This window comes from Aythya marila (assembly GCF_965140915.1).
Source record: "Aythya marila genome assembly, chromosome: 25".
Lineage (NCBI taxonomy): Eukaryota > Metazoa > Chordata > Aves > Anseriformes > Anatidae > Aythya > Aythya marila.
In genome coordinates this window covers 1635315-1696262 of record NC_139066.1, presented here as the reverse complement: position 1 = coordinate 1696262, position 60948 = coordinate 1635315, and the positions used below count along the sequence as shown (strand labels likewise).

The window sequence follows — 60948 nt, the reverse complement described above, 5'->3', positions numbered from 1 at the left end:
TTGGTCGATTTGGGTCAGCTGTCCTAACTGTGTCCCCTCCTGAAAACTTCCCCGCCCCTAGCCTGCTCTGTGAGGGTGCAGAGGGGGAAACATAGAAGGCCTTGACGCTGAGCTCAATCGTTGGAGTGTCACCTCCGCTGTTTTAGCCACACAATCAGAACACAGCACCATATTGCCTATGGTGAAGACAATTGCCTTCATCACAGCCAGAGCCAGTACAGCCTGCTTCCCCCACTCCCTCTCCTGGCCTGCTCCGGGGCCATTTTCTGCATGAGCCTCCCCGCCCCGAACAGCTGCCCCTGGAGCAGAAGGAATTGCCACCCCTCCTCTTGCCTCTCTCCCTCTCCCCTGCTGCCCCCTTCCCAGGAACCTGTGTGGCTGCTGCCCTCCCGGGGCCGCATGCAGCTCTGGCTCCTCACTGGAGGCCAGCAGTGGCCACATGCCACCTTCAGCAGGCTGTGCACTGAGGCCAATATGGCACGCCAGGACAGAGAGGCAGCAAAGCTGGGCCTGATGGCCAGAGGCCCTGCAGAACTCATGGGCACCTCCCTCACGTGTGAGTGACAGTGCTTTCCAAGGGGCCCTACTGCACACGGCCTCATCCTTGGAAACGTGAATGGTCCCCATTTGTCCCACATGCCCCCTGACGTCCCCAGATGGTGTCTCGCAGCTGGTGTCTGGAGTGTCTGCAGGGGAAGGACGACTCAGAGGTGCGGGCTGGGATGCAGAAGAACTTTAATATTAGAGTCAAAAGAGGGAAACGAGGTCACACCAAGAGGGTGCCCCAGTGTAGGAAGCACCAGGGGCAGACGAGAGCATGCGCTGTGTGGCCACGGAGAGCATCCCGCCACCTGTCCATCTGCCCACTCCACTGAGGGAAAAGGGACAGAAGGTCCACACTAGGCTGATGTGGTGGGACTCAGAACTCAGTGGAGCTGCAGTGAGTAACAAGGACACAGGTGGGAAAGGAGAGAATGGAGGAGGAGTAAGGCAGACATGGGCCGTGCTCTCCGAGAGTCCCATGCTCTTCCAAGGGGTGTTGGGGAGGTTTGGCCACCCTGAACACAAGAAGCCTATGCTCTGTGCCCAGTCCGCTACCAACATCTGGGTCCGTGGGCGTCTTTCTCCCGGGCCATCACCAGCAGCTTTAGCAGGGGAAGCACCTCCTGCCGCAGTAGCCGCTGCCCAAGCCAGAGAGCCCAAAGCCCCCGGAGGAGATGGGCACTCCCTGAGAGCTGAGGATGCTGCCAACGGCAGCGGAGGTGGAGGATCCCACGGCGGTGTTCTGCGGGAAGGAGCTGAGGATGGGGCCGGGCAGGGTCACCACCACGGGAGAGGGCTGGATGAAGACGTTGGAGTCCTGGCACTGCCTGACACAGGGCTCATTGCAGCTGTTGGCCAGCGGAGTTGGGCCACAGGGTCCGCATGGCAGGCACTGGTTGTAGCAGGACATGTTTCGGGGCAGGAGGTGTACCTGGTAAGAGAGAGGACTCAGAGGAGAACTGTGGTGACAGAGGACCAGTCTGCCAGTCCAACCTAGAACAGCCGTGGGACATGCTTTTTGGGGAGCTAGCAACAGTGTAAGAAGGCCCACAGCCTTCTCCTTCCCTTTTTTCCCAGCAGCCTTGCAAGAACGTCCAGGCCAAAGCAGATCCCAACCAAGCCCTTATCTCGGGATTTATGTCAGCCAAGCCACAGCTTCACTTCATGACACACCTCCTGTCCCCTTCCCTCGCCCATGACTAGCAACCCCAAGACCCAACAGAGGAGGAAGGTGCAGACATGTAATGAGAAATCCCCAGGGAAGAAGAGGAGAAGAAAGGCCTTCAGACTCACCTCGTTCCCAGGGAGATGGAGGCGAGAGCAGTGGATGAAGAGAGTGAGGAGATTGGGCCTCTTTTATACCTCTCCTGCACTGCCCCAGGCCCACAGTCACTCTACGCAGGCCGTAATTTTCTGGCAGACTCACCTGAAATGCAAAATAGCCTTCCTAATGGCACAGGTTGTGCTTTGGTTTCTGTCAATTCTGCCATTTCATTTCCTCATTTCTGATTTGCCCATTTGGCATCAGAATCTCCTTTTAAGTAACAAGATGAGAGGTCAAGCATTTCCCTGAGCGGGAACACGTCAGTAGGGCAGCAGATGTGTACTAACTGCTAGAGAGTTTATTGGATTTATGTGGCAAAGTTTTGGTAATAGGGTTTTGTAGGGGTGGCCTCTGTGAGAGATATCCCGAAGCTGACCCATGTTACATAAGAGCCAGTTTCAGGTGGCTCCAAACTGGCCTGCTGCTGTCCAGAGCCAAGCCAATATGCAATGTTTTTTTGGCTGTGTGAGAGCAGAATTAAGAAAAGGAAAACTACTCTGGTACAACAGCAGCTGGGACAGCAAGGAGTGAGAAACAGCCCTGCAGACACCAAGCTCAGTGAAGAAGGAGAGGGAGGAGGTGCTCCAGGTCCTAAAGCGGACTCATAGAATCATGGAATCATTAAGGTTGGAAAAGACCTCCAAGATCATCTGGTCCAAGCACCTCCTATCACCAATATCATCCACTAAAGCATGTCCCCAAGTACCACAGCCAACCTTTCTTTAAACACCCCCTGGGATGGTCGCTCCCCCACCGCCCCAGGACAGCCCCTTCCAATGTCTGACTATTCTTTCTGAGAATAAATTTCTCCTCATTTCCAACCTGAACTTCCCCTGGTGCAACCTGAGGCCATTCCCTCTAGTCCTGCCACGAGTTATCTGTGAGAAGAGGCCAACCCCCAGCTCCTTTCAGGTAGTTGTAGAGGGCAGTAGCATCTCCCCTGAGCCTCCTCTTCTCCAGACTAAACAACCCCAGTTTCCACAGCTGCTCCTCACAGGACTTGCGCTCCAGACCCTTCACAGCTTTGTAGCCCTTCTCTGGACACACTCCAGGGCTATGATGTCTTTAAACAAAGACATTAAAGACGATGGCCCCAACACCAAAAACCCTGGGGAGCACCACTCGTCAACAGCTGGATTTGACTCCATTCAGTCAGAAGTTCCCCTGTGGCCCGTGGAGAGGCCTCTGGTGGAGCAGGCTGTCCCCCTGCAGCCCATGGGTACCATGGCGCAGCACATCTCCACACTAGCCCATGGAGGATCCCCCAGTGGAGCAGGTGGTCCTTGCCCGAAGGAGGCTGTGGCCCATGGAGAGGACCACAGTGGAGCAGGCCCTGGGCCAGAGCTGCAGCCCATGGACAGGACCCCACGCAGGAGCAGGGGTTCTGGGGGGAGCTGCCGCCCGTGGGGGAACCCATGCTGGAGCTGTTTCTTCCTGATGGATGGACCCTGTGGTACAGACCCATATTTGCAGCAGTTCTTGAAGAGCTGCTGCTTATGAGAAGCCCACGCAGGATCAATTCAAGAGGGACTAAATCCTGTGGGAGGGACCCCACATTGGAACAAGGGCAGAGAGTTACTGTGAAGGAGGGGCGGAGTCGAAATGTTACGGACTGACCACAGCTCCCCCTGCATGTTGCCAGTGTACCTTCTGAGGGGAAGAACGTAGAAGTGGGTGTATGGGGGAAAGGTATTTTTAGTTTTTTAGTATGTTATATATATAGTTTATATATACATGTATATATATATATAGTTTTATAGTAGGTTATATAGTATGTTTAGTTCTATAGCTTTATATTTTATTTAGTAATAGGTAATAAGTTACATTAATCTCCCTATTCTGAGTCTGTCTTGTCCGTGACTATAACTGGTGATAGATCTCTCTGTCCTTATCTTCATCTGTTTTCACAGAATCACAGAATCACAGAATTTTCTAGGTTGGAAGAGACCTCAAGATCATCGAGTCCAACCTCTGACCTAACGCTAACAGTCCCCACTAAACCATTTCCCTAAGCTCTACATCTAAACATCTTTTGAAGACTTCCAGGGATGGTGACTCAACCACTTCCCTGGGCAGCCTGTTCCAGTGCCTCACAACCCTTTCAGTGAAGAAGTTCTTCCTAACATCTAACCTAAAACTCCCCTGGCTCAACTTAAGCCCATTCCCCCCGTCCTGTCACCAGGCACATGGGAGAACAGGCCAACCCCCACCTCGCTACAGCCTCCCTTGAGGTACCTAAAAAGAGCGATAAGGTCGCCCCTGAGCCTCCTCTTCTCCAGGCTGAACAAGCCCAGCTCCCTCAGCCACTCCTCGTAGGACTTGTTCTCCAGGCCCCTCACCAGCTTCGTTGCCCTTCTCTGGACCCGCTCAAGCACCTCCATGTCCTTCTTGTAGCGAGGGGCCCAAAACTGAACACAGTACTCGAGGTGCGGCCTCACCAGAGCTGAGTACAGGGGGACGATCACCTCCCTAGCCCTGCTGGTCACACTGTTCCTGATACAAGCCAGGATGCCGTTGGCCTTCTTGGCCACCTGAGCACACTGCTGGCTCATATTCAGCCGACTATCCACCATCACTCCCAGGTCCTTCTCTGCCTGGCAGCTCTCCAACCATTCCTCTCCCAGCCTGTAGCTCTGCTTGGGGTTATTGCACCCCAGGTGCAGGACCCGGCACTTGGCCTTGTTGAACTTCATGCAGTTGACCTCAGCCCATCGGTGCAGCCTATCCAGATCCTCCTGCAGAGCTTTCCTACCCTCAAGCAGATCGACACATGCACCTAACTTGGTGTCATCTGCGAACTTACTGAGGGTGCACTCGATGCCCTCGTCCAGATCATCGATGAAGATATTAAAGAGGACCGGCCCCAGCACCGAGCCCTGGGGGACGCCACTATTCCATCATATTTCCTCCCCCTTCCCTTTAAGGCAGGGAAATTAGAGAGTGGTTGTGATGCAGCTCAGCTGCCCTGCTGAGTAAAACCGCCATAGAGTAGGTCAGAAGGGGTAGAAGATGAGTCCCAGGTGCTGGAGGGGTCCTGCATATCCTTCTGTCTATGCAGAGCCCTCCTTGATGACCAAAGCCTCCCTCACCTGAGGACACAGCACATCCTCCTACAACTTGGCCTGGCTCCCAGCCTGCTCCACCAGCTCATTACCTGCATAGGCAGATGGGCTGTGCTGCAGTTTTGAAATGCCCTGGCACAAGACAGCTCCTTTTTAATGACATGTTTTCTGTATCCTTGGCCTTGTTCCCTCTTGTGGCTGTCTCCTGGGCTCTTCAGGCAAGCCATGTTGTCAGCTGCTGTGAGGAAGGCAAAGGTTGCTTTCCTGAGCACAATGATGCCCAGCAAGTCCTGGGGAATCAGGTCCCTTCACTACCAGAGGACTGAGTTATTCACCGGGACAGTGTCTTGCTCCACCACTCCCCTTGCCATACCATGCACTTTGGCCAGACATATTCTATGACCAGCAGTAAAACCAAAGACCTGCCTTCTTGTGCAAAAGATGCTGACCATCCTGTGAGCTGCCTGAGGTATGAGAGTTCTGGTCAGAAGGTCATGCTGCAGGGTAAAGGCTGTTGGGGCTGCCTGGAGGGTGGCACAGCTCGAGCTCAGGCTCAGATGGAGCTGCCTGGACAGAGGGGGATTTGGCAAGCATGGTGCTCAGGCCTGCAGAGAGCAGGCACTATGGCTTGGCCTCATGCCAAAAGTGTGGCACGTGGCCAGTCCCAAATTGGAGCATGACTTGTCCTGGGCAGGGAGAGTCTCTCTCAGGAAGTTTGCCTGCTGAAGGCATTCCCTTGCCCTCCTGGGGTGTGTCCCAGCTGCCTCCCATGTCTGCAGGGCAGGGAAGTGCTTTGATCATGCAGCAGGGATGCATTGCCTCCTTGATGGAGTCTGGGAGGTGTTTCTGTAGCCAGGGCCCTTGTGAGCAAGTCCCCTCGCTGAGCATGCCCAGCCGCATGACAGTGCCCATTCCTGCCAGCCCTCTCTTGTTGAGTGGGAGCTTCGTTGTCCCCCCAGTGGTGCCGGCTTGTTCTCTTGCCTGAGGAGGGCTTTGACATGGCAGAGGATGTGTGCTGAAGTTCTCATGCTAGGACATATTGCCTGGGACCCAGAGACAGGTCCCAGCAAGGGGGAAGATGTTTTCCTGTAACCCTTGTTCCCCTCGAAAAAGTGATTAGGATAGATCCTTCACATAGTCCCATGTCTTTGATTAACATGGTGAAACTTGTGTATCCCTTGCCTCCCACAGTCCATGTCTGCCTGTATTCTGAGGTCAGACCTCCTCAGAGGGGATCAGGGGGCAGCTCATGGGAGGTCATGGACAGCTTCCAGACACCTCTCACAGAGGCGACCCCTGCAGAACCTTGCCATGTAAACCCAATAAACCCTCTAGCACTTAGGACTCATGTGCTGCCCTACTGACGTGTTTCCGCTCAGGGAAATGCTTGACCTCTCATCTTGTTACTTAAAAGGAGATTCTGATGCCAAATGGGCAAATCAGAAATGAGGAAATGAAATGGCAGAATTGACAGAAACCAAAGCACAACCTGTGCCATTAGGAAGGCTATTTTGCATTTCAGGTGAGTCTGCCAGAAAATTACGGCCTGCGTAGAGTGACTGTGGGCCTGGGGCAGTGCAGGAGAGGTATAAAAGAGGCCCAATCTCCTCACTCTCTTCATCCACTGCTCTCGCCTCCATCTCCCTGGGAACGAGGTGAGTCTGAAGGCCTTTCTTCTCCTCTTCTTCCCTGGGGATTTCTCATTACATGTCTGCACCTTCCTCCTCTGTTGGGTCTTGGGGTTGCTAGTCATGGGCGAGGGAAGGGGACAGGAGGTGTGTCATGAAGTGAAGCAGTGGCTTGGCTGACATAAATCCCGAGATAAGGGCTTGGTTGGGATCTGCTTTGGCCTGGACGTTCTTGCAAGGCTGCTGGGAAAAAAGGGAAGGAGAAGGCTGTGGGCCTTCTTACACTGTTGCTAGCTCCCCAAAAAGCATGTCCCACGGCTGTTCTAGGTTGGACTGGCAGACTGGTCCTCTGTCACCACAGTTCTCCTCTGAGTCCTCTCTCTTACCAGGTACACCTCCTGCCCCGAAACATGTCCTGCTACAACCAGTGCCTGCCATGCGGACCCTGTGGCCCAACTCCGCTGGCCAACAGCTGCAATGAGCCCTGTGTCAGGCAGTGCCAGGACTCCAACGTCTTCATCCAGCCCTCTCCCGTGGTGGTGACCCTGCCCGGCCCCATCCTCAGCTCCTTCCCGCAGAACACTGCCGTGGGATCCTCCACCTCCGCTGCCGTTGGCAGCATCCTCAGCTCTCAGGGAGTGCCCATCTCCTCCGGGGGCTTTGGGCTCTCTGGCTTGGGCAGCGGCTACTGCGGCAGGAGGTGCTTCCCCTGCTAAAGCTGCTGGTGATGGCCCGGGAGAAAGACGCCCACGGACCCAGATGTTGGTAGCGGACTGGGCACAGAGCATAGGCTTCTTGTGTTCAGGGTGGCCAAACCTCCCCAACACCCCTTGGAAGAGCATGGGACTCTCGGAGAGCACGGCCCATGTCTGCCTTACTCCTCCTCCATTCTCTCCTTTCCCACCTGTGTCCTTGTTACTCACTGCAGCTCCACTGAGTTCTGAGTCCCACCACATCAGCCTAGTGTGGACCTTCTGTCCCTTTTCCCTCAGTGGAGTGGGCAGATGGACAGGTGGCGGGATGCTCTCCGTGGCCACACAGCGCATGCTCTCGTCTGCCCCTGGTGCTTCCTACACTGGGGCACCCTCTTGGTGTGACCTCGTTTCCCTCTTTTGACTCTAATATTAAAGTTCTTCTGCATCCCAGCCCGCACCTCTGAGTCGTCCTTCCCCTGCAGACACTCCAGACACCAGCTGCGAGACACCATCTGGGGACGTCAGGGGGCATGTGGGACAAATGGGGACCATTCACGTTTCCAAGGATGAGGCCGTGTGCAGTAGGGCCCCTTGGAAAGCACTGTCACTCACACGTGAGGGAGGTGCCCATGAGTTCTGCAGGGCCTCTGGCCATCAGGCCCAGCTTTGCTGCCTCTCTGTCCTGGCGTGCCATATTGGCCTCAGTGCACAGCCTGCTGAAGGTGGCATGTGGCCACTGCTGGCCTCCAGTGAGGAGCCAGAGCTGCATGCGGCCCCGGGAGGGCAGCAGCCACACAGGTTCCTGGGAAGGGGGCAGCAGGGGAGAGGGAGAGAGGCAAGAGGAGGGGTGGCAATTCCTTCTGCTCCAGGGGCAGCTGTTCGGGGCGGGGAGGCTCATGCAGAAAATGGCCCCGGAGCAGGCCAGGAGAGGGAGTGGGGGAAGCAGGCTGTACTGGCTCTGGCTGTGATGAAGGCAATTGTCTTCACCATAGGCAATATGGTGCTGTGTTCTGATTGTGTGGCTAAAACAGCGGAGGTGACACTCCAACGATTGAGCTCAGCGTCAAGGCCTTCTATGTTTCCCCCTCTGCACCCTCACAGAGCAGGCTAGGGGCGGGGAAGTTTTCAGGAGGGGACACAGTTAGGACAGCTGACCCAAATCGACCAAAGGGATATTGCATACGATAGAGCATCATGCCCGGCAACAAAACAGCGGGACAGTTCTGCCTAAGTAGCCATCCTGCAGACACTTGCTGGACATCGGTCTTCTGGTGGGAGGTGATGAGGCACAGCCTTTGCATCACTTGCTTTTTCTCTCTTGTTTCCCATTCCCTCTTTAAAATGTCTTTATATAAACCGGGGAGTTTTTCTGTCTCTTTGACTTCCAACTGTCTCCCCCGTCCTGCTGCGGCTGCGGTATGAGCGAGTGTGTGGTGAGTGCTTAGATGCTTGCCGGGGTCAGCCCACCACAGAGTCCTCCCCCTACTCCTTCCATCTGTTCCCTGGGCTGTAAGCAAAACTTTGTGGGGAAGAGGGAGGCAGGGAAAGACTGAGGGCAGGAGGAGAGACAGCGGGTGCTTTCTGAGTGTCTCTAAGGGCCATCCATGAGCTCTCCAAAGCATCACCGCAGTCACCCAGAGCCCAGTCTGGCAGATGACTTCCTGCCAGCCTGCCCTCATGCCACATCATCTATCTTAAAGCCCCTCTATGGTTGCAGACCCAAAGCTGGTCCAGGAAAAGTTACTTGGGTGGTAAACCCACCCAAAGAGAAGTGACTCCCAGCAGTGCTCCGAGACACCGAGGACACCAATGACATCCTGGGCTGTACGAGCAGAAGCATAGTCAGGAGCTCAAGAATCATAGAATTACAGAATCATGGAAGGATAGAATTATAGAATCATGGACTCAGGTTGGAAGAGACCTTAATGATCATCTAACTCTAAGCCCCCTGCCACAGACAGGGATGCCACTTGCTGTATCAGATTGGCCAAGGCCCCATCCAGAACGGCCTTGAACACCTCCAGGGATGGGGCATCCACAGCTTCTCTTGGCAACCTGGTCCAGTGCCTCATTACCCTTACAGTGAAGATTTCCTCTTAAGGTCTAGTCTAAATCTGTCCTCTTTTAGTTTAAGACCATTACCCCTTGCCCTATCATTCTCTACCCAAGTTAAGAGTCCTTCTCAATCTTTTTGTTTGTTTGTTTGTTTGTTGTTTTTTGTTTTTTGTTTTTTTCCTGAGACCTCTTTAAGTACTAAAAGGTTACAATGAGGTTTCCGCAGAGCCTTCCCTTCTCCAGGCTGAACTTCTTGAGCTCTCTCAGCCTTTCTTCAGAGGAGAGGTGCTCCAGCCGTCCAATCTTTTTTCACCTGTCCTGGTTTCAGTTAGAACAGAATTAATTTTCTTCCTAGTAGCTGGTGGAATGCTGTGTTTTGGCTTAGGATGAGAAGAGTGCTGATAACACCCCGATGTTTTAATTGTTGCAGAGCAGTGCTTATACCAAGCCAAGGACATCTCAGCCTTTTGCTCTGTCCTGCCAACAGGCAGGCTGGGGATGCAGTAAGAGCTGGGAGGGGACAGACCCAGGACAGGTGACCCAAACTAGCCAAAGGGGTATTCCATACCATCTGACGTCATGCTAAACAATATATAGGGGTGGCTAGCCGGGGGGAGGGGGGCCGGACTGCTCGGGGTTAGGCTGGGCATCGGTCAGCAGGTGGTGAGCAATTGCATTGTGCATCACTTGTTCGTACATGTTAGTAGTAGTAGTACTATTATCATCATTGTATTATTATTATTATTGTTATTATTATTTTCCTGTCTTATTAAACTGTCTTTATCTCAACTCACGGGCTTCACTTTCCATTTCTCTCCCCCATCCCAGAGAGGGAGGGGGGAGGGTGAGCGAACGGCTGCGCGGTGTTTAACTGCCGGCCGGGTTAAACCATGACATCACCCTACTCTGGACTTGCTCTAACAGGCCCACATCTTTCTTGTGCCGGGGGCCCCGGATGGGGATGCAGTACTCTGAGTACTCATGAGGGCAGAGTAGAGGGGGACAATCACCTCCCTCGACCTGCCGGTCACACCTCTTTTGATGCAGACCAGCATGCAGTTGGCCTTATGGGCTGAAAGCGCACATGGCTGGCTCGTGTCAAGAATTTTGTCCACCACAACCCCCAAGTCCTTCTCTGGCAGGGCTGCTCTCGATGAGTTCTTCTCCCTGTCTGTGCTCCTGTCTGGGATTGCCCTGAGCCAGGTGCAGCACCTTGCAGTTGGACTTGTTGAACCTCATGCAGTTCACATAGACCCACTTCCCCAGCCTGAGGAGGTCCCTTTGAATGGCATCTCTTCCTTCTTTTCTATCAGCTGCACCACTCAGCTTGGTGTCATTGAGGGCAGTGACAATCCCACTCTGCTCGGCACTCCTCCAAACGCATCTGGAACACTGTGCCCAGTTTGGGGCTGTGTAGCAAGAAAGACTGACCAAGCACAGCAAGTTCTGCAGTGTTGTTGTTAGGAAGGGATTTCCTGTCTTCTCTTGGGCAGCTATGCCCTCCACCTTGTCAAGGAAGAGAAGAAACAGTGTGCACACCAAAATGCATAGAAGCCAATCAATTATGTTGGATAATTCCATCCAGCTCTAAGTAACCACATATTTAGAATCCAGAGGGTGACCTGATACATGAAGAAGCATTCTGAATGCAAGCCTGTGTTAATGATCGCAAAGCATGATCATCAGCAGCCACCCGCTCCCAGAACTACCCGTGAGCAACACCTCTCTCCCCAGGCATCCTGGAAAAGCTGCTGCAGGGGAAAGACGACTCAGAGGCACAGGCTGGGATGCAGAAGAACTTTAATATTAGAGTCAAAAGAGGGAACCGAGGTCACACCAAGACGATGCCCCAGTGCAGAAAGCTCCAGGGGCAGACGAGAGCGTGCACTGTGTGGCCATGGAGGGCATCCCACCACCTGTCCATCTGCCCACTCCACTGAGGGAGAAGGGACAGAAGGTCCACACTAGGATGTCACTGTCGGACTTTGAGCCCAGTGGAGCTGCAGTGAACAACAAGGACACAGGTGGGAAAGGAGAGAGTGAAGGTGAGGAAAGGCAGACATGGGCTGTGCTTTCCAAGAGGCCAGGCTGGCCCCATCCATTTGCAATGGTGCTGGGAGTGTTTGGCACCTCAGTGCAAGAAGCCAGTGCTCTGTCCGCTACCAACTTCTGGGTCCCTGGGGGTCTTTCTCTAGGGCCATCACCAGCAGCTTTAGCAGGGGAAGCACCTCCTGCCGCAGTAGCCGCTGCCCAAGCCAGAGAGCCCAAAGCCCCCGGAGGAGATGGGCACTCCCTGAGAGCTGAGGATGCTGCCAACGGCAGCGGAGGTGGAGGATCCCACGGCGGTGTTCTGCGGGAAGGAGCTGAGGATGGGGCCGGGCAGGGTCACCACCACAGGAGAGGGCTGGATGAAGACGTTGGAGTCCTGGCACTGCCTGACACAGGGCTCATTGCAGCTGTTGGCCAGCGGAGTTGGGCCACAGGGTCCGCATGGCAGGCACGGCAGGCACTGGTTGTAGCAGGACATGTCTCAGGGCAGGAGGTGTACCTGGTAAGAGAGAGGGCCCAGAGGAGAACTTCTATGAGAGAGGAGAAATGTGCCAGACCACCGCGGGAAAGCCATGGTACGTTCTGTTTTGTGACCTGTCAGCTGTGTAAGGAGCCCCATGGGCTTAACTTTGGACACAAGAGCTCGGCCAGGACTGTCCAGTCTGACAAAGCTCCCCACCTAGCCCATAGCAGCGGAGAAATTCAGCCAAGCTGCAGGTTCTCTCCATGACACGTGTGCTGCTCTTTTCCCTCTCCCATGACTAGCACTCCCAAGATGCAGGAGAATATGAAGAGGCAGGCATGTTTAAGAAATCCCCAGGGAAGAAGAGGAGATGAAAGGCCTTCAGACTCACCTCGTTCCCAGGGAGATGGAGGCAAGAGCAGTGGATGAAGAGTGTGAGGAGACTGGGCCACTTTTATACCTCTCTGCACTGCCCCAGGCCCACAGTCACTCTACGGAAGCCATAATTTTCCAGTAGACACTCCTTAAATGCAAAATATTTTAGCTAATAGCACAGGTTGTATTTTGGTTTCCATCAGCTCTACCATTTCATTTCCTCATTTCTGACATGCCTATTGTACCATACAGGCTACTTTCTGGTATCAGAGTTCAAAGGAATACCCCAGCAGGATCATATCAGTATGGGCAGAAAAGTGCAAGAGAGTGGTTGCATTCAGGCAGAGGACAGGACATGCCTTTGTGCACTTCAGGGAATGGCCGGTGATGTGTTTTGCAGGAAGAGGCCCCGCTCCTCCTGGAGCTGCAGTCCTCAGCAGAGGCTCCTATTCCTTAAGGATGCACCACAAGCTTCTCTCTCCTCCCTCCCTCATGGCTCCATCCAATGGCCACTGGTCTTTGCCTCCCCAGGCATCCAGGCTGTGCCAATGCTTTCAGCTGTCTGCCTTGATGCCATTACCACTTCCACTAACTTGGGAGGAGACAGCAACTGGGGGCCCGCTGGTGCACTCTGGTGCAGGGCTGCCACAAGGGGAGACCTAGACAGCCTGCGGGAATGGGCCCTCAGGAACCTCAAGGCAATCTAGAAGGACAAAAGGCAGGTCCTGCACAGGATGGGGAACAAACTCTTGCAGCACTGCAGACTGGGGACTGAACTACCCTCTGATCCTGCATCCCCTGGACCTCCTCTGAGTAGGTCTGCCCTACTCCTGCCATCAATGGCTGGCAGGAGCTGGCACTGCCACGCGGCTGGACATGCTCAGGGAGGGGACTTGCTCACAAGGGCCCTGGCTACAGAAACACCTCCCAGACTCCATCAAGGAGGCAATGCATCCCTGCTGCATGAACAAAGCACTTCCCTGCCCTGCAGACATGGGAGGCAGCTGGGACACACCCCAGGAGGGCAAGGGAATGCCTTCAGCAGGCAAACTTCCTGAGAGAGACTCTCCCTGCCCAGGACGAGTCATGCTCCAATTTGGGATTGGCCACGTGCCACACTTTTGGCATGAGGCCAAGCCATAGTGCCTGCTATCTGCAGGCCTGAGCACCATGCATGCCAAATCCTCCTCCATCCAAGCAGCTCTGTCTGAGGTCCAAGCTCAAGCTGTGCCACCCTCCAGGCAGCCCCAACAGCCATTACCCTGCAGCATGACCTTTTGGCGAGTACTCTCACAACTTGGGCATTTCAAAGCTGCAGTACAGGCCATCTGCCTATGCAGGCAATGAGCTGTGACTGGTGGAGTAGGCTGGGAGCCAGGCCAGCAGGAGAAGGATGCTCCTTGTCCCTTGGTGAAGGAGCCTTTGGGCATTTAGAAGGGCACACCAAAGATGTGAGAGGATATGTGCGCTTTCTATTTAAGAGGTGAATGCACTTCCACAGAGACAGGTACCATGCTCTCCAGAACTTAGGACTAATATACTGTCCCTACTGATGTGTTCCTGCCAGGGGAAATGCTTGACCTGTTATCCTTGTACTTGAAAGGAGCCTTTGTGGCCAAATGGTCAGGTCAGAAACGAGGAAATGAAATGGCAGAGTTGACAGAAACCAAAGCACAACCTGTGCCATTAGCTAAGATATTTTGCATTTGAGGTGAGTCTGCTAGAAAATTACGGCCCGCATAGAGTGACTGTGGGCCTGGGGCAGTGCAGGAGAGGTATAAAAGCAGCCCCATTTCCTCACTCCCTCATCCACTCCTGTTACCTCCATCTCCTTGGGATCAAGGTGAGTCTGAAGCCCTTTCTCCTCAACTTCATCCTGGGAAATTTCTTAGCACATGCCTGCCTCTTCATCTTCTCTTGGGTCTTGGGACAGCTAGAAATGGGAGAGGGAAGGGAACAGTAGGTGTGAAGTGTGGAGTGAAGTGGTGTGTGGAGTGAAGCTGGGTCCTGGCTGAGGTGTATCTGAAGCTATGGGCTAAGTGGGGAGCTTCCTGGGCTGGGATATTCTGTTCAAGGACATTGGTGCCCAGGGGAAGGAGAAGGCTGTGGGCCTCCTTTCACAGCTGCCAGCTCCCCAAACAGCATGTGCTGCTGCTGTCCAGTGGTGGGCTGGCAGACTGCTCCTCTCTCACCCTTGTGCCCCTTTGCGCCCTCCCTCCCATCAGGTGCACGTCCTGCCCCGAGACATGTCCTGCTACAACCAGTGCCTGCCGTGCCTGCCATGCGGACCCTGTGGCCCAACCCCACTGGCCAACAGCTGCAATGAGCCCTGTGTCCAGCAGTGCCAGGACTCCAACGTCTTCATCCAGCCCTCTCCCGTGGTGGTGACCCTGCCCGGCCCCATCCTCAGCTCCTTCCCGCAGAACACCGCCGTGGGATCCTCCACCTCCGCTGCCGTTGGCAGCATCCTCAGCTCTCAGGGAGTGCCCATCTCCTCCGGGGGCTTTGGGCTCTCTGGCTTGGGCAGCGGCTACTGCGGCAGGAGGTGCTTCCCCTGCTAAAGGACCACAGAAATTCAGAGCAGAGTGGGCACAGAGCATTGGCTTCTTTTGTTCAGAGGGACCAAACAACCCCAACACCCCTTATAGGAAGGATGGGGTCAGCCATGGTGCACGCTCTCATCTGCTCCTGGTGCTTCCTGAACTAGGGCTTCCTCTTGGAGCAACCTCTTTTCCCTCTTTTGACCCTAATATTAAAGTTCTGCTGCATCTCAGCCTGCGCCTCTGAGTTGTCCTTCTCCTGCAGACACTCCAGACACCAGCTGTCAGGACCAATGCTGTTTCTCTGGGGATGTCAGGGGGGCATGTGGGACACATGGGGACCATTCACATTTCCCAAGGGTGAGGCTGTGTACAGTAGAGCCTCTTGGGAAAGCACTGTCACCCACACGTGAGGGAGGTGCCCATGAGCCCTGCAGGGCCCTGGCCATCAGGCCCAGCTTTGCTGCCTCTCTGTCCTGGTGTGCCATATTGGCCTCAGTGCACAGCCTGCTGAAGGTGGCATGTGGCCACTGCTGGCCTCCAGTGAGGAGCCAGAGCTGCAGGAGGCCCCGGGAGGGCAGCAGCTATCTTTATGTTGACCCAGGAGTTTTTCTCACTCTTGGTCTTCCAGTTGTCTCCCCTACCCTGCTGTGGCTGTAGTGTGAGTGAGTAGTTGGTGGGTTCTTAAATGTTTGCTGGGGTCTGCCCACCACACAGGCTCACAAGGAGTGCATGTCCTCCATCTCCTACTCTTTCCATCTGTTCCCAGAGCTTCCTGGAACAGTTTGTGGGGAAGAGGGAGGTAGGAAGAGACTGAGGGGAAGAGAAGAGTGTCTCCAAGGTCCATCCATGAGCTCCTAAACACAGCACCCAAAGCCCAGTTTGGCAAATGCCTTCCTGCCAGCCCGCCCTCATGCCACATTGCCTATCTTGCAGCCTTTCGATGGCAGCAGGTTAAAAGCTGGCCCAGAAAAAGTTACTTGGGTGGTAATCCCATACAAAGAGAAGTGACTCCCAGCAGTGTTCTGAGACATCGAGGACACCAAGGACATCCTGGGCTGCATGAGCAGAAGCTTAGCCAGGAGGTGAAGGAAGGTGACAATCCCACTCTGCTCAGCACTCCTCCAAATGTCCAAATGCAGCTGAAGCACTGTGTCCAGTTTTGGGCTCTGTTTCAAGAAATACATTGTTCAAGTAGAATGAGTTTTGCTGATGTTGTCCAGGATTGTCAGGTAGCCACAGCAATTGGGTAATGAGGAGAATCTGGGGGTACAGGCTTTCCTTAGTGTGTAGAAAATCAGGTTTTGGTTGGAGACCAAAGAGCACCTTTGGAGTAGCTACCCTGAGGTCCTGAAGAAGACAGAACCAGGCTCAACGGTGTACCAGTGCATGGCTAAAGAGACGAGACCATGTGCTTACATTGAAAATATAATTGTGTTATTGGTATTATTTTTTTTCCCAAAGCCAATATGTGGCATGTAACAGCCGCTATGAAGAAAATTAACTCTATCCCAGCCAAAACCATGACAATATCCACCCCTTATTTCATACCATTTACATCACTCTCAGGTCCTCTGCTTTCTATTACATCCAGTGGTCACTGGTGTTTGTCTCCCCAGGCATCCAGGCTGTGCCAATGCTTTCAGATGTCTGCCTTGATGCCATTACCACTTCCACTAACTTGGGAGGAGACAGCAACTGGGGGCCCGCTGGTGCACTCTGGTGCAGGGCTGCCACAAGGGGAGACCTAGACAGCCTGCGGGAATGGGCCCTCAGGAACCTCAAGGCAATCTAGAAGGACAAAAGGCAGGTCCTGCACAGGATGGGGAACAAACTCTTGCAGCACTGCAGACTGGGGACTGAACTACCCTCTGATCCTGCGTCCCCTGGACCTCCTCTGAGTAGGTCTGCCCCCAGGGTAGAGTCAGACATGAACGGTGGAAGGCAAGGGACACACAGGCCTCACCGTCCTGGCCAAAGAGATGGGGCTGTGTGTAGGAGCTCTCCTGAGTGCTTTCTGGAGGGAAAGAAAGGCTTGCAGAAAACATCTTCCCCCTTGCTGGGACTCGTCTCTGGGTCCCAGGCAATACGTCTTCTCCTAGCATGAGAGCTTCAGCACACATCCTCTGCCATGTCCCAAAGCCCTCCTCAGGCAACAGAACAAGCCAGCACCACTGGGGGGACAAGGAAGCTCCACGCAGCTGGGCATGCTCAGCGAGGGGACTTGCTCACAAGGGCCTTGGCTACAGAAACACCTCCCAGACTCCATCAAGGAGGCAATGCATCCCTGCTGCATGATCAAAGCACTTCCCTGCCCTGCAGACATGGGAGGCAGCTGGGACACACCCCAGGAGGGCAAGGGAATGCCTTCAGCAGGCAAACTTCCTGAGAGAGACTGTCCCTGCCCAGGACAAGTCATGCTCCAATTTGGGATTGGCCACGTGCCACACTTTTGGCGTGAGGCCAAGCCATAGTGCCTGCTCTCTGCAGGCCTGAGCACCATGCATGCCAAATCCCCCTCTGGTCAGGCAGGTCTGTCTGAGCCTGAGCTCGAGCTGTGCCACCCTCCAGGCAGCCCCAACAGCCTTTACCCTGCAGCATGACCTTCTGACCAGAACTCTCATACCTCAGGCAGCTCACAGGATGGTCAGCATCTTTTGCACAAGAAGGCAGGTCTTTGGTTTTACTGCTGGTCACAGAATGTGTCCGGCCAAAGTGCATGGTACGGAAAGGAGAGTGTTGGAGCAAGACACTGTCCTGGTGAACAACTCAAACCTCTAGTAGTGAAGGGGCCTGATTCCCCAGGATTTGCTGGGCATCATTGCACTCAGGAGATCAACCTTTGCCTTCCTCACAGCAGCTGACAACATGGCTTGCCTGAAGAGCACAGGAGACAGCCACAAGAGGAAACAAGGCCAAACAAGCAGACAACATGTTACCCTAGAAGGAGCTGCCTTGTGCCAGTTCATTTCAAAACTGCAGCACAGCCCATCTGCCTATGCAGGCAATGAGCTGTGACTGGTGGAGCAGGCTGGGAGCCAGGCTGGGCAGAGGGATGCTCCTTGCCCTTGGCAAAAGTAGCCTTTGATCATCCAGAAGGGCACTGCATAGGCAGAATGACATGTGCACCTTTTTGCAAAGAGGGTTCCAAAGTGATTCAACACCTTTCCAGAGACCCATGTCCCACATCTGCACAGGACACCTCCAATTCTTGAGTCTTATCTTCTGCCCCTAATTACATGTTTGTGCCAGGGAAAATCCTTGCACCTATTTTCCTTCTACTTGAAAGGAGCCTCTATGGCCAAGTTGGCAGGTAAGAAATGAGGAAATGAAATGGCAGGTAAACAAAATACATTCTGTGCCATTGGGAAGGTTATTTTGCATTTGAGGTGACTCTGCTGGAAAATTACAGCCCGTATAGAATGACTGTGGGCCCGGGGCGGTGTAGGAGAGGTATAAAAGAGACCCCGTCTCCTCACACTCTTCATCCACTCCTCTTACCTCCATCTGTCTGAGAACAAGGTGAGTCCTTTTCTTCTCCTCTTCTTCCCTGGGGATTTCTTAAACATGCCTGCCTCTTCATATTCTCCTGCATCTTGGGAGTGCTAGTCATGGGAGAGGGAAAAGAGCAGCACACGTGTCATGGAGAGAACCTGCAGCTTGGCTGAATTTCTCCGCGGCTATGGGCTAGGTGGGGAGCTTCGTCAGAATGGACAGTCCTGGCCGAGCTCTTGTGTCCAAAGTTAAGCCAATGGGGCTCCTTACACAGCTGACAGGTCACAAAACACCATTTGCTATGGCTTTCCTGTGGCGGGCTGGCAGACTGTTCCTCTCTCACCACCGTTCTCCTCTGGGCCCTCTCTCTTACCAGGTACACCTCCTGCCCCGAGACATGTCCTGCTACAACCAGTGCCTGCCGTGCCTGCCATGTGGACCCTGTGGCCCAACTCCACTGGCCAACAGCTGCAATGAGCCCTGTGTCAGGCAGTGCCAGGACTCCAACGTCTTCATCCAGCCCTCTCCTGTGGTGGTGACCCTGCCCGGCCCCATCCTCAGCTCCTTCCCGCAGAACACCGCCGTGGGATCCTCCACCTCCGCTGCCGTTGGCAGCATCCTCAGCTCTCAGGGAGTGCCCATCTCCTCCGGGGGCTTTGGGCTCTCCGGCTTGGGCAGCGGCTACTGCGGCAGGAGGTGCTTCCCCTGCTAAAGCCCAAGACAGACGCTCATCTTCCCCCAGTGCTTCTTGCACTGCTGATTCCTCTTGGAGGGACCTTGTTTCCTTCTGGATTATTAAAATTCTGCTGCATCCTATTCTGTGCCTCTGCATTTTCCTTTCCCTTATGGTCATTCCAGACACCTGGTGACTGGAGGAAGTCTTTTCCCCTTATGTCTTCTGTAAATACTTTTGCAGATAGCAGCCTTTGCCTTTTTCCAAAAGGGCAGGCAGGGTGCAAAAATTTGCAGTGTGTCTCCTTAAAAGCACTCTCATTCACACATAAGAGATGTACACAAGTCCTGCCATCAGCCTCTGGCCACAAAGGCCAAGCTTTGCTTCCTTTGTACTGTCATGCTATTTTGTCCTCAATGCACATCCTGCAGAAGTGATGTTTAGACTGCTGGCCTCCTGTGAGGAGCCAGAGCTGCCAGAGGCCCTTGAAGGCAACAGCTCCGCAAACACTTGTAAAGGGGAAGAAAGTATGTTTATTATCCTCTGGATGCTGCTGTGTTTGCCAGGAGGTATTCTTATGCAGAAAATGTCCCCAGAGAACAGTAGAAATGGGAATGAATGGGCTCATAGTGCATGTTGCCCACCTACTAAGATCTACGTCAAGTGCCAAGGGTTTCCTGAGGAAAGGTTCTGGAAAGACACTAATTACAAGAATAGTGGCAGGGGAGTACGGCCAGTTGGTGCTGTTAGACTTGTGGACTAAGTGGAGTCTGGGAGCTCTCCAAAGCAGTGTTTTCATTTAGCAGGATAAATGAGATAGAGGATTGCAGCTGAGGAAGGGGAACTGCAGAGTTGCTTCAGGGCATTCCTGAGTATGATGATGTAGGACCACCCAGAGCCCTAATCAGCAGCTGGCTATGTAGCTGAGGGACAACAAACTTTCTCCCTAAACATCTTCAATTCCCTTGGAAGCAAAAGCAGGTTTGGAAAAGATGTTTTGCTGGACAACTCCATCTATATAGATATGTACTCTACTAGAGTGAGGCCTGATGTGGTGTGGGTGCTAATCAGTCTAAGAAAGAACTGACACGTGGTTCAGTTTCCTTGCCAAAGCAGCTGGCAGTGTTCATGACTCGTCTGAACTCACAGCTACACATACCCCTGAGTCTGGGAGAGTCTCATCACTATCCCTGTGTCTGGAGGGCAGCACATGCTACTCAACACTTCAAGGCTTGTTGGTATACACTGTCAGCAAGCAAGTAGGTGCTTTTCCTTCTGTTCATCTATTCAAGAAAAAAAGAAGAGGTGCAAATCAAGCAACTCACATTGACACTGGCTAGCATAGACAGACAACAAAAAACGTGTATTTAAAGTATGCCAACAGCAAGAGAAGGTCAAAGGAAAACCCCTCTCAATTTGCCTAAGGTCTTGGGAGTCTGGGAAGGTCCCTGCTGACTGAAAGCTAGCAAATGTTATACCAATCTTCAAGACGGGCACAAGAGAGCATGTAGGAAGCTACTGACCAGATGGTCTAACCTCAGTCCCTGGAAAAGTTATGGAGATTATCTTGGGTGCTACCAAAAGGCATTTACAGAACAAAGCTGTTATCAGGCATAAACAACATGGGTTCATGAAGGGAAAGTCCTGTGTTGGTACTTTGATCTCCTTCTATGTGTCGTAGTTTCAGCAGAGATAGAGTTCATTTTTTTCCAAGAAGCTGGTATGCTGCTGTGTTTTGGATTTAGGATGAGAATAATATTGGTAACACATTGATGTTTTAGTTGTTTGTCCTGGTTTCAGTTAGGACAGAGTTAATTTTCTTCCTAGAATCTGGTAGGGTGCTATGTTTTGGCTTCGGATGAGAAGAGTGCTGATAACACGCCGATGTTTTAATTGTTGCAGAGCAGTGCTTACACCAAGCCAAGGACGCTACAGCTTCTCACTCTGTCCTGCCAACAGGCAGGCTGGGAGTGCAGCAGGAGCTGGGAGGGGACAGACCCAGGACAGCTGACCCAAACTGGCCAAAGGGGTATTCCATACCATCTGGGGTCATGCTAAACAATATGTAGGGGTGGCTAGCCAGGGTGGGGGTGCCGGACTGCTCGGGGTTAGGCTGGGCATTGGTCAGTGGGTGGTGAGCAATTGCATTGTGCATCACTTGTTTTGTACATGTTATTATTATTAGTTCTATTATCATCATTATTGTTATTAATATTATTGTTATTATTATTTTCCTGTCTTAATAAACTGTCTTTATCTCAATTCACGGGCTTCACTTTCCCATTTCTCTCCTTCATCCCAGAGAGGGAGGGGGGATGGTGAGCGAAAGGCTGTGTGGTGTTTAGCTGCTGGCCAGTTAAACCACAACACTGTTGCAAAGCACTGCTTACAGAGTCAAGGACATTTCAGTTTCTGGTGGTGCCCTGCCAGGAAGGAGGCTGGGGGGTGCACAAGAAGCTGTGACAGGACACAACTAGGACAGCTGACCCAAACTGGCCAAAGGGGTATTTCATACTATATGATGTCATGCTGAAAAATAAAAATGGGGGGTGTTGGGTGGGAGAGGTGCTGCTGCTTGCAGTCTGGATTGGCATTGATTAGCAAGTGGTGAGCAACTGCATTATTCATCACTTGCTTTGTACATTCTTTTATCATTATTTTCCCTTCCTTTTCCATCCAATTAAACTGTCTTTATTTCAACCCACGTTTTTTGTTTGTTTGTTTGTTTGTTTCCCAATTTTCTCCCCCACCTCGCTGAGAAGAGGTAGAAAATTGATAGAAAAGTTGGAGCACTGGACAATCAGCAATGGCATGAAAGTTCAACAAAGTTGAAGTCTGGGCTCTATACTTGGGACAGAGTAATGTGTCAACAGTGTGCCCTGGAAGCCAAGAGGGCAAACTGCATTTTGGGCTGCATTAAACACAGCATAGCCAGTCAGTCCAAAGAGGTGATTCTCCCACTCGACACAGTGTTGGCATGGCCTTACCTTCAATATTGTGTGTGGTTCTGGGCTCCACAAGATAGAAAGTATATTAAGATAGTTACTTGACTGTCCAGAGGAGGGCAACAATGCTGATAAACGGGCTGGAAGACATCCTATGAGGAGAGGCTGCAGACACTTGGTCGGTTTAGTCTGGAGAGAAGAAGGCTAAGAGGTGACCTTAATGCTCTCTACTACTTCCTCAGGGGAAGTGAAGAAGGAGAAGCCAATCTCTTCTCCTTGGTAACCAATGATAGTATGTAGGGAAATGGCACAAAGCTGCAAAGGTGAAGGTTAAGACAAGGTATCACGAAAAAATTCTTTACCATGAAGGTGGTCAAACACTGGAAGAGGCTTCCTAGGGAGGTGGTTGATGCTCCCATGCCTGTCAATGTTCCAGAGGCATCTGGATAATGCCATTCAAAAATACGCTTTATCTTTTGTTAAGCCATGATATGGTCAGGCAGTTGAACTAGATGATCTGAAGGTACCTTCCAACTGAATTCTATTTTAAATACCAGATCTGAGTGTCAAAGAAGAGCCACATGCCTGAGGATGAAGGTAGGAACCAACTGCTAGCTCCCAGACTGGAACTGCAGTGCTCAGGCCAAAGGTCTACTTTAAATGTGAAAACACGAAGGGGACGAGGCAAGGCATGTTGCTGCTTAGGGTAAGTTTTGCAGAAGTCTCACATGTTCTGTAACTGAGTGACCTGTGACCACGAAGAGACATTTTCCTGCCTATTTGCTCAGTTGCTTTGAGACGGAAGCACAGCTCATTATTGTATCAGCAATGGTTGCTTCAGGTTCTGCAGCCTAACACACAGCACAGGACAGGCATCCAAGTCACTTTTCAATTATTCCCTGACTCAAGAATGTTCTGTAAATTGGGATAAAAAGGGTTATACCTGTGTATAAACCCTTGGGCAACATAAAATCGGAAGTGTTTGTAATCCTGGTGATCCCATCAGTTTCCTATGGAAACTCAGGATTAGCCTATGCTGAGCTGTTTTACGGTTAAAAATGTGTTTGCAGAACCCAGGCCCCTGCAATACCAGCCATCTGCTTAGAAAAAGTATCTCTCCATTCATCTCATGTCTACTCAACACTTATATTTTAGTTGCAAAATGAGGTAATCATTTAGCAAAAGTGATTGGTTTTGAACCCAGCAATGTGGGGAGGGGACGCAGAGTAAAACACGAGGTTTCTTTCCTCCCACACTGCACGCGTCCAAGAGCAGGTGAAACACAGCTTTTGTTCAAAGCTGCCTTTTTCCTCAGAGCCTTTGAGACAGGAGACCAGCGGAGGGCTGAAATCAAGTGGGATGACCAACTCAGCTTGCTTCAAAACAGCAGGAAATGGCCCAGTGGATCAGCTACCCACCAGGGCTGCACACCACACAGCTTTGCTGTGCCCTCACCCATCTTCCAGCTCCATCTCAGCACAAGCCTCCTACAAGGTTCTCAGAGCGGGGCCACGCTCTCCTTCCGAGTTTTTGGACCCGTTTCGGGCACCGATGGCGAGAAGGACACCCCGGGGACATTACGTGAAGCACTGGGAGCAGGGAGGGCGGTGGGAGCTCGGGGTGGGGGGGGGCGCCGGGCTCTCCAGCACGGCCAGGCTTGGAGAAAATGGCGCCCGCCGGAGAACAAGGACAAGGCGTTGCCCCGGCAACTGCCCCACGGCGGGTGGGGCTCCGCGCGGGGCAGGGGTGGTTGCTAGGAGGCAGCCGCGCAGGCGCCAGGGGCAGGCGCTGCACGCGGCCCCCGCCCGTGGCACGGCGCCGAGGACCCTCCCGGCCCCGAAGCCTCTGCCCGACATGGAGGTGGAGGATGACTTCGGTGAGCCTCGGGCGGGTGGAAGGCGGAGGTGGCTTCGCTCCCCTCTCTGTGTGTTTCCCTCCCGGATCGTCTTTGCCGTCACGAAGCAGATACAGCGTGGGGGGGAGGTGGCTGGGGGGGGTGTTGCAGGCGGTGGGTCTGGTGCTGTCTCTGTGACTGAGCCGTGAAGGAAGCGGTGAGCTGGGCGTCTCACCTAGGTCTGTGCTGCTTGTGGTTACTGGATGGGGCATGGGTGGGGTCTGGCCCTTGGGCAGCGTTCAAATGGAGCCGCTGCCTCTGGTGCAGGAGTTGTGCCTGCCTGGAGGTTTTTCAGATGATTTCTGGTGGCGGTGGAATTGTTTGGGGGTTGATTTTGCGAGCTGTACTGCTAAGGGCTGGGGATCTCACCTGCGTGTTGATGTTGCTTTGGTGCTCCAGAGGCCTTGCTCGCTGCAGCATTTTGCCTGATTACTGCATCTGTTGACCTGATCAAGCCAGCTCCTGGCGCTTCTGCTTTTGCTGCTTTGTGTAGCACTAAGGGCTCCCTTTCCTCTCCATCAGGTACTCATTCTTGCCTTCTTCCTTGTACTGGCCACGTAGTTTTTTCCATCTGTTGAGACAGTTTAGAGAGAGAAGCCACTTCAAATTGCTATTACAGGGACAGCTGAAACAGTAGAAAGCTAGTTAATCCATCGTAATAATGAAGAAGTCTTTGGTTTTCAGCTGTTGTAATGGCCTAGACTGGCTAATGGAGGTGAGAGGTGCTCACAAGTAGCAAAGCTGGCAGTGGCAGTGTAGTGCAGCTGGGATGGAAAGAAGGATTATGTACAGCATTCCTAGTGGCTTGGAACATGAACTCAGCTCAGTGTGACTTGAGGAACTGCACCTTAACTAGCTGCCAGCCTGTGCGCCAAGATAGCTCCCTGCACTGGCTGTTGAGACAACTGAGCACCAATTTATGTATAATCATGGAATCATTCAGGTTAGAAAAGGCCTCTAAGATCATCTAGTCCAACCTTTAACCTGGTACTGACACGTTCACCCCTAAACCATGCTACGAAGTCCCACGTCAACACATTGCTTGAAGACTTCCAGGGATCTCAACCACTTCCCTGGCCAGTGTGTTTCAAAGCTGCACATCCCTTTCAGTGAAGGAATTTCTCCAAGAAAAAACAACAACAAAAATAAATAAAAAACCTGAGCCTCCCCTGGTGCAACTTGAGGCAATTTCCCCTTGTCTTATCACTTAGTGCTTAGGAGAAGAGCCTGATCCCCACCTCATTACAACCTCCTTTAAGGTAACGGTAAAGTACAATAAGGTCTTCCCTAAGCCTTCTTTTCTACAAGCTAAACAACCACAATTTCCTCAGGTGTTCCTCATAAGGCTTGTTCTTCAGACCCTTCACCAGCTTCGTTGCCCTTCTTTGGACATGAAGAAGCGAAGAAGTGGTTGTGATAGCAGGGGAGAGGCTAAACAAACTGCAGCCTGTGTTTAGGATTTGATTACAAAGCAGCTTAAAAAAAAAAAAAAAAAAAAAGCATTAAAAGCCTGTGAAAAAGACCAGCAGGGAAGAAATGATGAAAGAAGCCTGGTCTCGCTCCCTGGTGAGTACACAACAGAGAGATCTGCAGGTAGCAGTGGTCCCCTATACCTCTTTCTGGCTGCCATTCTTTTTCCTCACTGAGAATATGAAAGTGATTATATATCACAGATGTACACATTCATACTGCTTCCCTGTTAATTGCCTGGTTTCTTAGGTGTTTTAATAACTCCTTAGCTCCTAAATAATTGCATGACTTGGGAGAAACTTCACTTAAATTACATAAACCATGTTAGGCATGCTGTTTCCTCAGAAATTAAGTTAAATTGGCTGGCATCTTTCCTCCAGCAAAACTAGCTGATGATCAGAAAAGACTTGGTTCACAGTGATAAAGCTCTCGAGGGCCCTGGTGGATGTATCATCACCCCAGTGATTCTCATCCAAAATAGTTCGAAAAGTACTACTCTCCTCATTCATTTTGAGTAACTGTGGTGATCTAGTTAATATGCTACCTTAAAGTGTTATTATGCAGTGCTACTTACTATTCTCTGTCTATTTTGACTAATGTCTGTGTCAGCTCAAACTTCAAAGTGAATTTGTTTGGTTATGTAAAGCAGGCTCCTGCCTCAATGATGGGTTTCAAAGTAAAAACAACTGGTTTAACTTCCTAAAATCACAGCCCTTTTGTGGTGGTGTGTTTGTTCCACTTCACTGTGTTAGTGATGTTTGATCTTGTCTTTCTAACTAGTTCCCCTCCCCTGCCCCAATTCTTCCATTCTAGATGTTTTGGATCCAGAGAGATTGATACAATGTCCGTATAATAAGCACCATCAAATCAGAGCCTGTAGGTTTCCGTATCACCTTGTAAAGTGCAAGAAGGTAAGCTGAACAGCCAAACAAGGCACTGAATGGGGGTTGTGCGCGTCTGTAAATACAATGTGCATATTCTCATACTGTTTTCTGACTGGCTTGAGTAAGTTCCTGACAAATAGCCCCATTTATCCTTTATTTCATATGTTTTTATGACCTGTGTAGTAACAGGTTCAAGGACACGTTAGCTCACCTAAGACTGGTGTGGCTCTTCATGGTTAGGTCAAGGATGAAATCTCAGTCTCTTCAAGCATCTCATGTGGAGATGAGATAAACTTTTCTACTTTAAGCTGAAGAGAACTCAGCCTGAGTGATATGTACCACCTCTGGCTAGTCAGAGTAGAAATGGTTTGATGTTGTAATTTGTTCTTTAAGTGACAGAAATGCATAGCTGCTTTTTTTTTTTTTTTAATGTTGCTAATAAGTATTTAGTGGCAGAAACTGCACATCCTGTATTCAGCACACATGGGAGAGGTGGATTTTTTTACCTCAATCTTTCATCCAGAATTTGAATACAAATCATCTAATTGGAAGCATTCCAACCTCAGTTCTCCTCTGTATCCTTAAGGTCTGTTTTTTAAACTGTCGCATGCAGGTGACTGACCAAGCTTTGGGTTTTTGCTGAGACTTCCTAAAAACCAATTGTTCCTCTGTCAGCTTACCAATACGTTTTTCAAAATAGTGTAGCAGTGCTGTGCCTTTCAGTAAAGATGCAGCTGGAGGGTGTATGCACTGATAACAGTACTTACAAACAATTAATTTTGGTGAAACTAGTGGTTTAAAAAATATTAAGTAACAAGTGAAAGTGGTGGGCAGAGCAGCAAGTACATCTATTTTTGTAGTACTCAAGAGAATTTTCCTTGTTCACTCCCTGCAAATTTTGGCAAGAATGTGCATGTGAGCCAGGTGAACAATATCAGCAAGTAAATGTTAACCTTATTGTTTTTGTCCTTGCATTGCATAACTGTTAACCAGTCAGTTTTTGCAAGATTTCCTAATTGGAGGGTTGAGTTATAATAATGATCACCTGTCACATTGATGGGTTAAAGTTGCCTGGTCACCAGGTGCCCACCAAGCCACTCTCTCATTCCACCTCTTCAGCAGAACAGAGGGAGAAAAAAATGTGGGTTGAGATAAGGACAGGGAAATCACTCACCATTTACCATCATAGGCAAAACAGACTTTGCTTGGGGAAGATTAATTTATTGCCAATTAATAACAGAGTAGGACAGTGAGGACTGAAAACAAAATTAAAAACACCTTCTTTCTAGCACCCTTCTTCCCAACCTCAACTCCAGTCTCAGTTCTTCTGCCTCTTCCCTTCTCTCCCCAGCAGGCGCAGGGGACTGGGGCTGCAGTCAGTTCAAAATGTTTTTTTCTCTGCCGCTCCTTCCTCTTTGAGCTTTTTCCCAGAACCAGCACGGGGCAGCTCCTGACCTCTATCAGAGGCCACTCCTGCCCTCCTCCCCCCCCACCCCCCCCAAACCTGAACACACAAACCCAATACACAGATACAGTTGGTGTCTGTAAGTAATTTGCAGAATTTACATTGATCCTGCCAGAGCAGCTTGCTGAAGCTGGTTGAAGCAATTAATGGACATGTGAGGACACAGCAACCTAGCTGTACAGACCTGTTAAGGCCAGAACTGTGTCTACAGCTTCATAGGTGTAGGTAATGACAGGTGCCTTGGAGCCTGCACTGCAGCTGTGCATCACTGGTAGTAGAGGGCTCACTGCCTCAAGCAGCATCTGTACCAGGCACTCTTGCTTCTATATCTGTCTTGGGTGCAAATGTAATCCCTGACAAGCGGAGTTGTGCCAGTCAAAGCCAGGCAGGTACTGGGACAGTGGCAAAGTTGTGATTTTTTTTCCCAATAAAGCAGGGGGTGAACTAATTTATCATAGTAATTGCTGAGCACTGTGAGTAGAACCAGTGTCTATGTGAAGAAGCACCAAAGTTTGCGGGTGGAATGCTTCCAGCTCCCTAGCTGTTCTGAAAGGGTTAAAGAATTTCTCTGTCTTTGTGCCTGCCTGTGTAAAAATACCTGCATAGTTTAGATTTGCCTACCATCTGTCCTCTATTGTTTTTAAAATAGCTTCATATGTGCTTTACACCATGTAGCTATATTGCCAGTGTTGCAGCAGGGAGGTTAGCTGAGGGTATGTTTCATTTGAGCCACCCCTGAGCTGAGTAATTTTTTAGTGAACTTGGTTTCAAAGAACAGTCAGTTTCATAGTTCCGCTTTGCAATTGTAGTGTCTGAGCAGTATTTTGCCATTCCTTGCTTTGTCTTTTAAAGCAATATCACAAATATCTCTTGTTAATCCTGTAAAAAAACATAAGGAAAAATGAACTTGAGAAGCATGGCACGTGATTTTGGTTTTCTCTTCTCTAGAGCTACCCTCATGTTGCGAAGGAATTGGCCACGTGCCCCTTCAATGCTCGCCATCTTGTTCCTCAAGCTGACCTCAGTGATCACATATCGAAATGCAATGACAAAGGGTTCATTGAGCAAGATATAGGTAAGAGAACCACCTGTGCTCTAAGATGCAACTGCACCCTAGGGACTGAGGTCCCCTGTTTGTCAGGATAGCTCCCATTATAACCGAAAAAGTAGGAGTCAAATTATTGTCTATAGTTTCGTGTGACACAACAGCCTTCAAAAACTTGAGTCCTGATTGCTTTGGTTTATTGAGTAGGCTCATTAGATGCTCCTGATAGCCTTTGCACATATTTTATTCCCACGATTTTTGAATAAAAAGGTTGTACCCAAGCCAGTGCATATTGAAATGCCTTCAGCAGGAGATCTGATGCTTTAATGACCAGAAAGACAAGATCTTCTTTTCACAGAGATGATCTCCCTTCATTGAGGCTTGACCACTGGTGCCGTGTGAAAAGTCAAATAGGTGTCTAAGCTATGAAAATCCCTGCTGCTGGGGAAACCTGAATAGCTCACTCCTGATGAGAGATTGGTCAGCTCCTTTTGCAGACTTCTCTGCTGCTGAACTCGCTTTGTCTGCAATACAACTAAGATTCCTGTCTCCTGCCCAGTGAGACAAAACCCCCAAATTATTTAGAAAAGCATCCTGTGCTATGTAGTGTCTCTTTAGTTCTCCTCATTGTCTCTAAAGCTATTGCCACACTACAGAGCTGGTGGCTTTCCATCTTCTGTTGAGTTGCACTGATGCTAGCGGTCATGCTTGCATTTGTGTTAGCAGGCTTCCTCTCCACTTGAGCGTTCCTTTGCCAGGTCCCAGGGGACAGAGTCATTTGCTGTTCACTGAAAAAGTTATTTATGGTTGCTTGATTTCTGATCTATGCTTGGCTCCTGTGTGTACCTAACCAGTTTACATTGTGGGGGGGGCATTCCTCTAAAGCAAAAAACTGTTTTACAACTTGATCCAAAGTACTTAACGCTTCTGAAGCAGGACAAACTACAATCACTGATTTTTCTGTCATCCTGAAGTGAACCAGTCTTCTGGCTTCCAGAGAGAGCAGGTGAATGCTGTGAGCACTTGGCAGGCGCCTCCATGTGATGAAGACTGGGAAACTGGTAAGGAACTTCCCCCTTCTGCAACACTGCTGACTTCTTTCTGGTCCTGTCTTACAATTCCACTTAGGATAGTGTGAGTCCAGAGATGCCATTCATTTAGGTCTCATATGTAGGACACCCTGCTTATGTTCTTTCCTGAAAGTACACATAGCCCGGCTTAGCAGGCTTTTCTGGACATGAAGAATTATTCAACATGCCTGCTGTAATTGGTATGGAAATATATTTCAAAACATCTGCTCCTTTACATAAAAGCTGTTATACTTCCTATGCAATGATGAAATCAGAAGCATGGTAACTTCTACGTTCCTTAGGTAAATGACAGTGAAGCAGACACATTCATCAGGATCAATTTCTATTTGCTCTTGAACACGTAGAAATAATGACAAAGACACTCCTGATCTTTGTTTATCTTTGCTGGTGTTTCTTAGTTTTGAGCCATGTCATTTGTTTCCTTTTGCAGAGTTGTTGGAGCAGCCAAATTCCCCTTTTCTTTGGGGCATGACCAATTCTGGCATAAACAGGTAGAGAGTGCAAGTTTGATACCTTACCACAGGTATAAAGGAATATTCTAGCCTTCTCCCAGCCCAGCCTTGATGGTTGGCTTTGCTGATGTTTCCCTCCTCCCAGGAACTGTACACTAACAGTGAATGTTTTTATGGTGCTGGTTCATTGTTACTTGCTTTCTCATGACTCGCCCTTAAAAGAGAAGGAGACCCTTGGGCTCCAAGAATTCAGTTATTCTGTGCTCTCTTATGTCTGTGGCAGAGTGCTCTCCCTGCTGCTGTGCAGTGTTCAGTTTCTGCTGCAATTCTGGCCAGTGTGCAGGGAAGGGAGGTGCTGAGCCGCTATGTGAGAGGTGCTCAGCCATTATGCTGGCTTAGGAAATGTGGCCAGATACTTCCCTCTGGAGCCTTTTGAGAGAGCTACCTCCTGTGAAACTAATAATTAGCTAGTAGTCCATTGTGACCTCCTGTCACTTTTTTCTTGAGAGATTCACTGGCAGTAGGGCCCTGTGTTAGCAAAAATCCCCAAACTGTGATTACATTTTACAAGGGACAAGTGGGGAAGGAGGAGTATAGTAGGAGCTGTGAATTTGATGGAGCTGAATTGCCTGGCTTCAGTGATTCAACAGTAGACTGTTATTGCAGGCTATACATGAGGTGTGGTGGCAGCACCAGGGTTGCTAAAGCATGTTTTAAGGTTTGTTTAAGCCCATATGTAGAAGTAGTCTTGCAGCTGACTGCTCTACAGTTTTGTATGGGCTCAAAAGATAGTCTTCCTTCTGTAAGGGGTGTCAACAGTGCTATCTGGCTTCATTTGTTATGCTTTCTGAAACACTTTATAGTGTTTAGAGCACATGTACTTATTGTAAATGTCACCATTGCCAGGCAGCAAAGTACCATCTCCTTGTGTCCACACTCTGCTTCATGATATAGTAAAGTGCATAAACTTAATCAAGTGCTTTTGTCATGAGAAGTGACTGTAGTCTTTCAGTTCCAGTACCACCTTTGGACAAAAGAATTACCTACCTTCAAGTGTACGTGCGCCTGAGTCCTTCCCGTATGCTGTATCATGGAAAGGCTGTAAGTAGTGTACATGTGGTTTTGATGCCAAAACTTCTGTAGATAGTGACAGTTACTGAAACTTCTAGCTGGAGCAGTGCCTTACGGCAACGACTGAATGGACAGGAGAGGAACTGTATAACATGGTCCTCCTGGAAAGCAGCTTCCTAAGGAATCTAATAGACTGAGTTCCTTTTCAGAGCTCCAAGCTGTGCTTCTCAACCTCTTTGAGGTATACACTGATTAGCAGACCAGTCTTCTGAGAAATTGTGGCAAGTATAATGTCCTTGGCACATGAAACAACTTCTGTACACTTCATAGACGTCAGAAGTTCAAGGAGAGGACAGGAGGAGAAATAATAGGAAACAACAGCAGGGGGGGATTGCAAGTACCACTGAAATCTTGTACCTTAGATTGTTGCTTTAAAACAGGCGTGTGCGTTTGCAAAAGAGGCCCGCTCAGAGTTGTGTACTTACAACAATAATGTTTGGTGCTAGCTATAAATGAAGGGATGAAGTTATCCTGGGGGATGTAGAAATGCCCTCCATAAACTACAGCTTTGTGTGAATTCAGGCCTTGATGTAACAGAAATGTTTGTAGTCCCATTTCAGTAGAAGTCAGGAACCACAGCGTAATTTCCAGGAATTTCTACCACGTATCATAAGCATATGCCATGTACCTGCAAAACAGCTGGATTATAAGGTGTCTGAAATGATCTCTGTGGAAGTTTACTGGATACCTGGGAAAATTCTTGGTTGTGTGCTGTAGAGGTACAGAAAACTTACTCTATAGCAACCTGTGGTTAGGTAGTTAGTAGTCAGCCTGTAGTCATCTGTAGTTAGTGAAGTCATATTTAAGGGCCTATTACAGCCTGCAGAGCATAAAATACATTGTGGGAGTTTCTCCAGCCTTTAGGGAGGCTGAGACTTCCTACTGCATCCCTGCATAAGGATTAATAAAGATCATCTTGACCAACCAAACGTAGTATTTTTCTATGCATGTACTTTTTGCTGTTTATCTTTTCAGCATCTGAGTTTGTCCACTTCAGATATGTAAAGTAGATAGCTTTGGTTTGCTAGTACATTGTAATTTATAGGTACTTCTGTCTTCTTTCTAGAAAGCATCGTGATCATGCCTTTACAGCTTCAAGCCTTGAGCCTTCACTTTGTCGTGTTGGTGCATGGTGCTTCAGTTCGTTTGATTCATCTAATAATGGGGAATCCTCTGTGAATTCCTTACAATATGTAATCTATACTATATGCATGTACACGGGTTAAATTTAAACAGTAAGCTTAGTTACTTTTCTAGTTCCCATTCAGGTTTTGTAGTTCCCGTTTAAAGAAAAGTTTACTAACACTTAAAACCTGTTGGAGAGCACTGATGTAATGTTTTTTTCCTGAGTCTGGGAAAGAGTTTAGATCACTATCATATACATCTAGGGCTGTGTAAATGTTTGGATTAAGCAGATTTGCATCTTAAAAATGACTGAAAGTACAAAATGAGGTCTAAATACACAGACACAATTAAGAAGCAGCATAGGGTATTTCTCTAGGAAGAAATTAATGTCATTGGCATTTTGAAAAGTGCTCCTCAAAACAATGGATTCTTACAATTTGTATGACTACCAATGTAAAATAAGGCATGTTGACAAGCATGTGCAAAATTAAGATTATTTTAAAGTTTGATTCTGTCAAAGTTCTTGTTCAAAATGGCAATTTACAATAAAAAGATTGTGAATAGCCTTGGACCCATGTTATATTTCTAAAAGGCAAATGGAGTTATTTGTTACGTTCTTGTTCTGTTGAATAACTAAATGGCTACTAAGTAAGATCTCCACTTCATTTTATTTTTATTTTTTGTTCTTTTAAATGAATGAAGCTGTGACAAATGTCAGCTTTCGATTGTTTGTGACTTGACTGCAGTAGAGGAGGTGAGCTTTGGGTGTACTTGCTCTGAGGAATCACGTTATTCTAGGACCCTGTTCTTCCTCAGGGTGAGGAGAGCACTGTTCTTCAGTAGGCCTGCCTTTCTGGAAAGGGCCACAAGCAAACAGCCTGGAAGGTCATGGCTGCAACTCCAAAATATCCCCTGGCCTCAGTAATCAGGGCATAGGGACCACGAGAAGTGGGTTTGCCTCATCACCTAGGTGCATGACATAGCTCTGAGATCTAAAATCCCGTATCCTTCTAGGCAACTTCCTCAAGCATGCCACCGCCTGTGAAGAGTGAGAAACCCATCATTTCTCTGTTCCCTATCGTGATTCGGGAATGCAAGATTAACTGGCTGTATGATTGTAAAACAAAGATAACCCTCCGTCCAGCGCAATGATTATTTAAAACTCCATGTCGTTTATGGTTGGGGTGTTGGGATAAAGCTCCCTCTGACTACTTTGTATTTACCACAGAGCAAGGAATAATTTAAAGAATAAGCGTGCCAAATGATACCTTCTCCAAAGTGGCAGAGGACTTTCTTGTGACTATCACTGTGGTTGCAGCCACTTAATCCTTTAAGTCCTTAGTCTCTCTTATGATGGGTGGGCTGTGCAGTGCTGGGGCTTTCTCCCACTTTCCTGGAGGCTGGATGTGTTCCTTGCACAAGAGAAGCTGATGGGATGTAGAGAAATAGCACATTTTGGCCCACTAGGAAGGGTTTCTGAGCATATGCCTGGGTGACTCTCCTCTAACACGAGTTTCTTGGTGGCACAGATGCTGTTAAACTCACTCCATGAGGACTCGCACGTGTACACCTTCCTTGCTGGGCCATTTCTGCCTTACCTGAGCTACCAGCTCTGGGGCAATAGAACTAGTCTGACTAGAAATCCGTATGGAAATTTGGGATACAAATGGTTGTGTTTGCAGTTGTCACAGGTGACTCAGGAGGGAGGAGAGGAGGTAGCATTTACCTTTAGGCACAAGTTCTTCTCTGCTGGGGAGCCTGGACATGTGGGAGCTCCTTTCCATTCATCCTGGTGCCCATGGGCCCGTGTGGTGTCTGATGGGTCTCGCCACCCCCTCATTAGCACCCAGACACAGATGTGTAGCTGCTCAGTGTTAAGGTATACCCATGCTGTTGGTGCAGCTCCAATACCAGCAGATCGCCAAATCTCTGCTCTATCCCTGTCATTCCCTACAGTTCTGCCCAGCCTTTCTTCCACTGAAGGGTTGAGCCTGCACTGCAGGATGGCCATGTGCTATTTTTGTACCCCGCTGGCTGGACCTATGCATTACACAGTAATGGGAGCACAGCACGAAGCACAGGCCTACGTGGATCAGCGGGGAGCCAGTCTGCTTCCCGGTTCTGTGTTCCCTATGGGCTGTGATCAAGTCAGCCAGATTCCTGCACATCCCCTTGTGGGGACTCTTGCTTGCTGCATCCTGCAGAGTAAGACCCTTCTCCACACCTTGGTGGTCTGGGCTGGGATGCCCAGCTCCTCTCCTCTTGGCCACAGACTGCAGCTGGAGCAGGGATGCCATGAGCAGCTCTTCCTGCTACTTCCCACTTTGTCCCTGTTGTTCTCATCTGCAGAACTTAGCACGTGCTTTCCCTCAGTAGAACTACACTGGCACAGGGAAAATGTCCTTTCTCCAGTCTTCCACCTCCTCTCTTCAGCTCCAGAGCATTGTGGAGGTGTTTTCCTCCCTAGTCCAGTGGCTCAAGGCAGACTTGGAGGCGAACTTGTGTTGTTTTTTTTAACTTCATAGGCAGGAGGGCTCTGCCTTCGGCTACACGTCTTTTCAGGGTCAAGGTCTGGATGGGGTGACTTCAGTTACTGCATCCTGTCCTTCTGGCACTCAGCAGTTTGTACTACCTAGTTCTCTGGGCTTTTTATTTGTGGCACTAGAAGACCCTAGAAGTCTATGCAGTCTTCGTTTACAGTGTGTGATACCTCTTTATCCTTCTGTCCCATTCGACTTTCGCTATAGTCAAGATGTATACTTGCTGCCTACAGCCCCACAGAGATGTATTCACAATTACAAGTGTCCATATGCATGGTTCACGTCCACAGTTCACATTAATCATCATAGCTCTGGAAAACACAATCTCCTTCCTCTCCCTCCCACCAGTTCAGATTATGATTGCTTTCCTCAGGTCTATATTCAGCTAATGGGGATTTGAGGTAGTTGTGTTAGCTACTAGCTGATGCCCAGGAGAACAGCAATGCCCAGTGTCACACATGCACATCAAAAGGTGCAGGGATCTTTGTTCATGTGAATAAAGAAGCTTTGAATCTGATCAGTTAAATCCTGCTTAGTCACTGTTGTAACCTAATCATCATACAAATACAGGGTCTTGAACTATGTTGGCCCATACCAAGTGTAGAAGTTAGAGGGTGAGAAAAAGAGAGGAAGATGAGGAAAGTTCTCCATCACATGTCCTCTAATAATCAAATGAATTGCTGGATGTAGGAGGGAGAATAAAATGGGAAACACCGGCTGCAAAAAATGTCCCTCTATGCCTTCTGGAAGGTGAGCAAGCTCCTGGTATTGTTTTGCCTACAGATTTCTGTATCCAGCTCCTTTGTCTGTGCTGTGGTCAGGAAGCCTGGAGGAGAAAGGGCTAGGTGGTGGTGGGGACCAGGCTGTCCAGGGAGTCTCTCCACAGATCACAGCCCTCACACTCCAGGTATAGCCCAGCTGTGCAGCAGCAGGTCACCTGAGGTTACGTTGATTTGTTGGTCCCTGTTTAACTCTGTAGAGAACTAACACCTGCTTCCAAGCTTCAAGTTCCAGCAGGTAAGAGTGCCTGGGGTTACTGAAGGCAGCACAGAGTCTCCTTGTTCTGGCAGATGAGGCTCTGGCCCCAGATCTCAACTTTAAAACAAAACCACATTCAAGAAGTTGTTTCCCCTTTCCCAGCTTTTAGTCAAGGTTATAACCCATAAAACCAAAAGCACGAGCTCAACTTGTAGGTCTTTTCTAACTGCTGACTCAGCAATAGGCTGAAAATCAAAGCAATGATTGCCTGGCCTGCCCACACATTGGCTGCAGTCACAGAGCTGAGCATTTCTTTTGAAGAGTTAGCCAAACCATGCAGACGAGGTGTCTCATTGTGCAGGCCTGACGTGCATGTTCCAGAGCAGGTAAATTGAAAGAGCCAATTGACTTCCTCTGCAGTGTCTTGGAAGCGCCATCCTACGTGGAGCTCCCAGCCCTGACAGTGTCTCACTGCCATGTGGCAGCTGTCCTATTTCCTTGGAATGCATAGGTGACAGTGAGAAGGACAGTGGCTGTGTCCCATCTTGCTGCTGTGATGTCCCTCTTCTAAGAAGGCTGCTGTCAACTACTGGGATAGCAGGAGTGTTCATCCTGGAGCTCTGTCACCAAACCAGGTGGGATCCCAGGCTCTGCAGACAAACTCCCTGCAGTTTTCTGCTGGGCTCTTCTCACCTGCTGCTGGCCAGCCTGGCACCCTTCCTTCCTTCTGAGTAAAGAGGGGAAGCACCGAGCCAGAACCTGAGTTACTTGTGAAATATTAGGATGGCCAAGGGCAGCAGCATGCCTTCACTCTGGCCAGGATAGCTGTATGTCTCTGACAATATAACTGCCCTGGATTTTGCCAGTCTGATATTATCTGAAGTTCATCCCAATTGTCGTTTCTACAGCCCATTTCTAGACTATTGATATCACTTAGTGTTCTGCTCTGGTCCCCTGTCACTGTTCTATTATCCTCTGCTCCCTCTCTTTTGCTCCTAGCTCTTCACCTCCATAAATCATGGTGCAAAGAAACTGAAGAGTAGTGGAAGAATAAATGCCAAATGATTGCCAGGGGAGGGAGAGGGCAAGTTGCTGTCAGGAATCCACCTGAGTGTGCAGCAGTTTTTGGTTTGCTAGGTCCAGGGGGAGCTGGAATTGGGCCGAGGGTCTGTAGAGATAGCACAATCTCAACTGCAAAAGCACCAATAACAGCATATCAAGCTAAATCTGTCTGGACCATCCTTTCCACACCAAATGAGTACGTGGGAGATAGGGAGGAGAAAACTGCTGACAGGTAAGTTTTGGGGTGGGTCTTGGCTCTGCCATCACTACAAAGCAGAAAGCAGAAAAAACTGCTGGGGAACAGGGAAGGGCTTGAATACCCACAGACCCTGGGGCAAGGCAGAGCAGAGTGAAGCAAGAGCACCCTCTGTACACCAGCTATTGAAAGTGCTATATTTACATGGTGTTATTGTGAAAACGTGCTATTATCTTTGGAATATTACAGCTTACAAAGATAATTATTTCTCTTTTATGGTTGAAACATTCAATATTGTTACTATGGTCATGTGTAATGTTATCATTGTTTTTGTTTTACTGTAAAGCAGGTGTTGATTTCTAACACTTATCAGTTGTAATCATACATAGGGTTAACCTTTGGAAACAGTACACATATATAGGCATAGTGCTTAAGCTTTGGTTACCAGACAAGTATAAATAGCCTCTAGTACTTACCTGTACTGTCTTCCTTCTAAATTAATTCCACCCCATCTAATGCACTCTATAGATACCTTAAAGGAGGCTGTAGCAAGGTGAGGGTTGGTCTGTTCTCCCATCTGCCTGGTTACGGGACGAGGGGGAATGGGTTAAGGTTGTGCCAGGGGAGGTTTAGGTTGGATATTAGGAACAACTTCTTTACTGAAAGAGTTGTTAGGCATTGGAATGGGCTGCCCAGGGAAGTGGTTGAGTCACCATCCCTGGAGGTCTCTGAAAGACATTTAGATGTAAAGCTTAGTGATATGGTTTAGTGGAGGACTTGTTAGTGTTAGGTCAAAGGTTGGACTTGGTGATCTTGGAGGTCTCTTCCAACCTAGATGATTCTGTGATTCTGTAAACATACAGTCATTCATTAGCTCGCCTCCAGGCTGCAAATACCTTATGCACAGTTCACTCTCCTTTTAACTACTGAAATACTGACTGCACTTAGTATCTTTTGTTTCAAAACTTTTACCTGTTTTATACCCTCCTAGATTTCTCCTACACATACACTTACCACCTTAAAGGACAGCTGAATCAACAATACTATTTCTAGTCTTGAGCTACCTCTTATCATACTGAAATCTTTTAGGGGACCACCCTGGAAGATAAACCATGAAAACGTGTCTCAGCATTTAGGTTATTAAATGCCTTTAAAAATTCTTTTTCCAAAGCTTTAACGAAGACTGCCAGAGGGCTATCTGATGTATCTAGTTTATATCTGCTTCATTAGATGCAATTTTTATTTTTTTCCATTCTTTGCTAGATATTTTCTGATTTAACGATTGTTTTGTTAATGTGGGAAACTTGAATTACTGCAAAACAAAACAAATTTCAAGAAAAAGATAATCTAATACATTTTGCCCTCCAAGTTGTTCCTTTACTCTCCTTAATGAGAGCCAGGAAGGAGGGGTTAGCAGAAGACCAGGATTCCAGACCTCACCACCTGCATTACTAGCTGGTAGCAGATGAGAGGGGAAGGCCTGACCCTACTGCAGAGCCAAACCAGGAGTAGGCAGAGCATGCGGAGGTTCTGGGTGTCTTCCTCCACAGCATAGCTCCCACTCACCTCTTCTACCATGGAGCCAGCAGAGACCACACCATTTCTTCCACCCTTCTGAGCCACCACCAGTTTCAGTGCCATATGAATTTGCTGTATCACCACCAAGATCCATCACAGTAGATACCTGGCCTGCAGCCTGCACATGCACATTCCCACATGCTGCAGTGGGACCAACTTCCTGCTGAAAGTCAGTGTTACCCTTCAGCACCCCTGTGAGCCTTTCTCTGATGCTGTCTTCTTCTCCACAGAACCCGTCTCTGTTTTCCATCCACAATCAGTGAATTAGAAAGAAAATGCACCCCATGTTTTCCCTCTAGCCTGAGTACACACTTTCACGCCTGTACTTCAGGCTGCCTGGGATGGAGTTAACATTCCCCACAGCAACCCCTAGAGTGCTGTGCTCTGCACTTGGAGCTAGAACAGCATTGCCATCGTACCAATGTTGGGTCTGTTGCGGAGCAGTGCTGGCACAGCATCAAGACTCTGTCCAAGCCCCCCAAGGGCAGGAGGCAGGGGGTGGGCGAGAGGTGGGGAGGGGACATGGCCAAGGCAGCTGAGCTAAACCAACCAATGAGCTATTCCACACCATGTATCATCACACCCAGCAATAAAACCTGCAAAAGGGGAAGGGGTGGTCTCGTTATGAAAACATCTGTCTTCCTGAACAACTGCTATGCTTATTGAGGCCCAGCTTCCCAACACATGGCTGAACATTGCTTGCTGGTAGAAAGGAGAGAATAACACTTTTTTCTCGTCCATGCAGCCTTTGCTTGTTTTTCCTTTTCTTTTTCCTTTAATTTATTCTTACGTAAACCCATGAGTCTCTTTCCATCATGTTTTCTCCCCCTTCTTTCCCTTTGAGGAGGGGAGTTAGAGACCAGCGTGGTGGAGTTTAGCAGTCCATCAGTGTGAAACCACCACAGTCCTTTTTTGGTGCCCGACATAGGGGGTGAAGGGTTGAGATAACTATAGATTTGACCAGAGCACTTCAGAGGGAACTTACAATTAGTGTATTTGTCTAACAGTTGCTGGTCATGATACTGACTGATTTGCTCTTGATATTGTTCTATGTCATTCTGCTGTATGTGATCTATGCCATGTTCTCTCTCTATATGTCAGATCTGAGAGCTTTTTAAAGGCTGTGTTTGCTTGTTTGTTTTTCTTTTTCTTTTCAGTTTGCTGTACTGTAATTCACTGGTCTTGAGCCTAATCTGCTGTTCAGGCCCTGCATTGTTGTCATCTCTGTACACTGGGAACCATCTGTTGGAGAATTTTAACAACTGCACTCTACTGCACTCTTTTTCTCCTCTGGGAGTGAATTGGATATCAGGAATGGTGCCTCCTCCTCCTTTCCCTGTGAGCTAATTACAATAGCTTTCCAGTACTTTGAATATCCTTAGGTAACCAACATAGTCCTATTGCTAGGTTTCCAGAATGTTTCTGTTTTTCTTTTTTTTTTTTTTTTTCTCCTAAGGTTAAACAATTAATTAAGCATACCACCCAGGAATCTGCCCCTAGGCAGTGTGTTGATGGGTGGCAAGGTGTGTGGGAAGATACAGGCAGGTACCTGTCATGGTTCTCTCTGCCAGTGGTTTTAAACTTCACCTCTGAGCAAGTGCAATCCTAAAACAAAATGGTAGAATGTTTAAAAGACATATGCCCTGACCCTGGCAATGCTGGCGAACTCCAGCTTGCTGCACTGTGCTGGGGCCTGGCCTGCACTTATCATTCAATAGTCAGCACTATTCAGCACCTGCAAGGGGAAGACAAGGCCTCTGGATCTGACAAGCAAATAAGAGAGACAGTAGCTAAAACAGAGGGCCAACTGTCAATGGAATCAGTGGCCCCTGTAGTTAACACAAAACAATGGACGCAGATGTCAGCTTGTTTAGTAAGGGAAGAAGTAGCTCCACTAAGAGGTTCCAGAGCAGGAAGTGGAAGAGGCAGGCCGCTCTGGAGCAGGGCTGTCACATAAACAGGAGGAAGACGAGAGAGAAATCATAAGGCAGAAAACACCTGATCCTTATCCCTGAGTGAGTTGCAAGATCTAGGAAAGCATTTCAATCATCACCCAGGTGAGCACGTTGCCACCTGCCTGCTCCAATGCTGGAATACCAGCACCAGTATCCAGGAATTAGAAGGCAAAGAAGCCAAGCAGATGGATCTTTCTCTAGGGAAAGAATCATTGACAAAGCAACTGGGAAAAGGGGCACCAGTCCTCCACCTCTAGGTGACCTCTGTCAGGAATGAAGGAAAGGCATCCCCTCAAGGAAAACTTTGTATTATCAATCAGGTCCACAGGACCCACAGGAGTGCAAGGCTCTAGTGAGCACCATTGCTGTGTACTCTAATGCCACCAAGCTATGCAGGGGCAGAACCCATCTGTATTTCTGGCTTGACAGGGGGATCACAACAGCTAATTGTATTGGTGGCTAAAGTGAGCCTGACTGGGAATGAGTGGCAAAAGCACTCCATTGTGACTGGCCCAGAGGCTGCATGCATCCTTGGCATAGACTACGTTAGGAGAGGGTATTTCAGGGACCCAAAATGGCTTTTGGCATAGCTGTCTTGGAGATAAAGAACATTAAACAGTTGTCTACCATGCCCAGTCTCTCAGAAGACCCTTCTGTTGTGGGGTTGCTGAGGGCCGAAGAACAGCAGGTGCCAATCACTACTTCAACAGTGCACCAGCAGCAATATTGCACTGACTGAGATTCCCTGATTCCTATCCATAAGCTGCTGATTTGTTGACTGGAGAGCCAAGGAGTGATCAGCAAGACTCACTCACCCTTAGTAGTCCCATATGGCTAGTGCAAACGTCTAACAGCGACAGTGGACTATCACGGCCTGAATGAAGTCACAACACCACTGTGTGCTGTGGTGCCGGACATGCTAGAACTTCAGTACGAACTAGAGTCAAAGGCAACCAAGTGGTATGCCACCGTGTAGTGGGTTTACGTGGCAAGGTTTTGGTAGCAGGGGGCCATAGGGGTGGTTTCTGTGAGAAAGATCTAGAAGCTGCCCCATGTTTGGGAAGGGCCCCATTGTTTTCCAGAGCTGAGCCAATAAGTGATGTTGTTTTGCGCCTCTGTGAGAGCATATTTAAGACAGGGAAAAAAACACTGTGCCACACAGCATCTGGGAGAGTGAAAGGAGTGAGGAACGACCTTGCAGGCGCCAAGGTCAGTGCAGAAGGAGGGGGAGAGGTGCTCTAGGCGCCGGAGCAGAAGTCCCCTGCGGCCTGTGGTGAGGACCATGGTGAAGCAGGATGTCCTCCTGCAGCCCATGGAGTACCATGGTGGAGCAGGGTTCCACGCTGCAGCCCGTGGAGGAGACCACGGTGGAGCAGGTGGCCCTGCACCGACGGAGGCTGCCACCTGTGGAAGACCCCTGCTGGAGCAGATTCCGGGCCGGACCTGTAGCCTGTGGAGAGGAGACCACACAGGAGCAGGTGACCTGGCAGGAGCTGCTGCCCGTGGGGGAGCCGGGTTGGAGCAGTTTCCTCCTGAGGGATGGACCCCGTGGTACGGACCCATATCTGGAGCAGCTCTGGAAGAGCTGCTGCCTGTGGGAAGCCCATGCTGGATCAGTTCATCAAGGGCTGTATCCCGTGGGTGGGACCCCACAGCACAGGGGACGAGAGTGACCAAGAAGGAGCGGCAGAGAAGCGCTGTAGACTGACCATAACCCCCAGTCCCCCGTTCCCCTGCGCCGCTCGGGGGGGAGGAAGTGGAAGAGGGTGGATGGGGGGGAAGGTGCTTTTGGTTTCTTTCCTTTGTTTCTCACTTCTCTAGCTTGTTAGTAATAGGCAATAAATCTTACTATCTCCTTATGCCGAGTCTGTTTTGCCCGTTACAATAATTACTGAGTGATTTTCTCATCCTTATCTCAACCTTTGAGCCCTTTTCACATATTTTCTCCCCATTCCTCTTTGAGGAGGGGGAGTGAGAGAGCAGCTGTGGTGGAGCTTGGCTGCCCACTCGAGTGGAACCACGACACACCATCAATATTGCTAATGCATTTTTCATGACCCCTTTGGCAGCAGTGAGCAGGCCACAGTTTTCTTTCACTTGCAGGGTGATACATTGATGGCATCATCATGTGGGGCAACACATCAAAGGAAGCATTTCAGTTAACAGATGTGTCATTACACTCAGCAATAGAAGCTGGGAAGGTGGGGGAGGAGAAGGGAAAGCTCCCATTATGAAGACATCTGTCCTGAATACTAAGTGTATTGAGACCTGGCTTCCCAACACATGGCTGAACATCACTTGATGAATAATTGAGAATTGTTTTCTCTCTTTGCAACCTTTGCTTTTTTAATTAAATTATCCTTATCTCATCATGTGAGTTACTTGCTTTCATATCATACTTTTTCTCCCGCCTCTTTCGATGAGCACGGAGTGAGAAAGCAGATGTGGTGGAGTGTAGCCATCCATCACGATGGAAGCACCACAACCCTCCATACGTAGGACTTTTCTGGGTTGTTCTTGTGTGCTTCCTGTGGCCTCAGCCCTCACGGAACCTGCCAACACACTCCTGCCTGTGTGGGCAAACAGCCCCAGAGGCTGCAGGAGGAAACACCATGACCCAGATACTTCCTGAAATACGCCTGCCCTGTTCATGGCTGGTTTCCATAACCTTCCTCTTGCTAGCAGTGCATTCATATAAACCCTTATCTCACTAGTTTCAATGCCAATTTCAAATTGACTTTGCTGCTCCATCCCTGAACACTTGAGTAACATTTACCCATTCCTCCTGAGCAGGCCACCCATTTGCACTTTCTGTGAACTTCTGTTTTACATGAGCTCAGGCACGGGTTCCCCATTCAACCAAGCAAACCTAGTGCCTCACCTGCCTGTGTCCAGAAGTTATTTGTCCAGCTTAAGTAATTGGGCATTTCAAACATTAGGCAAGATAAAAAAGAAAAACTTCTAGTTGAAAAAATCTTTATTTACATAACACAACAGATGAATCACATCATGTCCCACCCTTGTCCCCTTATGTATAAAATACTGGTTAAAAGTGTGTTGTGTTTTTTTTTTTTTCCAGAGACTAGTTAGTTTCCACAGCGCCCTCTCATGAGAGCACTCCATTCGACAGCTGGAACATTGGCTGTTCCACAGAAGTTCAAAGGCAAACAGCTCCACTGAAAGAAGCAGTCTTAAGAAAGAAAACTTCAGAGACAGCAGCTGCAGCAGCAACACGTGACAAGCCACCAGGCTTTCAGCTCTGTCATTCCATGGTAGCAGGGACGTTGATCGTTGATCCTACCTGTACTTTTACTGTGCCACACTAATGACAGAAGTTTTGAGGGTTTTACATTAGCCATCTGAGATAACACAGGTGCTCTTGTAAGTCATTTTGGACTTAATATCTAGTACAAATTTGTTTGAAGTTACACATCATCAAATCCAGTCATCTAAGTGCTTCCCTTAAAGCCCACATCCCAAGTCCAAATAATGAATAGCAAGGACATTGCATACAACAGGGAAATTAGCCTACACAAGGAAGACTCTAAAAGGACAAAAATAAGTGGACAGAGAAACATGAATAAAAATGTTAGTCTAGTCCCAAAACAGAGAAAATCCAGTTCCATTAATTCTATTTTATGGCTCATACCACAAGCTGAACAGAAGAAAACAGATTGACTAGAGTCCTTACCTTGGTATAAGACGATTCCTGCTACACCAAGTCACAACTATATAAACTTTAAACAATAAAGTTGTAAAATCAAGGTAGAGTTGGATCAGGACAGAAGATTTGCCAGGGATCCTCACAAGGTGCCTAACTGATCTAATAGGAAGTGTTTTAACAAGTGCATTCTGTGCTAAAATTTATCATGATAAATTTCAGATTTAAAATAAATTCAAGCTAAATTTAGATTAAAGATACAGTAAGACACATGATCTCTCATAACCAACTTTCTGATTCCTTAGTCCTTGTGGCTGACATGCAAAGTGATTCTGCACATGGTCTGCTAACATGTTTTCTTGAGAAAGTGCAGCAGATTGAGGAAAACAAAGAGCTTTAAATACCTGGGAAACATCAAACACATTAAGAACAAAACAGCCAGCTGGAAGGCGTGCAGCACATAGGATATTCAACAACCACTGACACTTTTCCACTTTCTCCTGCTGAACCCCCTGAGAGGATTGTCTAGGCACTGACAGCATCTTGGCCTCTTCCACTGCAGGGTGGCAGCTAGTGCTCTGACTACTGACATTTTACTTGCCCTGGATTCCAAATACAAAGCTGACTGGATAGTGACAGCTGATCAAACTGGGGAGTCTCATTCTGGGCTTTAAAGTTATGCCACAGCACATGGATCAGTCAATACTTTAAACATGCAAATGTAAACAAGCACTGCTGAAACCTGTTTATATTGCCCATATTAGCTGAAATTGAAGAAATGGTATTAGTAACTGAAAAAAAAAAGTCTGCAACAAGCTATGTAATTATAAAAACAAAACATATTGGAGCAAAGAAATGCAGGATTTGTAAACTGTTACTAATTAAAAGACCCATAACCATTCCAGAGAGAAAAAAAAAAGAAAAAAAAACAAACACCCAACAGAATGCCACATTATCTGAACGTGACACTGTCAGATATTTGGAAATGCTCCTGACTTGTACACAAAATGAGAATGTATCTGAAGGCTGACTGAAATGGATAATGTTTGAAATGGAAGGCTGTTTGAAACTGCATGATGGCCATTCCAACAGAATTCCCACAATCTTCAGGGAAATGTGTACCATAGGAGGCATTTCTTAACTGTGTATGTTTAAATGTGGATAAATATCTACAGCCAAGAAGATATAAAATCTAAGCTATCATCTCTGTGAGATGATTTGTATGAGAATGTCTTTCACAGTAAATTCACAGGTAGAGAGAATAATGCAAATACCCTTCTCAAGGACAAGGGACATGTTTACCATCCCAAGGCACTAAGTTAAGGGAACTCTTCTTCTTCTGATGATCACACTGCTATTTTGAATGTTAAAAAAAAAAAAAAAAAAAAAAAAAGAGAGCCCATTCCAGCTCTATAAACACAAATATCACGAGTTTCAGTTTGAACACCGCAAGAACGTGCCTGCTTCACTGAATTCAAAAATACCAGCTATGGATCAGAAAACCCCAACCAACCACCTCAGATAATGAATACAATTCACTATAACATGATGTGCACTAGCACCAAAAATGCTCCCAGTTTTCTGGAGGCTGAATTTGGTATTGGGTGCAGTGATCTCTGATCTGCACTCACTGATCTGCACTTGACTGGAAGCAGGGAGGAGTACAGCATTCAGCTTCCACTGGGAAGCAGCCGGACATAAAAAGATACCAAAACTTATTTCAGATAAGATGAGAAGCATTTCAGTCTAAACTGAAGATTGCTGGGTAAAACCGTATGAGTATACAAAAAAGTAGCAGAGGTTATGACCATGCTTTTAGAGTTAAGACCCTTCCCCACAAGTCCTTCTCCTTCCAAGCAGAAGAGTACATTTGCAAATGGGAACCCTTCACTTCCTCTTTTTGCACAATCTGTAGGAGCTTGCCCACAGACACTGCAGAATTCTCCACAGTGGCATTTTTTCAAAAGGAAATACACTCACCAGGGTCATTTCTAGCTATCACAGGAAAGGCTCACTTCATCTTATGTTGTGCCTTTGTATCCTGTTCTCCCCTATCTACCCAACACTCCTGACTTGCTAACAGCTGGGCAAAAATTTCACTTCTGCCTCCTACTTAACAAGATTCTTAAACTTACTGGCAATAAGATGAGAGTAGTAATGGCTAAGGATATTTTATAGGGTCATTTTAAACTACAGTGTCCCCAAAGAAATTTGTTCCCCTATGTGCTTTCCACATGACGTGTCTAAGTGTGACTTGTAAACTCTGAAGTTCGCAGGAGGGGCTCATCCAAAGCAGCACTCAGAGGAAAGTACATTTTGGAGGACAGTCCATCTTGCTCCAAAAGACGATATCCTCTGGCAATAGCTTAGTAGCTCATGTCAGATACTGCACGACGAGAAACATAATTACACAAGTCAAAATCATTCCCCCAATCATAAAGTATTTATCTTGAAAGGCTCGCTTCTCAATCAGCCGCATTACAGTATTGGATAAGCCCAACATGTTGGCAACATCCAGGATCTTCTTGTGAGTACCCTAAGAATAAAAAGACAGCAAAGAAACAATTAACTCCATGGCACACTTCTTATTCTATAGAATATTTTATCATGGGTGGCAAGTGATGAATTCTGATCCCTCAGTAAACAAAGGAACTTTCTCTAAGTTCCTACAACATCTTTGCCATATTGTTCCTACAATTTAAGAGACAGCCATGGAACCCTGGAAATAAGTGGATTATTAGACTAATTCACACATGAGAACAAGAAAGAGGTAAAGGTACAAAGCAATGTGTCCAGACTGAAACATCACAGACAGCACCTCAGAGAAATGAACTCCCTATGGAGGAATTAAGTTCTTCTGTTCCACTTCCAGACATACAGTCTAATAAGAGCTTGAAGCTTCAGACAACCTTTCTTGCAGAACTTCCCTCCTGCTGGTCTGAAGTACAGTTAATACCAAGAAGAGGTTCAAAAGGAGGTCCAGAAACTTCTAGTGTCTGTGGTCAAGTTTAATGAAAAGGCTGTAACAGTGTAATTAATGCAATTTCAAGAAATTCTTCAGGATAAAAGCAGTGAAAAGAGCCTGCTGGCTGGCATGCTGCAGGCCCATATTTGTTTTGTTTCACTGCCGACACAGCTGGTACTAAGAATGTCTGTGGATCCTACCAGTTACCGTATCACCACTACTGTGTGTACCCAGTCACTACTGCAGTGACAGTTGCCTTATTTCAAGGCAACTGTCAAAGGAAACCGCATGAAATACAGGCTCATAGATGTACTATGGGCACTGTTCAGAGATTGGTATCATCCTGTCTGGGAGGAAGTTAGAAAACTCATGGCTGCAGAGTCCCAACGGTACAGGTAGATGAAAAGCACCATTCTAGATAAGCTAGACAAACAAGTGACATACAGATGTGCATTCAGAGATGCTGCACTCAGCACCACAGCTCAGCCCAGCTCACAGCACGCAATTATCTGACGCATACCTCAGAGAGACACTGGGCAGGACCAACTTCCATCATACGTTGCAAGAAGATGGGTGCTGCCAGAAAGAATCCTTATCACCATGGTGAGGATAAATGGACCTAGTCTTTCAAACTGACTTCCAGGCCCCAACTCTTAACAGAAAACCCTGCTTCAGAAGGCTGTGAGACTTCAGAGAAGTTACTTTTCCAAAAGAGCATTCAAAACCCTGAATCCTCTCCTGGCACTAATGTTCCATCCTTCCCTGTCCTTTTTTTCCATGTCTGCTTCATGAAAACGTTAACAGAACCTCTCTGTTTCCACTAGTCCTATGGCTAGACCACTCAGCTACAACCTATCTCAGGAATGAATGCTTAACAACCACAGTAAGTTTTTCTACTGACTGCCTTTGTATAAGAAGAAATATATATTCACTAGGTCAGTGAACAAGTAATTTTAGCCTTAGCTATCCTTCATCTCAGAGAAGAAAGACCTGGACTTCAAACTCTGCTGCAATGCATCAGTGTAACACTCAGGTGATGAGTCCTTGCATCCATGAGTATTAAGTAGAAAAGGGGTTACATTTATAATTACCGTTATACCCTGCAGTGTTTTGAGAACACCAGCTAGCCTGGACATCTGTAATCAAGAAAGGAAGTACCCAGCCTGTAAACAGCAATGGACATTACGATTAAAGGAAACACCTTGCAATGCTGCCTTGTGAAGACACCTGTCCCTGGTAACCCTTACGAAACGTGTACCATAGGTACTAAAATTTGTTCCAGCAAAATGTCTATGCACTTTCAGGGCAAGATGTGTATGTGTCTACAGTTCAGCTATCTGTATGTAAGCTGGCTAGACTGCCTTTTAAGCCAGTGGTACATTAGTCTACACAATCCATGGAATATGAGATGTGATTCATCTGACTACATGTAGGGATTTATGAATATCTGCATAGAAATTTAGCAATTAAAAATGCCTAAATGCTCTGACAGCTACATGCCAAAGCAGCAAAATCACAAAACAGGTAGCAATAGTTAACCCCAATTTAAGATGAGCACAACAGAGATAGGAATTTCCCTTTTCAGAGATCTAGCTTTCCCACCCCAAACATACACTTCTTATTAAAAAGCTCAACTTAATAGCATGGTTTAGTGGTGGACTTTAGTACTAGGTTAAAGGTTTGGACTAGATGATCTTGGAGGTCTTTTCCAACCTCAATGATTCTACGATTCTCTTTTTGTACCTTTGAACTCTTAACTCAAAATTTCACACCAGTTAAACAGTCTTTAAATTAAAATACAAACATTCATTATCTTTAACAGTAATTTGGGAAGATATATATTGTTTAGATACTTTAGACTTGAGTATTATCTCCATTACTGAACTTAAACATAAGTACTTTATGTGAGCATTGTGGTTGCTCTCAGTGATATTTACCTGTACCAACGTCTTATCTGTGAGCTAGCCATTGCTTTCTTCGTTTGGAAGAAAAACAAACGAATCAAAAAAAAAAAAAAAACACAGAACAGAACAAAATAAAACACAACATTTAGCACTCCAGATACTGACTACTGTGCAGACGAAGACTGCTAGCCTACCAGGACATACAAAAAAGAAAAAAAAAAAAAAGGCTTAAATATGTTCCTAGTAAAATGACAAAATATAAAGATTTTAGGCTTAGCTAAATCAGAGTTTAGGCCTTTACCATACTTATTTATTTCTTCTACTTAGCCTGGTTATCTTAAATGCAGAAATGTGGGGTCTTTTTGGTAAAAAATGATGCCCCCACCTTTAATGTCACTCTCTGGTCCCTCAGCCCCTGAAGGATGTTGGTCCCACTGCCAATAAGATCATCCATGCCACGATGGGCATTCTGCAGGGATTCATTAAACTGTAATGTTTCGTCGATCGGTATGGTGGTGTCAGAGTCCTGTAGGGGAAATGCAGGGTCTTGGTTACCTTGCCTACTCACTCATACTCATAGATCCAGAAAGAGAACACACAAAAACAAACACCCCTTGACAGGACTTGTGGGATTATGTTTTTTGTTGTTGTTGTTTATTTTTAATAGGGATGTTAAAACAATATTAATTTGAGTGAACAAAGTAATGTAGAGAAGCCTATAGGAAGCAAGTCAAAAGGCAGAGTTGATTAGCTATTCAACTGCAATTAGATTTCAGGAGATAAAAGATCAGATTAAAAATTAAGAATTTTCATAATCTCTTTATGACATAGGTAGGAAAGAGTATTACAGTAGAGAAGATCAAAAGTATCAGAAAGGATTAAACAAGGAAGTCATGTGATCACTGTAAGCAAAAGATTTTTGAAAGACAATAGCACATTTATAATGACAAAAGGCTTGCAAAACACATGTCTGGGAGATGACATTCTATAAACTTGTATTAACAACAAGGTGCAAATTTCTGACGGGGAGGGCAAACAGACATATGAACCTAGATCCCTGAAAGTCTCACTTACTCACCACCCAAGCCCTTATCTAATGATAATTAAAAAAAAAATCCAGAAAAGATGCATTAGTGCAACTAGAAACTATACGTTTTGAAATGGAAGTAACTGGGTAAAATTCTCTAACCTGGGTCACATAAGGGGTCAGAGGATGTCATGACTTTTCAAAAGGTTTCCAGTTTCATCTTCTCTGACACTACTCCACTGAGAGAGTCAAGGTAATAGTTCACAACTCCCACATTGTTTTGCAAACAGTAATCATTATATTGGTTAGAGCTAAGTGTGGAAACACTGGCTTACCTGCTTCCACAAACTCAGATTGGCAAGAACTACTAAAATGCATAATTCATATATTGGGCAGAAGGTGCTTAATACCTGTCAGCTGTAGGTTACTTGCATGTAACAATATCAAATTTGCCCTGAGTAGTCTGTGGTGATTATTGTAGAAAAAATTTTTAATACAGGAACCACATGTACAATCCAGTGTTGGGTGTCTGACTGCCTAGATGGATATTCTGCTTACCTAGTGTGAAAGAATGAAGAATGAAGAATAAAGGACAGAGCCATTCCCAGTTAGCTGGTCAAAGGTACTGGATGAAGAAGGCTATCGACGGTGTACACAACTCTTTGATCAAAAGTCAATAGAGCACAAAGGTTGAAAAAATTATCTTGTCTTACAGGAATCTGCAGAGCAACAGCACTTGCATCTGAATGGCTATTCTTTCAGATATTTATTAAACTTCAAATCAGAAGGGATTCTGTTTCCTATGCAAGGAATTTGCAGTTGATTTTCTTTTATACACAAGGCAGCAAGAAAACTATCAAAGTAGATCTTTGCTCACAGAAACGCAGAATGTGTTGGAAGGGACCTTAAAGATCACTTAGTTCCAACCCCCTGCCATGGGCAGGGAGAACCTTCCTCTAGACCAGGTTGTTCAAAGCCCCATCCAACCTGGCCTTGTACCCCCTCAGAGGGACACTAGATGGCAGCATATTTTTCATTTGCTATAAATGGTTTTCTCCAGAATTCTTCAAGGTAATGCTTTGAAGACAACATTTATCTTCGAATTAAAACATTCAGAACACTGTTACAGCTTTCAAGAGCTGTTATGTACACTACTATGATTTATTCAGAATGCTTACACATTCACCTGACATTCCTATTTAATAAAATAGGGTAGTATATAAATAGCTATGTAAACCTTGAACCTAAACAGATAGGCCAGTAACTCACAAATACACCATTTGCCTATTAAAAGGAAAATATACTTTAGAAGTCATGTTTTTGTAATGATAAGTTAAGAAAAAAAAATACAAAATAATCACACAACTTAATTACATCTTGAGACACCTTTCAACATGTTCAGGAACAAAAAATAGTTTGCCATGTATTTTGTGTTTGCAAGACTGCTACTCCTCTTCAAAACTGTTCTATTTACTCATGTGTTTTCTTCCTGGACAAGCTTTCCTACAGGAAAATTTCTTCCCATTTGCAGAACACCACAGCTTTTGAAAACAAATCAGGTTTCAAGTTCCAGTGTTCATTTCAAGACCTGTTTATAATTTTGAAATAGCCAACAAAATGCAAGAGGTCAGTTATGTTGGGCTTTGAGTAGTGCAGTGAACTTCCAAAATCTCAAGAAAATATAGCCATTCACATTGCATTTTTTCTTGTCCTAACAGTGAAAGTCAGCACAGAAAGCAAACAGTAAGATAAAAAAGACGTGCTTTTAAGTCACAGAAAAGCAAAGAATGAAAGCAAACCTACATTATTCAGAGCAAAATTTATCTGGGAATTTGCCGGGGGAGACATCAGTGGAAGAACTCAGACCGATCAAGAACAGGTTGAAACACATACCTGTCATTAAAAACTTTTGAATCATTTATAGTTAAAATGGAAGGTTTTTTACCCAGCTACACAATTTATATTTGGACAAATGAAAACTTGCTGGCATTTACTAACAGCAGTGTGCATAAAAGCCACTGATAAACATAAGCATTTTCCAGACATTTTTCAAGTCCTGGGATTTGACAAAGACTTTTGACACAAATCCAATTAAAATGTATTCTTTGTTACCTACCTCATTCAACTTTTTGAAACTGCTATATAAAGTCAGGTAGAGCTGCACTGGATAAAATTGGAGCAGCAATCTCAAGTCTTTCACTATTGCCTCTTTTTTGACCAAATTTTCCTCATGAAGGAGTTGTACTTTTTCAACATGTATTATTACTCTTTTCTATCTTTAATCCACTTGAACCATCACACAGCAGCAAACTAATAGTCAAGCCTAGGTCTTGCCCAAAACTTCACTGAACGGTTAAGGCAACTAAAACTGAGAAATCTAAAATAAAGAATATTTACATTAGTAGTGAATGTACGTGCTAGTAGCTCTTCTCGCTGTCGTTCCTGCTGCTCCCGGATGTAACGGCGATGTTGAAAGTTCCTCAGAGCTGTCTGCAGATGCTGAACATCATACTTCAGCTGGTCAACTCGGCTAGACAGGATCAACAACAGGAAGATATTCCCAGGGATAAAATACCAATCTTTTGTGGTCTTTTTAATGAATAATGGAGCGTTATAAATTAACAGCAACAAATACAAAGAATAATGGATTCTACTCATCTAAAAGATAAAGGACATTCAATGTTACGCTTACATTCCATACTTAGATCGTCTGTGCCTCATTTTACTAGTAAACAGGTGATTATTTAATTGCAAGCTAAAGATAGAATGTGAAGCAGAATTCTTGAGCTATCTTGTACATCCTACCCCATGACAAGTCTCTTCAGAGAGATTACATATATATATTCTTCATTTAACATAGATTTGAAAAGACAGTAGGATTTGAACAGTTTCTACTTTATGACCTATTCACGCAAAAGATCAGGTTTTCAAGTTTCATTAATTAATATCACGTTCTTAAGGCTGAGTTTCTACAAAATGTACCTAAAAGCCAATTGGCAATAGAGGACACATTTGCATTAGGGTAAAATAAATCAAGTCCATAACTCTACTGTTTCTGATTAAATGTTCAGTTAACTACAAAGAAAGCATAGATGACTGTTTCAGATGGTGACCTTTATAATATAGGTGACATGAAATCCACCCGATCTAAGGCAGCATTGGGACTAAAAATTAATAGCAGAGTCACAGAACAATTTAGAATGGAAAGTGCTCTGATGGTCTCTGATCCAAGCTGCTCAAACTAGTGTTAATTTTTGAAACCTTATTTTAGTCACCAACAGCTAGGAAAAGTTTTCAGAAAAAATGACACCTACTGAAGTAATTTTACTCCTTACCTCCACAAATACCATTAAAAGCAAAATAATTTCAACTCAGTATGTCATTTAAGCATCAAAGTGCTATATTTTGCTAAGCAGCAAAGTACTCATCTCAGAACAGAGCCATGAATCCAGCTCAATCACCAGTCTGCAGGTAAATGCAGGAAAATGATTTTGCATCTGTGCCTCAGTTCTGTTACAGTTGAGCATAGAGATTTAAGTTGTAATGTGAAAAGGTTCAACTCAAATGAAAAGGAAAAGGGCTACAATAAATTTAATGAAAATAACTACAAAGACTACACCATTATCAAAGCAAAGAAAGCGAACTTACAGTTTAGCATTTTGTCGCTTATTGGGAGGTTCTTTACTGGACAAGATTTCCAGACGTTCCAAGTTGCTGAATATATTGTCTATTCTTGCTTGAATCTCATTTTCTACTACTGCAAGGAAACAAAAATATATTCTAATTTGAATTAAAGAACTGCAAATTGAGTGAAGGCAGAAGTACAACAGCATTCAAACCAGTATTTAAAACTGAAAGACACAAATTCTTGCTGGATGGAAACAAACAAACGAAAAAATCAGATTAACTAAGAACTCTACAAATCATGAAGAGACACTTCTTTAACTGGCTAGTTTGAAACTCTTGCCTTTTTCACCCTCCTCTGAGAAGGGAACAGGGAAAGCCTTTGCTCCTTCAAGACTCGTGAACTTCTTTCCCTGTCTCGTCTATATAATAGGACTTAAAAGTTCCACATTGCCCTCTACAGCCCCTTCCTGTTTTCTCAGGTCTTGCTCATAAAAGCTAATAGCCAAGATGATTCTTGGCAATCCTAACTTCTGAAAACTGTTAACAAAGAGTTCCATTATCCACACCTATAGCATGGGAGGTTGACAAAGCAACCAAAAGAAGAGTTGATGGGAATTGGCAGACTAGACAAACAGCTTGGAAAAGCATGCTCATGGTTGGGGAGCCCTTACAGGTGGGAAAACAAGACATATAACATCTGCCTCCGTGATCGTCTACTTTGCTATTGCTTCTGATAATGTGTGCATAGAAATAGCAGAGAGACGAGATCAAAATGCAAACTCAAATACTTTTACTTTGGTAAGGTGGGAAGCACATACAACTAGGAAAAAAAAAAGACTCATATGCTTTCAGTTACTGTTATTGTACAGCAAAGCCTGGTATAAGTCACTAACCCCTTCTTCATTCAACAACCACATATTCTAACTGTGTGACAATCCAGCATTTCACAGCTTGAACTGCACAGGGAGACCTTTAATCATCTGTCATTATTGTGCTTAAAGAAAGCGAGCTTGCAAGGCTGAAGGTATGCACCCTCCAGAGCACATCCATAGAATGATTATTAGAGGACACTGAAGAACCATCATGCCTGTGCAGTCATGAAGGTAACCCTGAAGCCAACTCCTGGACTACCATGGTCAGTCTTAGAATAATCAACAAACCTTAACAGTCACAATTTGTTCTTAGTTTGCATTTAGACAAAATCTTAAGAGATATTGTTTATTCCTATTTTTTTCTAGACTAAAGAGATATACAGTAAAGCATTAGTAATCAACTATTTCCTCCAAAGTACCTCAAGACTTTCCAGAAAATTCCATTTAGCAGTACCCAAAAAGGAAACGGCACATAAAACCCCTTTTCTTTACAATTTGATTTCACACAATCAAAGAATAGCCAACTTTAAATAAATATTGTTTATTTAAATAAATAAACACAGATCAATCACATCATCCTAATTCATTTCTCCATCATTTAGTACAGCTAAACTTCACAGAAGACCAGCCAGAACAGCAGATAGACAATTACATCAGCATTAGCTAGTCCAAACAACAGTGTTACTTTCTTGGTCATCTTATGTTTTTTTTCTGAGCAAGAAGGGGTTATTTGCCCAAAGTTGGAAAAAAAAGCTGCAACTGAAACTTTGATTTCCTGACTCTTTTTCCTGACCTTCAGACTAAAGATAGCTCCTTTTCCCATAAATTCTTGACTACACAATAATATCTAGAGCACATACCTGTGCTTTTATATATAAAATAGTATGTTCATTTATTGACTATATAAGATGGTACATAATCCCATCTCTCGCTTCAAGTAGCAGAGGCAAGACAGCAAGTTATGCTAATTTTCAAGGGGCTCCAAAATCACATTTAACGAACTACAGTCAAGGAAGTCATCTGGCATTGTACTAGATGCAGGTAGCACAGTACAGTACAGGTAGCAACAACCATCATAGAAAATAGAACCAGTAGACAAGTTGTTGTTTTTTGATAGGAAAAGTTATCACAGCCTTTTCTAGTCATGCTACATGAATATAGTTAGGGTAACAGAAGTCAGTCGACCTGTGGGTAATTGTATCTAGTATGGCTTCACTTCAAAAGTTTTTGATCATGCCCATTAGCAACTAGTTTTACATGAATTCAGACTTCAAATGTGTGTCCAAAATACATTTGCCAATTCTGCACTATGGTGAAAAATCTTGCCACAATAAATCATATTATTTTATGACAGTCATTTTATTAACACAAGGTTATAGTCCAAACTTACTGAGGCAATTTCAGACCTAGTTGTTCCACATATTTCTCATAAGCAAATGGAATTACAGGTTCTCTGGACCTGATGCAAGTCTCTACAGGACTCTCATGCAAGCAGGAGCCATTAGAATCATCCTGCTTAAATTCTTGCACATTAAACGACAGTATTTTCCCCAGAAACTGGACTAAGAATCTTTTTGGGAAGTTTGCCAATTATTGGATGCTTAAAGGAACAGTGTTAACAATAGGACAGATATCAAGTGACATTTCTCAACTTCTCAGCTTCTAAAAAACTAGCTTGGTGATGTCTGAATTTGCAATTCTGTCCACATCTATGTGTTATATTATACCTCCATATGTGCATCAATTTGATCAATTTGATTCGTTTAATCCATTTATAACATATGTCTCTACAGCACACTCTGACAATGCATCAAAATCTAACAGCACCAAAAAATATCTGACATTCCCAGTTCAAGATACTTGTAGAAGCATTTACAGTAAACACCACTTCTCAATTCAAGAGCTACCTCCCATAGGAAGCTGTGTGGCAGTAAATTTTTGTTCTGTCTTTTCCACTCTGTCCTACAAGACATCACCTTAATCAAGTCAAATGGTAAAATAATTTTAATGCATTCCACATCAGCATTTCATCTCACCTGCTGATCGTAGTAACTGAAAAGCCAAATTAGTTCAAGTAATGATTGTAAATATAATGATAAAGCATACGAGGTTGAAGGTTCAGGTTACATCAGTATTGGAGTGGGACTTTTCCCTCTAATTACCTACTTACAGTGTACTGACTGTTTGTCTGAAGTTTCCAGACGTCCCATGTAAGATTGGACTTCGTGGACTTGTCTATCAAAAGACAAATAAAGAAAAATAAGTCAGTTAACATCCATAAAATGAAAAACAATTTTTCAATATCTTAATCTCTAGCTTCTCTTAAAAGTACCTTTCAGAACATAATAAGAATCAGATACATGGTATTCAGTGCAGACAGCCCATCACTAAACATCTAAAAAAAACACTAATCTTCAGTTTGAAGACAGCTGTGCTTTCAATTAATATGCATCTACAAAGTAACTTTCAGTGTTAAAATAAAAATCAAGGAGAAACTAATTTTTTTTTTTCCTTCAGTGACTTTCAATCCAGTTCTAGCTCCCTTCTTGTATTGTAACCTGAACTGAGGTTCTCTCTCATGTCACGCACCTGGCATGCTCAATGTCATTTAAGATCTACCTACCCCAAGACAACCATGGAGGTATCAGATTCACAATAGGAACTCATAAATAATAAGTATAACAGAGGGAAGGTCTGATTGGTAGAAGAGCTGGTACAAAGGAGACCTTAATAACAGGTCTGCAGTGAAATACTACCTAAATACTCCACTAAAGTGGCGAACAGACACCACACCTTTACGGCACTGCATAAATAAGTAGTACGCATCTTCAGTGCAAGCTTTGTCACCTCCTTCTCACAAACAAAATAACGGTACAGGCAAAGGATCAGGGAAGGACTATAAAGATTATGAAAAGTACTAAACAGCTTTAATACAATGGAGTTGTTCAGTCTGGACTGCAGATAATAGCAGTGAGACACTGTTGAGCATAAATGCCACAGGGGAAGGTGAAGAAGGAATGACTTTCAGCATCTCATACAATACATGAATCACAGAGGCATTGAATTTAAGTAGAAAGCTTAAAACAGAAGAGAAGAAATTCCTGACATTGCAGAAGCAGCGACAGAACAAAAACCAAAATAAATAAAAACACATTGATAGCTGTTAAATTCAAGAAAAAAAAAAAAAAAGCCTCAAATTTCTGGGAGGCCAGGACAATATTCAGTGAAAATACTCACTCATAAGTTACTTTTATTATTATTATTATTAACACTGTGACACTAAACAGGTAACTCCAACTTTTACAGTACTTATGACATGTTCAGTTAATTAGAGAACCAATTCAATATCCAGTATCTTGCACCCCATTCTTGTTCGATGTTTTTTTTTTTTCCCAACCAGTTTGTCTAGGATGCCTCAGACATCTTGAGACTCACACTGCTTTTAAAATGCCTGTTTAGAAATCCATGTGTAAGAACAAAATCAGATCACTGGCAACCGTATTAGAAAAAGACACTTCATATTTACCAGGATTTTTCTAATGGAGGAAAATATAGTAGGTCTGGGAAAAGGTGGGAAGAGAGTTTTCAAATTGAGATTACCTTCAGACTGACAATAAACTACAATAAAAAGCAGAGCTCAAGAGCTACAATCAGAGCAAGGCAATATGGAAACTGGAAAAGGCAAAAGCATTCTCCTTATCAACAACAGTTATATCACGAGCTTTCATTTCTGGATCAACAGCGGGATTTCCAGCTTTTCCCTATCACATTATTTAATAAAACCCATTAACAAGGGTGGAATATTTGGATTAACTCCCTCCTTTAGCCTCTTTCCCATGAGTTATTTCCACCACACTGGCAGGTTTTCTGCCTTACTTGTGGTTTGCATTTTTCCTACCACTTAAACCTCACCAGACTACGTTCATCTCCAAAACCGTTTCGTATCTCACCGACACGTCTCCTGAGAGGGTTTAAATGCTGCCCCCGGCCATGATCAAAGCCCACTGCCATAAAAACCCTAGCAAACGAGCGTGCCCTAAATTCACGCTTATGTAGTAAAACAGAATCACTTTTATTTTCAGTGAGCACCTGTAATCCCACACTTTAAAACCTGAAGCCAGGAACTCCTGCCTTGACTCGGGCCTGACGTGGCTAAAGGCACGGCGGGACTTTGGACCCGCTCAGCCTGGAGGACCCGGGTTGGCTTCGCCCTGCGACCGAGAAACGGCCCAGCTCCCCTCAGCCCCTCGGGGGGGGGGGGGGGGGGGGGGGGTCCCGGCCGCTACCGCCCCCTCCCCGCCGCCATCCAGGCGGCCTCGGCTGCTCCCACAACGCGGCCCGGCCCCCGCCCCACAGCAGCGGGGCCACCACGGGCGCCCGCCGCAGCGCCGCACGCACGAACTTGTTGGTCTGGTGGTAGAGAGCCTCCATGGCACGGCTCGGCACAGCTCGGCCCGCCCGGGCACGGCTCGGCACGGCTCGGCACAGCCCGGCCCGCTCCGCTCCACCGCCCACGTCGCATCCGGCTCCGCCACCCTCGGCTTCCGCCGGCTGTGGCCCCGTCAGGAGCCCGAGCTGCCGCCAGGGGGAGCCGCGAGCCCGCGGCCCCGGGCCGGGGACAGGGACAGGGACAGGGAACGGGACCGGATCCCAGCGTCGCACCCGGAGGCCCGCGGCCGCCCTCCCTGTCCCCGCACGGCCCCAGCACCGCTCCGCCGGCCCGGCCCGGCTTTCCCCTTCGTTACTCGCCTGCAGCAGCCTCGTCGCCCCATCCCTGTCCCCCCGGGTGCTTCGCCAGTCCTCTCCGATAAACCCTTCCCTCACCCGTTCCCTGATGCCTTTCTCTCTGCTGTTCCGAGGCTTTGGCCTCCCCTCAGGCTTTGGCCTCCAGTCGTGTCTCACCAGAATGAGCAGGGGTCGGGTGGAAAGCCCTGTCCCTCCTCCTTCACCTTGCGTGGGGCCCGGGGCCACCTTCCTCGCATCAGGGCGGCTGCCCAGGAGCTGTCTCTGCATGGGGCATGTCTGCCCCGGATGTGTAGAGGCCATTTGGTGTTGCTCCTGCCCTTCACCTTCCTCCCCAGAGCTGCCCTCCAGCCCAGTGCCCTGTCTCTCCCCTCACATGCCAGTCTCTTCCATTGCTGCTCTTCTACTGTCTACTACTACTATTCTGTCTACTTCCTGATAGAATCACAGAATCACAGAATTGTCTAAGTTGGAAGAGACCTCAAGATCATCAAGTCCAACCTCTGACCTAATACTAACAAGTCCTCCACTAAACCATATCACTAAGTTCAACATCTAAACAATTTTTAAAGACCTCTGGGGATGGTGACTCCACCACTTCCCTGGGCAGACCATTCCAATGCCTCAGGATCCCACCTTCCACCACTAAGTCTCCTGTAAGCCCGGCTGTGCTGGATGAATTGTATCTGTACTTAATGCCCTCAGTGTATTTTTTGCCCACTAATTTATCCACATGATTGTCTTTTGTCATATGAACTGCATTCACTAAATCTCTAGAAGTCTAGGCGACCAGTTCAAAAGGAAATGCAAAAAAGCAGATACCTATGAGAAAGTAAGATGAATCCTGCATGTAGGCATCCCTTCTAAAATAGCTGTTCCAGCTCTTTGATCATAATGACCATCTTCTCACAACCTTTTCTAGCTGTATAGCTGTCCTATCCAGTCTTGTGTTCTATTTTCAGTAATTTCTGATTTCCAGTATTCTGCTTGTTTCGGGGACTTCTACATGTAGCAATGATCAGACATTTTCATAGATCTACTTACTCTGACTCCAAATACATGTTCATGAGTGGTCATGGACAGCTCAGGGCTGCCATTGTGCAAATAGGCTTGTTTTCTTGGGAATCCCATTTTTCCACATACACTCAGACACACTAAATACCTTGCACTGTGTTATCAGCCATTCACTTTATAACACCAGTTTTCTCCACAGGTTTTTGCAGGGCTGGCTGTTTAGTCCTTGCTCTGGGGTTGTATGAAAAACTGAAAAACTGTTTTCGGTTATCTCATTTGTACATAATTTCTTAATTATTTTGACAAGATAATCAACCACAACCCCTTCTTATATGTGCTGGACTACAAAAACTGATGTACTTTTACAGCGGTAGCCTGCTGAGTCTCAAGAACTCCTTCAACCTTTTAACTTTATGTAATAA

At 46.8% G+C, this 60948-nt stretch overlaps 4 protein-coding genes across 5 annotated transcripts; 3 read left to right on the top strand and 1 right to left on the bottom strand.

Moving 5' to 3' along the window:
• Positions 1-13813: 13813 nt before the first annotated feature.
• Positions 13814-14755, top strand: LOC309887206 (feather keratin 1-like; the record flags this gene model as incomplete). Its single annotated transcript, XM_082778749.1, has 3 exons — positions 13814-13821; positions 13938-14037; positions 14420-14755. 3 exons carry the CDS (start codon positions 13814-13816, stop codon positions 14753-14755), a joined length of 444 nt encoding a protein of 147 aa, XP_082634875.1.
• Positions 14756-18626: 3871 nt separating this feature from the next.
• Positions 18627-18941, top strand: LOC309887383 (feather keratin 1-like; the record flags this gene model as incomplete). Its single annotated transcript, XM_082779006.1, has 1 exon — positions 18627-18941. The coding sequence occupies one exon, from the start codon at positions 18627-18629 to the stop codon at positions 18939-18941; it is 315 nt and encodes a 104-aa protein (XP_082635132.1).
• A 4679-nt stretch (positions 18942-23620) lies between these two features.
• Positions 23621-32842, top strand: LOC309887491 (gametocyte-specific factor 1-like). The gene is made up of 7 exons (XM_082779248.1): positions 23621-23723; positions 26025-26122; positions 28509-28635; positions 29580-29666; positions 30127-30187; positions 31161-31249; positions 32346-32842. Coding segments are annotated over exons 1-7 (486 nt in total). The 5' UTR covers positions 23621-23701; the 3' UTR covers positions 32348-32842.
• Positions 32843-43710: 10868 nt separating this feature from the next.
• Positions 43711-59274, bottom strand: GOSR2 (golgi SNAP receptor complex member 2). 2 transcript variants are annotated; one of them, XM_082779144.1, is made up of 6 exons: positions 59172-59274; positions 56940-57004; positions 53919-54027; positions 52668-52800; positions 49629-49769; positions 43711-46910 (listed from the first exon to the last, which is right to left on the bottom strand). In XM_082779144.1, the coding sequence occupies exons 1-6, from the start codon at positions 59198-59200 to the stop codon at positions 46749-46751; spliced, it is 639 nt and encodes a 212-aa protein (XP_082635270.1). In that variant the 5' UTR covers positions 59201-59274; the 3' UTR covers positions 43711-46748. The 2 variants fall into 2 exon arrangements, with proteins under 2 accessions (XP_082635270.1, XP_082635271.1); XM_082779145.1 differs by lacking the exon at positions 49629-49769.
• Positions 59275-60948: the final 1674 nt, after the last annotated feature.

Excerpts from the sequence above, each read along its gene's own strand:
- LOC309887491 (XM_082779248.1), top strand. The coding sequence starts at position 23,702 with ATGGAGGTGGAGGATGACTTCG. Across the intron at positions 23,724-26,024 it reads GGAGGTGGAGGATGACTTCG|ATGTTTTGGATCCAGAGAGA; the intron begins GTGAGCCTCGGG and ends CTTCCATTCTAG. Across the intron at positions 30,188-31,160 it reads ACCAATTCTGGCATAAACAG|TTCCAGTACCACCTTTGGAC; the intron begins GTAGAGAGTGCA and ends GTAGTCTTTCAG.
- GOSR2 (XM_082779144.1), bottom strand. The coding sequence starts at position 59,200 with ATGGAGGCTCTCTACCACCAGACCAACAA. Across the intron at positions 49,770-52,667 it reads CACGTACATTCACTACTAAT|GACTCTGACACCACCATACC; the intron begins GTAAATATTCTT and ends TTTCCCCTACAG. Across the intron at positions 46,911-49,628 it reads ACCAGAGAGTGACATTAAAG|GGTACTCACAAGAAGATCCT; the intron begins GTGGGGGCATCA and ends TTTTATTCTTAG.